Genomic DNA, 60,948 nt, shown 5'->3' on the forward strand with positions numbered 1-60,948 from the left:
CCCTGTGGACACTAAATTGCATGATCGGGTGTCCAGTGTCTTAGTAGACAGTTTAAGGATATCAGAACTATGGTCAACAGACTATAAAATGTGTATCAGATCCTGAAAAAAAATCTGCCTCTTACAAAGGATTCTTAGAACATTTCAAGCCAGACTTTTTTTTTCTCCCCAAAGAGACTTCACTGAACCCATAAACGTTAGTACCCTGATCACATTCCTTTCTGAAAAAAAAAAAGTTGTTTCACATATGTAGCATGCAAACTTATTTTAGTACATTTCACCTATTGTCCCTCCATGTACTTTAATAGAGTAGCAACTGTTACATGAATGCTTCTTGAATAAGGGTCTGAGTGCATTTATATGTGGACAGGTCTCGGTGTAGGATATGAAAGTAAGTGCAACGAGGAGGTATCTAGTATGGAAGGGAAAATAAAACAATTGAAAATTAGTCAGAAATTCTATTCTCTAAGAATTTATTCATACTATCTGCCTGTTGCTTTTCTTTATACTTTTATGCTCTAAAAGAGGGAAGTATTTCTTTTCACATCATTGTTTGGAGAATTTTAGAGCATGCTGTATACTGCCAGACACCATCATGACATTCACAGATTTGCGAGAAAAATAAATTATGGGCAGTCTGGGTGGCTCAGCAGTTTAGCGCCGCCTTCAGTCCAGGGCCTGATCCTGGAGACCAAGGATCGAGTCCTGCGTCAGGATCCCTGCATGGAGCCTGCTTCTCCCTCTGCCTGTGTCTCTGCCTCTCTCTCTCTCTCTCTCTCTCTCTCTCTCTCTCCTGTGTCTCTCATGAATAAATAAATAAAATCTTTAAAAAAAGAAAAGAAAGAAAAAGAAACTATAGTATTCTAGAACCTAAGAGTATGGTTACCCTGTTGGATTATTCTATATTGTCCTGATAAACTTTGACAATTGACCCAACTACTAGAACTGAAAATTTGCCAAGTCTAATAAAGGCTAGTTTCTAGATTTTTCCTGTCTATATAAGAACTTGATAACTCAAAGTACTTTACTTTTTCTTCTTCCTGCAATAAATAATTCTTCAGTGGTTACAGTAACAACATTCTGTCTTTCAGCTGAAATTATTTGATTCAAATAATGATGGGAAGCTGGAATTAACTGAGATGGCCCGGTGAGTTTAGGAAGTACATGAATATTAAAATAAGTTGATCTTTGTCCAAAAAAAATAATCTAATCTATTAATATCTCTCCCCCAAAAGGTTACTACCTGTACAGGAGAATTTTCTTCTTAAATTTCAGGTATTTCTTTTTTCCCTACCACAAACAATATTTTTCCATGAAAAGTTAGACTGTAGAAGATTTGCCAGGGTAGACAATGAAAAAAATAATAGTACTTTAATCTTTGCTCTCTTCTCTATCATCTAGGGAATCAAAATGTGTGGGAAAGAGTTCAATAAAGCTTTTGAGTTATATGATCAGGTAAAAATTCATTCTTATAATTTGATTGTTTAGAAGAATTTGGAGGGGATCCCTGGGTGGCGCAGTGGTTTAGCGCCTGCCTTTGGCCCAGGGCGCGATCCTGGAGACCCGGGATCGAATCCCACGTCGGGCTTCCAGTGCATGGAGCCTGCTTCTCCCTCTGCCTATGTCTCTGCATCTCTCTCTCTCTCTCTCTGTGACTATCATAAATAAATTTTAAAAAATTAAAAAATTAAAAAAAGAAGAATTTGGAAAATGCTCACTTAAGCGGGGGGGATCTCCCAAACTCAAGGTCCAAATTAAAATAAACAGGAGCTATTAGAATTACTCAGGCAATTTATTCTTGTTGTAGTAAATGTATTATGATATCCCCCAATTAGAAGAATCTTGATCCAAATCCCATGCTACAATTTCTCTATTTTGAGGCTTTGAATAAGATACCAAACTCCTCTAAACCTCAGGTTCTTCATTTGTAAAAAGGAGATTATACCCACTGTACAGGGTGGAATGAGGATTGAGGTAGTTGAAAATATCCTGCAGAATCTTCCCCCATGTGTATGAGGAAAGGTTTGCGAGGTCATTAGTTACCATCCTTAATTTTCTTCTAATTCCTCTACTCCTGGACCAAGTCAGTCCTCATGGACTCTCTCACAGCTCTGCGCCTACTTGGTGTGGCATCAGGCTAGTCACATAGCCTCCCCAGGCCTCAGGGAATTCATTCACCTGAAGATATTTATGACCACCTACTTCCTTCAACAGGATGTGTTACTGTTAGCATAAATGTTAAATATGAAAATGTTAAATATGAAAGTACTTCGAAAAATTCAAAGCACTTTATAAATGCAAGGTGTTGCAGGAGAGGCAATTCGTGTGTATTTGGGGCCTTTGGAGCAATTAAGATTGAGGGTCTGACATTAAGATGTTGGAATATCCGCCAAGTATGCAGTAGGGAGATTTTCTGAAGAATCCACTATTTCCGTTTTATTACATTCCTCATTGTTGTGGAGTTGGTTGCATACTGGTTTATTTCTGCTCCCTCAGGATGGCAATGGATACATAGATGAAAATGAACTGGATGCTTTACTGAAGGATCTGTGTGAGAAGAATAAACAGGTAATCTAGTTATGCCACTTTTTTAGGCAGACTAGAAGGATCCATCCAGAAGCACCGCACATCCGTTTTTGGAAATCTACTTTAAAGATTTATAGAGCAGAAATAGAATTCAATTCTTAACCTGATTTGGTACTGGCCTAAAACAGCGTAACTGTGATAAATAGATTTTAAAACAACCTTGTGATTACTCACATCTGTGTAAGAATTTAATCTAGGTCTTAATGGACCGATGTAACAAGCAGTTTTCATCCTACATTTTATCATTTGACAGTGGTTAATGGACTTCCATGTGTAGCTGGATAACAATGCCATCTATGTTCTGTACAGGATCTGGATATTAATAATATTCCAACGTACAAGAAAAGCATAATGGCTTTATCGGATGGGGGGAAGCTGTACCGAACGGATCTCGCTCTCATTCTCTGTGCTGGAGACAACTAGAGTTGGTGACCATGACTACTTACTAGTGATACATCGTATCTAAAAAAATAACTGTGCACTATAAGGGAGTAGGCTGTATTTTCTTTTGTATCTGTAATTTAACTGCATATAGATGATTACCCGGGATGTGTGGCACATTCTTTTCCGCTTGTTTCTATTCTACACTGTTTGTAATGTACAGTTTTTGTAACTACACGACTGGGGGAAAAAAAAAGGAGAAAAGTCTTAGGCTTAGGCCAGTCAACAGACCCAATTGATAAAAATTAACAACCAAACAGATTCCTGCTTTCACAAATACAGTTGGACAAGATTTCCCTGAAGATTCCACGAGGATCAGTCTCTAAGATTCTCGTCTGATGTGTGAATGCACATGTCACCGAATAGGAGACTTCTACCCAACAAGAGACAATCATAGGTCTGTCCCACAAAATAGTCTTAAGCTGTATTTCCGATTATTAGGAAGAATGTGCTTTTACATCTAAAATACCAAAATATCAATAGTTAGTTATTTGTGGCTCTAGGAGTTTAAACAGTCTCACTAGAGAAGACTTAGTTCATCAATCAACAACACGTCTACTGCTTGAATCATACCAAGCTATTGGTTCTAGGTAATCTGATGACAAGGAAAGGTAGCACCAGATGAAACAAATCTGTCTGATTCCACATCTGTACTTCCAAGAAGCCTACTGTCAGAGTAGGACCTTAATTCATTTTCTAAACTGTTTTCACGTGTTGCAGATTATTATTCTAGTCACCTGCTGTTTTTGTCATATTGTGTGATCTCTGATTAAATTATATATGCCGAGTATCCTGGTGTCTACTTTGCATACTTCCTGGAGTTTCTTTCTACGTAGGACTGTCCATTTCCACCAAGGGTATCTGCTGCCTCTGAAAATATTTTTTTCTAGCTATGACAACTCTATTTTTTACTACATAATTAAATTTTAATGTAAAACTCATAGCACCCTGATTGTGGGATGTTCTATCATCAATAATTTTGTGTATTTTGCGATTCTATATATTTCATATTGAGATCAGCATTCAAGACAGCTCTATTTCTATCTGCAAATAGTTTCAAATGAGTTAAAAAGGACATCTGAAGAGAATTACTAATGTAATCGTTTAACTTATTTAGCAAGGGAGATTCTAAAACATTCTTTTGACCTACATCCAAGTCAGTTTCGTAGATTTGTAGTTAGAACATCCTATGCTGGTTATACTTGACATGGAATGGGTGATAATTTGATTCTTTGTGAAGCAAAGAGCTAAGAGATATGTGTCTGTATGAAATTTATAGTTACCTCCAAAGAGTTAATGGCTCTGGGTCAGTTTGAATGTCCCCAATTCTATAGATTCGGGACTACTTTTCTCAATTTATAGAAATCGCGAAGGAAAAGTAAGGTATCTCTTTCCCCTAAGGATGAACAGAAAAGAGACTTGCCAAAAAACAAAATTTATCAAATGATGTGTTAGATTGGCTTTGCTTCTAGTGTGTAAATGGAAGCACGGACCTTAGGCTGAATCTAACAACTAAGAATCAATAAAGAGGAAAATAACTCTAATCTCTTGTATTTTTGTTTCTTCCTCAAAAAGTCAGTTGACACATTAACTGGTAATCAATCCAGGTGAAAATGTAGGATGCTTAAGTTATGATGACCTAAGGAATCTAAGTAAATGTAAATCTGCCCGATTCAGTGAATTATTGGATGCCTTAAGAGGAGCCTCTGACATCAAGATTTACAAAGAAATCTCAAAGAATCCAAATATTTGGGAGTTTTCTGCCCAACTGACATGATCAAATAGTTCTTCATGAAAGATTTTCTCCAAAGAAATTGGAATATACAGACTTGCCTACATTCACCTGTTCGTTATAGATGCAATAGCTGCTCATTACCAAGTATACAACAAAATAAGAACAGGTTTGGCACTCTTAAACTTGTAGTACTGAAAAACAAAGAAAAAAAAACAGCAAAAGAAGTCTGATAGAGGAGTATATCTGGAGCACTTCCTAGAGAGACAATGATAGTAATGGTCATGTGGGCACCTGGGTGGCTCAGTGGTTGAGCGTGTGCCTTTGGCTCAGGGAGTGTTCCTGGGGTCCTGGGATCCAGTCCCACATCAGGCTCGCCGAGGCAGCCTATTTCTCTCTCTCTCTCTCTCTCTCTGTTTCTCTCATGAATAAATAATAAAATCTTTAAAAATATTAGTAACAGCAATGGTCATGACGCCAGCCCCTGGCCTATGACAGTGACCTTTAACCCCTGAGCACTATGCGCAGAAGAGCTTCTTAGAGCTCAGCTAAAGCAGTCATGCTTACCTGTGGGGAACAGGCCCACCTCCTGTAGCGGAGAGCAGAATCGTGGAAAGTGACCCTGACAGGACAACCGTCGGGGAGCTCGTACCCACCTACCTCCCATCACAACGTTCATTCCAGGTATAATCAATCCGAAGGCAAAAGGTATGCAGACAACAACCTATTAGGCTACCTCCCAACCCTCATGCATGGAAACATTCCTCAACAACCAATTATGGGGAAAAAAAAAAAACCAACTAGATTGAAAAATTGGATCCTGTTAAACTTAAGATTTCCACCCCCCTCCCGAAAAGTCACTATTAAGAAAGTGAAAAAAATCAAACATGAAAGTGGAAGAAGACACTGAAGTTGGCTCAAAGCCTCGGGAGCTTTCCAGGTGAAATCTGAAAGTTCTTCCCCATATGTGGAGGGCGAGGAGGGACGAGAAAGAAGCGAGCCCCTCCAAGTTACAGGCACCGGATTCATAAACAAGGGGCCTTACTTAGGAGGCTTGTCTCAGCAGCCCCACACACAGCGCCCGAAACTTAAAGCTCATATACAGGCCTTAAGTGGCTTCAGGCACCTGCATACCATCCAGGTGGTTTCCAACACATTGCCGTCTCCAGGCTGCTCCTTGAAAACCACTCCAGCCCCAAATGGTGGGCACATGGAACCCACATGCCAATGGGGGGTGGGGGATGAGAAGCTTCTGATTGCCCAGGTGTTGCTCTTAGGTCAACCAGAGGTCATGCCCTCTTGATGACCTCCAACAATTCGCTACATATCCAGAGAGATATACAAACATCCCTCCAAAAGTAAATTTTAAAAAGCATAATCCAACCGATGCGTAAGAAAGGTGAACAGGCTTTTCACAAATAAAAAAGATCTCTAAACAGCTAAAATAAATAAAAGTAATCGGCTTTATTAGTATTCAGAGGAAATGCAAATTAAAATAAATGAGAGCGCCATGCGCTCATCACAAAGGTTTAAAATCAGATTTTTGATTGCCGAGTACTGGGGAGGGTGTGGCACAGTGGAAAAATCTTACGACGGGCTGGGAAGTTAAAGAGACGATGTGGGAAAGCACTTTGGCAATATCTCCTACCTTTGAATATATATACACACCTCATAACCCAGCAATTTCACTTTTAGGTTTTACCAACCTAACAGAGAAAGGTCTGTGTCGTCATCAGAAGAAAAGAATGTTGACGGTAGTATTGTATCTGGCATAGCTCCAAACTAGAAACCCAAATGTCAGAACTAGTATAAACAGTGGTGTATATTCATGCAATGGAATGCTATGGGGCGGGGGGCGGGGGATGCAGAGACAACTGGCTCATGGGTAAAAACCAGAAGCAGAAGCAGGATATCTAGTGTGTGACTCTATCCATATAAACAAAAGTGGCTTAGCTGTGGTGTTAGCAGTCGAGATAGTGACTAGCTTTACAGGAGGGGAGTCATGATGGGAGACAAGCAAGGCTTCTGGATTCCTGGGGTTTCGTTTTTTTCCCTGGGTGGTGGTTACACAAGCGTATTCAGTTTGTAATCACTGATGATTTGTGGATGTTAGGAGATCACACATCAAATAGTCTTAAAAAATTAATGGTGTGTGAGCAAGGATTTGGGGAAGCCTCTCTGAAGAAGCCGGCCCTACAAAGATCAGGAAAAGAGCATTCCTAGGACAGAGAAGGAGGGAGTGTAAAGGCTGTAGGTAAAACAACCCCAAGAAACAGAAGGAGAGTGGCTGAGGGACAGCCTGGGGCGGGGGGAGGGTGTGTTTGGGGCGGAGCAGGCAAGCTCTCCTCTGCCAGGGTAAGTCGAGATTTGACACTAAGGGCCATTCATTCTGTCTCCAAACATAAAGATTATTTGACCTCACAGTTGAGAAATGTAAGACTTCAGAGGAAAATTCAAGTCAAAGGGACTGAAGTTGAGAATGAACTGATGAAGCCTAATAAATAGTTTTATGTTCAATAAACAAAATAATAAAATTGGTCAAGAACAAAAGAAACTTAGAAGCGTTTCCCTTCAAAGGCTTTCCCAATAAGAACTGTACCTCATAAAGACCCTACTATTGCCTCTTGGTTTTATTTTATTTTATTTTATTTTATTTTATTTTATTTATTTTTTTTGCCTCTTGGTTTTAAATTATCCCAAGAAATGGCCGAATTGGGAAGGAAATGACCTTGACTAATCGAGTGACCTTGGGCAAGTCATAACTTCCCTGAGCTCGGTTTCCTCAATGATAAAATGAAGGGATTGAGAAGTATCTTCTAAGGTTTCCCAGCTCTAAAAGTCTATTATTCAAAGTCACTTAAATTCTTGCCACTTTAGTTTTTTTACACAAGAACAATGTAACAACAGCTGTTACTCCACACCTGAAACATTTCCTAGAGGTGTTTTCATATTTAATTCTAAGATTGATGATCTTATTACCAACAATTCTCACTTAATTTACTATTAATTCTTCCATTAGCGCATTGGAAGCAAGACTCTTCAAGAAGGTACTAAGTAGAATGACAGTAATCATTCTTAGAGTGAAACGTTGATTTAGCTACAGCCCCAAGGTGGTATGTCATTAAATATAGGAACTATTGATCAATAGCATCCTTTTCATACTTCCTGAAAACATTTCTTTATTAGGAAGAAATTTCAATTAATTGATATCCTCATAATCTCTCTTTTCTGACCTCCTCTTCCATGCTTACAAGCTTTTCTTCAACATTTATCATTTGTAATAGAATGTAATGACCAGGGGGCGCCTGGGTGGCACAGTCAGTTAAGCGTCTGTCTTGGTTTCAGGTCAGGTCCTCATCTCAGGGTCCTAGGATTGAGTTCGGAGTCTGGCTCGCACTCAGCACGAAAGTCTTGCTAAAGTTTTTCTCTCCTTTTTCTCTCTCTGCCCCTCCCCCTTGCACTCTCTCTCTTAAATAAATAATTCTTGAAAAAATATATAATGATGAAGCAAACTCTTAAGAGATGATTAATAAAAGAAAAATGTGTTTAAAAACTTGGATGAAACGTTTTTATAATATCCAATTAAGACACCAATAGGTAAAAAAAGGCGAATAGGACATTCACATGTGTAGAAAAGTATTCAGTATCACCAATAAATAAACACATGCTTGAAGAGAAGCTATCATTTTTTTTACTTATGAAATTAGTAAATAGTTTGAAAAAGAGAATACCCCATGTTGGTAGCTCTTTGTTGGAACTGACACTATCACACACAGCTTAGAGTGTTCTAAACCCATACAAATCTTAGGCATAACAATTTGAAAATGTGTATCAAGGGTCTTTAAAAGCTTCATAACCTTGGATTAGTAATATTACTCCCAGAGGGACACCTGGGTGGCTCTGTGGTTGAGCATCTGCCTTCAGCTCTGGGCATGATCCTGGGGTCCTGGGATCAAGTCCTACATCTGGCTCCCTGCAGGGAGCCTGCTTCTCCCTCTGCCTGTGTCACTGCCTTTCTTTCTGTGTCTCTCGTGAATAAATAAATAAAATCTTAAAAAAAAAAAAATTTCTTCCAGAAATCTGTTAGAGGAAAAAATTCCAAATTCTAAAATGTTTCATGTACAAAGATGTTCATCACAGTTTTACATGTTATGCTGAAAATGAAAACCACCTAATTCTGAGAATAAAGATTAAGTGAACATATGTAAACATAAACATATTTATGAGAAAACAGTATCTGATTTATCATACAGTCTAAACTGTTAGAAAAAAAAGAGGAAAGTCGAAAAAAAACACTGGAAAATGATATTTATAAAGTTGTAAAAAATATAAACACTGAGTATTAATTTAACCCAAATTAGGGATATGGTTTTATGGGTAGATTTAGTGGAGGGACAGATTACATCTCAGGGAAAAAAAAAAAAAAACTCAAAAAAGCTAAAGCACTCACTATGGAAAGAGAGCTTAGAGTGAGGACAGCGGTAGTACTCTTTCTGTGCAAATTATATAAACAAATTACTTTCATAAAATATAAAATTGAATAAAAAAGCCAAAGGCTGAAAATAAGTATACCAAAATATTAACAGAAATTTTCTTTAGGAAGTTGGTCTTTGATGTTTTCTATTCAATTGTATTCATTTCTCAAGTTTTCTATGATAACTAAGTCTTAAAAGTGAAAAGTGTAGAATGACAGGAGGGCCCACCTTTCAATGTACATTTGAATGTACATTTTACATTTTACAGGGTTTTCACTGGCTTCCCCTGCCTGAATCCTCACAAGAACCCCACAAAGCAGATATTAAAATCCTGGGTTTTATAACAAGGAAAATAAGAAGCAATGAAACTTATACAAGCTCATTTATGTAATTACTGGCATTTTCCCCCGACACTGTAAGAGCTATTGATCATCTGAAGAAGAAGATGTAGGCAGACAAGGAGAAATGAGGGTTAACATCAAGGATAAAATGCAGAATGGGTGCCTGCAGTGTGAGAGTGTGAAGAAAAGCCCAGTATAATGGAGAATGTCAAGGCCACTATTCCAAACCTACAATGTTACCCGCTTATGTACACAATGTAATGTAATTTATGCACAGAATTAACTGTGAATGTAGTGTTTCCATGTGGGGCTTACAACACATAGATTCAACAGGAAAACTAGATTCCTTTACAGATCTATTCAGAGGAGCTAAGATAGAAGTTGATCCCCCCTCTTGGTAATTTGAGCAATGGGGACAGTCTAGTGAGCATGTTTATGAGCAATTCCTGTGAAAGCAAAATAAAATTAAAGATTTTTTTTAATATAAGCTCAAAATGATAGCTGTATACATTTGATTCCCAGGATGACAAATTAGTCAAGCCAAATAGGAAATGAAATGAAATTATACACAAAAATATTTTATAAGCTTGTTCATCGTCTCTACCTAGAGAAATCTCTTCTTTTAATGCCATCTCCTAGGTGTCACTTTCTCTACACTCTGGAGATGGAATGAATTACTTCCTCCTCCACACTTTAACACTGCTGGAATAATATTTATTACATTGCATCACAAATAATTATTTATAGGTCTATCTTGCTAGATAATGTTTCAAGAAGGCAAAGGCTGTAGATTGTTCATGTTGTATCCTCAGTACCAAATAAAATACCAGACTATAAAATAGGTTCCGGCTAAAGTTCGTTTGAATTAATACTGAGCTATATAAAGATAATTCACAAGTCCAGTGAAAAGGAAATATAATGCAAAGGTAGGGTCTATTAAATCAGAGTCCATTAAATTCATTGTATACCTTCTTCTTTCTTTTTTTTTAGGCCCCACCACCATAGCCGTGGTTTAACAGGTAAACTCAAATGCTATTTTGACCATCAAGATTCTCCTGATTGTTCCAGGTTAGAAAAGCTATTTCTTTCTCTGCACTTCCTAGCACTTTACCTCTACTAAAGCCTTTTCTCACTTGCCTTGTTTCAATTCTTAAAAAAAATTCTTGAAGGGAAACTATCCCACCTTACGTATCTTTGAATATACAATGTCTACGTACCGCTGGCCTGGCACATGATACACACTCAGTCCATGTTTGTTATTTAACAATTTATTAGATTTGAAAATAATTCAAAAGATCATAGATTGTATCATTTCCATCATAACCAAGATGAAGGCCAGAGTCATCTCAGGAGCCTTTTGTCTTCCTGATGAGTCCTTCTATTGTGTCCCACTCCTCCTTGGTGACCTAACACAAATAGAAAAAGGCAATTTTATGTGGTTCTTGCATGTTTTAAAAATCTTGGCATCTTAGCTGCTAATATTAGAGTCACAAAATGGCATTACCTTCCTCAGACTGTTGAATTCCCCTGAAATAAATACTTCCTCTCCACCGTCAAATCTAATGACCTGGAAAAAAAAAATAGCAAAACCTCTGACACTCCCCCCCCCCACTTTTTTTTTTTACACTAACTCTTTTTAAAAAGCTTCTGAGCCATTGGGCATTTCCCCATCTTAATTGGATGGAACATCTCCTTGGCACATTCAATCAAAGCCCAAATTTTGAAGACAAAAGTGATGATTAAACCTAATTGGATTCATTCATTTAGAATCCTCTTTCCCTCAACTCCACAATTTCAAATTCTACCCAATATTTAAGATCATCTTAAAGGCAAGTCTGCTAATTTGCATTTAATAAAATTAATTCATCAATGAATAAATTCCACAGGCTAATCTATATTAATATTTTTCTACTGTTTCCAGCTAAGTAAGTATTTTAAGTCATATTATATTTACACTCAGTATTGCCAGGACTGGTTCCACGATATGCCTTCCGACCCCAGATCCGCCTCCCCAGGAAGTCCAGAGGAAACAGTACGTACTGCCCCATTGATCCAAGAAGCATAATCACTACAAAGGAAAGCGGCAAGGTTCGCAAGTTCTTCCACAGTTCCCAGCCGACCACACGGAATTCGGTCGACCATATCTTTCTCAAATGTTCCAGTTGGGTCAAGACGGCTAAAGGCACCCTTGGAAATTAAGAAAATAGGTTGCATTTAAAAAATTCAAGAAACGAGTCTGCATAAAATGGAGTATTACTGTGGCCACTCATTTATACCTCAGGCCTTGGGAACGACAGAGAGTTTTGCCAAATTCTTCCATATTCATTTGAGCTCAGAACAGGTCATTTTATCTAATACTGACCTAAAAAATACCAGAAAATTTTCACCAGAAAATATCACCTTTTCCCCTTTTTACAACTTCATCTATAAAATAAGGATACCTGTCTTTAGCTACCTCACAAAACTGCTGTAAGCATCAAAGGAGAAAATGCATATGGAAGTACTCTGAAGTCCTTACGAGCTCAGTGGGGTGCACGTAGTGGTGCTAACTTTGTTGGATTTAATAATCACGGAAAAGTCAGACGCCTGGGTGGCTCAGTGGTTGAGCCCCGGTTTCGGCCCAGGGCCTGATCCTGGAGACCTGGGATCAAGTCCCACATTGGGCTCCCTACATGGAGCCTGCTTCTCCCTCTGCCTGTGTCTCTGCCTCTCTGTGTCTCTCATGAATAAATAAATAAAATCTTAAAAAAAAATAATAATAATCATGGAAAGGTGACTCAAGTAGGGAACCTTTAAAAGGAAATTCCTTTTCTTCTCCTTTCTTCCCAAAATAATTGGAAAGGAAGAAAACATGTGTGTAAGAAAATTAAATTCAAGTAGATCCTAGAGAAAAAACAAAAAACAAAAAACCTGTAACTAAATTTTCCAAACAATGTCTGGCTTCTGTTAATGATGTGAAGGTGCAGACCAAGATGAAGTTACGCACGTGCACTGATTACAGAAAAAAAAAAGAAGAAAAGAAAGAAAGAAAGAAAGAAAGAAGAAAAGAAAGAAAGAAAGAAAGAAAGAAAGAAAGAAAGAAAGAAAGAAAGAAAGAAAGAAAGAAAGAAAGAAAAAGAGAAAGAAAAAGGACTGGATTTCTCTGTGCCAGTGCCTGGAAGTCTAGGTGACAGTTTTCTTCACTAAAACAGGTATGAGACAGAGCAAGCTCTCAGGAGGCTCCTCGTATGCCCTCCAGCCCTCCCTGGGTAGGTATGAATCAGCAGAGACAAAGGGTAGCAACAGGTCCCAATCCTGGCTCTATCGGGTTTGCTATGCAGTTTTTACACTTCAATTTTCTTTTCATCTCTTTAAAGCTACCTGCTTCTTATTCGTGTACAACTTATACCTCTACTGCTACACTATAAGCCCCTTGATGGCAAGTACTCTCTCACAAATGTTTTTGTACCTTTCTCGGTACCTTAGCACACAATAGTCTCTCAATAAATATACATTAAATAAATAAATAAAATGCAGGTGATCTTTCCGAGAGATTGAGGTCCTAAAGAAGAGCTTCTGTGACTCTAGGGTTCTCTTCAGACAGTGCTCAGCACAGTGCTGCCCTGAGTCACGTGTTTTTATGTTTGCTTTTCAGTTATTTTTCCATTAATTAAATTAGATTTTTTATTATTGTGGTCAAACAAGATAATCAAGTTTCACTCACTCATGTAGTTCTTTCCATTTTCTACTTTTAAACTGCTAAATAAACTAATACAGACATGTCCATATTGATATTTAATATCCAGAACTACCTACAATCTAAATGCTCCTTATCATTATTTTTGAACCTATTTATACAACCGAAACAAGTTATCATATGTCACCTAGGCCTCCAGAGCTACATGTCAGTTGGGATTGTAAATTCTTGCTTTATGTGAAAACAAAATGTGAGAGTGAAGCTGTCTGGGGCTGAGAGAACACGGAGCCTGGGGGCCTTCTGACTAACAATGTTAGTGATCATTATGAGTCGCAATGAGTATCTGTAAGGATTATTGATTATAGGAGAAATGCATGCCATCAGAAAGACTTGTCATCAGAGAGACAAGGGAGTTAAATGACATGCATAATAGAGTGTTTGAAAGTGAAAGAAACAGACATGAGTCAAAGAAAATGCTACCTATAGCAAGACCAAGCCTGTCTAGAACACTTTTCAAAATAAAAATTTCCATGAACTAAAAAAAAAGATGTCAGTCAAAGTAAGAATCCACAAAATTGGTGAAGATTAAGAAATGTAGGTTAATAACAGATCACCAAAGCAAATCAGACAAAATACCAAAATGGATGGCACAAAAGATCCCAGAAGACTAAGATGCTGAAATAGGTCTTACCAAGAAATTACATAGCTGTTGTATTCCTGCCCACCTCCTTATTTATATTGGATAATGGCAAAACCCTCTTCCCTACCCCTAGGGCCCCAAACTCAGGCATCTCTGTACAAGTCCTGCACACACCAATCAGAATATTTCTATCAGTATTTCCTTCCTTAATCATTTACGAGATAATAGGCAAATTAAAACTTACTTTTGTTTTTATAGGCCCTGGTTGAATCACGTTAAATCGCATTCCATATTTACCCCATTCAGCTGCAAGAGAACTAAAAATTAAAATAAGCATCAAAGATTCTAAAATATCATACTATATGTTAAAAATACTACCAACCCAGACTCACAGCATGCTTACTACATATCATAAACAATCCCAACCGGTAGGTATTATTATTATTATTATTCCCCATGTTACAGGCAAGAAAACTGAGGCACAGAGAGGTTAAATCACTTGCTTTGAGTCATATAACTAGTGAATTGACCTCAAGTGGTCCAGCTCTATTCTAGTGTGTGCCTTTAATCACTAAGCTGTAATATTGACTATTTACATCTTAGTGTTCTTAATCACAATGCTCTACTACCTACCACTTACATTTCAGAACAAAGTCCAATATCAAAATATATTATTAGAGTAAGTATCATAAAGAAGTGAGAGACGCATGCATGCCCCTCTCCCATATTTTCTGGAGTTCAGTCCAACATGTACAAAGTCCGATGTAGCTTCACTTATATATAGTACATTGGATTACAATGTTTGCAACATCATGAGTGCTTTTAAATAAGAGATGGATTACATAGATATAAAATATTAAACACATCCATGTTTAACGAGGCTTTAATACAATTGCTGAACTGCACTCGAAGGGAAATAGGAATCTAACAAAATCTTACTAAATGCCATGAAGCAAAATACAACAATAACAGCAAACATGGAAACTTGAAGCAATCGATTTTAAAAGCCCACTTGATAGACAGGTCTAACTTTTATTATCTAAACTGGTTGTAGGAATTTATATTCATATGCACATTTTTGTGTATATATACTGAATCTGGTTTTAAAAAACAATTTAAGGCAATAACTTAAAAAAATACATATAATGCAAATGAGGAAGATAAAATCGTGTAAAGGAAACAAAGAGAGACGGACAGAAAAAAGGAAGCAGGAAAGGAGGAAGAGAAAAACAGATAAAGAAAGATAAAGGAGCCAAGAATGGAGCGAATGCCTGAATGTTTTATGGCATTCTATATAATCACAATAGGTGGGTCACAAAATTACATCCATCTTTCCAAGACATCATGCAAAAAAGGTAAGCCTAAGCAGATACACACTTCGCAGTGCCTATAAGGAAAAGGCAAGCTAATTTCTCAGGAAAAGCACAATTGTTCCTGATTAAAAAAAAAAAAGTCAGAAAAATATTTCTTTCAAGAAGACTTTTTTTTTTTCTTGAGGGCTCTTTTTTTTTTTTTTTTTAAAGATTTTATTTATTTATTTGAGATAGAGAGTGGAAGACCACAAGCAGGGGGAATTGCAGAAGGAGAGGGAGAAGCAGGCTCCCCACTGAGCAGGGAGCCGGACACAGGGCTAGATCCCAGGACTCTGAGTCATGGCCTGAGCTGAAGGCAGATGCTGAACAACTGAGTCCCCCTAGGCGCCCCACAAGAAGACTTCTAAGATGTAATACAGTAACACAATACTGTATTGGGCAATAGATACAAAGACATAAACCTTATGAAATTATAAGGAATCAATTAACATGGTCTGACAAAATCACTTTAAAGGCCAATTCAGCAAAACTCATTCCATAGGATAGGGGCAAGTGCTCCAAGTAGAATCCATTAATTTGTCATAATCCATGGGTGCATTTTAGAGAATGGATGGACTGTGTCTCTTTTAGGCAAGTAATACATAAAAACTACTTTCCTCACTGGTGCTTTTGACTGAATTCATGACCATACCTACCGGACATGTACTTGTGGTGTACCTCCTCCAAGCTGCTAGGGAAGTAGCAACTTTGTCTTAACAGAATTATGAGCTGAGCACAGTTTATAGCATCCTGTGAAAAAACTGAGCAGCCATTAAGGAAACCTGCCTAGAGAGATAACCATCCTATCTCTGCTCAAAGGGGGAACCAGATACACTTTTTCCAGTCCAGGCTCTCATTAAATTACCTTATATTCTGAAGAACTACTGTAACATGATAAGAAATCCACCTCATTAGCTGCTTCTGCATGTTACGGCGCTAAGCGCAATATACCCAATATATGTGACCCCTGAGTGTTGTTAAATCAGCAGATGTTACTGTGTACTTACTATGTGTTCAGATCCTGTAAGTATTATTTATCTGCAAAGGAAGGCAGTCCCAACTCTCAAGAGGGCAATCTTTCTCTCTCAAGGGAGGTCAGCTTAGTTGTATAATAAACTAGTTACTCTGCTGGGAGTTGTGTGATGTGTGCCACGGCTGCTTACAGGAAGAAGTACCTAAGTCTACTGAGAATGAGAGGGAAGGCTTCCTGGAGGAGATGATATTTGAGTTGACCCTTGAATAAGGATTAGGAGTTTATTGTGGGAGGCAAGGGGGAGGAAAAAGAGGATGAGAGATAACAGGGTATAGGATGGAGAAAAACCAGTATGAGTAAAAGATGAGGGCACAAACAACATGTAGTATCTGAGGACCTATGAGACCTTATCCAGTAGGACTGTGTACTATAAAGTATGAGAAGAGGACTGACAGAACTCAGGCTGGAGAGGAAGTACACATCTACTGAGTATCTAGTCCATGCGATATAGGCTATGCAGTAAAAGCAGCAGCACAGAATCACAGTCCCTAAAGGAAACGAAATTGAAACCTCTAACAAGATCAAAGATCCCAAACAAGACAAATATTGATACTGTACAAATTATGCCAACATAGTCAAGTTCTAATTCCTTATTTCCAATCCCATCTGACCTTAAAAAAAGGTAATTACCTCTATTCCCACTAAGATTCAATCTCTAAGTACAGTAATATGTCTTCTTATCTCAAACGAATGTGTACTATTGATTTCAATGTCACAAAGTACTTTGCGACTAATGAAAGAAGAGAACACTTCTTTCTCTTGATGAAGTGTGGCAAACACTGAGCTTATTTTTCCTGCTGAGAAATAAGCATACTGAGATGAACAAGGTATGCTGCCTCCCTCACAGAACTCACATTCTAGTGGGTGGGGAGGTCATATAAGCTTTAACAATATGTTTGAAAGCAGTCTTGCATGTCCTTCTCTGTCCCCCTACCATATTGGTACATGACCTTCCTTTTAGAATCTATAACAATGGATGGCCAGATTGGAATGGACAAAGTTTGAAGGGTGCACAGAGCAGAGAATAAGAAATGAGAGAAAACATGCTAGAGGATGTGATATGATAACAGCCTTGAAAGTAGGGAAAATATCATAGCAAATTCCAACAGCAGCATAGCCCAGACACAGAGAGATGAAAATGCATGGCAGATTTAAAGAAATACAGAGCAGTTCAATGGAGATTAAAACACAAGAAAAAAAAAATGGTATAAGTCTATATACTTAGGTAAGGATGAGAACTATCCTACCTCTATCACTGTCCTATCCCTGGAACCTAGCACAGTGCCAGGCACACAAAAGGAACACTATTAAACATTTATCCAATTAATCAATAAACAAAGGGCAGGGACAAGTTTCTTTAGAATACCACATTGAGTTTTTGGCTTTTATTCCAAAGAGTAATGAAAAAATGATCTAACGTTTTAGCTAGGGAGTATCATAAGCAGACATATATTTTTTAGAAAGATGATTCTGGTGGGAATAAGAATAAAAAATAAAGAGGGAAGAGACTGGTAGCAGAGAAACACATTCTAAGATTATTATGGTAAGCCATGATGACAACATACTTTACAACAAAGGCAGTAGAAAAGCCCAATGGGGAACAGATTCAAAAAACAATCATATGCTGCTGAGAAAAGGCCACGAGATCTGGCAAGTGGTCACTGGTTTATGTTAGTCCTATTAATCTTGCACAGCAGGTATAATAAAAGGATGAAGGTGTGTGTAACAGAGATCAGAAACAGCACTGATAAAGATATATGGGAGAGCAAAAAGGTTATTATTGTCCTGTGCTATCCAATATGGCAGCCATTAGATATGTGGCTATCTAATCTTAATTTTAAAGTAATTAAAATTAAATAAAATTTAGTTTTTCAGGGACAGTAGCCACAATTCAAGGGTTTCGTATGTGGCTACTGGATAGTGCAGATTTATAAAGGATTTCCATCACTGCAGAAAGTTTATTGGGCAGTGCTGATATAGACAGGACTCATCCAAGAGACAGAACATCTGTTTCCAAGTGAATCCAAGTTAAACTTTGTTTTACTTTTCTCTGGATGGAGACTAGAAAGGAGAAATGTAGCCCCATAAACAAACAAAGTACATCATTTCTCTTCAGGGATAGGATTAACACAGTGGTACTCACTTGTTCATGGCTTCCACTCCTGCTTTGGCAGAAGCACTTGGTACTACAAAACCTGACCCACTCTCTGCATAGATGGTTGTGATAGCAAGAAATGCTGCTCCTGAAATTTGAAAAGGATATAGTAATTAACAATACAGCTAAGTCAATTCACATCAGGAAAACATGATTTATAAGAATGGGATCTGGTTCAAGAAGATATAACAAAAATGTAGCATTTTTAAAGCTTCAGTAGTCCTAAATTAATGAGTAATCTAATAAAACTGCTACATCTTTCGAGTAATCTTCCTGTCATTCAAGACGGTCCAGTCTGTGCTGACTTGAAATTCTATGCCAGGTGAGTCAAGATGGTGACCCAAAACTCAGAGGCATGGCCCTATCATCCCCACATAATCAGCTGGATGGGATTTCTACTAACTAAGCACCCACTTAAGAATATATCAGAATCAAAACTATATTAGCAGGGACTTGACTTTGAGCCACGATGGACTTGCCCTCCTCCTATAAACATCAAGAAAACTGTAAGATATATAATTATATGATACAACTATTCTCAGATACTGTACAGTAGGCAGGGAAAGAATGATCCCTAAGAGAAGAAAAATGAAATGAGCCCTAAGATCACCTTTTTGCCTAAAGGTACTATACCTATACATACTATAAATATACTATGGTGTATTCTACAAACATGCACATCTTATATGATATATATATCATATATATGATATAAATCACTATATATATATATATATATATATATATATATATATGATATAAATCACTATATAAACTGTGAGATAGAGAGGAGAAATACAAGCCAAACACAGCATTCTCAGAGTTGAAGAAAGAGATCAGAGTTTGGGGAGACTGAGGAAGTTGGAATTTGTGAGGAGAGTTCCCCCAAGGAGAGAAGTATGCAGAGATTGAGTCTTTACGCAAATATCAAGCTATACGTGTTTAGGGTGAGATTTCATTAGGCCAGGTGAAGAACCATGAAGGAGCTATAAGCTGAACAATTCCCAGCGCTCACAAAGGCTGGGAGATAAGTGAGTTCTAAGCAGCTTCACTGAACATCCAGGACTTGCAGTGGAGAATTCAGAAAGGCCACAGTGGAGGTCTTTAGGAGAGTTAAATTAGCTCAAAAGTAAAGGCTACTCTAGATGCATCCAAAGAAAGCTTAAAAATGAACACTGAAGTAATTGAGCTGATCCACAGTACCTTAACTATTTGCTAAAATAAAACTCAATACACTTCAAAGGAAAATTTTAATACACACACACACAAAACGTTCAACAACATAATATTCATAGCACGCAATCAAAAACTGCTACACAAAAAAGACATAGAAACACAACTGGGAGAAAAGTCAGCTAATAGATCCTCAGGAATGACAGAAAAGACAGAATTAGCAAAGACTTTTAAAATGATATTGTAAATATGCTAAAAGATTTCAAGGAAAATGAGTGTAATAAGAAAACTGAAAAATATAAAAATAAAACCAAATAGAAATTCTAAAGCAAAAAAATACGGCATCTAAAATGAAAAATTAAATGAATGGGCTTAGTTGTAGAAGAAAAGATCCATACTCTTGAAGACATAGCAACAGCTGTCATTCAAAATGGATGACAATGGAAGGAAAATAGTTGGGAAAGGGGAAAAAAAAAACAACCAGAGCCTCAATGAGTTGTAGGACAGTATCTAGCACACTAACATGTGTACAACTGGTGTCCCAGAAGGAAGGAGCAGAAAAATCACTTGGAGAAATAAAGACTGAAAATATTCTGTATTTGGCAAAAACAATAATCTATAGATCCAGGGAGCGAAACAAATCCCAGGTAGGATAAATACAAAGGAAACCACACCAGGGCACATCATAATCAGTCACTCAAAATCAGTGACAAAGAGAAAATTTCTTTTTTCAACATCTTATTTTTAAGGAATCTCTACACCCAACGTGGGGCTCAAACTTACAAGCCTGAGATCATGAGTCACCTGGTCTGTGAACTGAGCCAGCCAGGCGCCTCAAAGAGAAAATCTTAATAGCAATCAGAGGAAACAGGAAACAACATAGATAAACTGAGCCAGCCAGGCGCCTCAAAGAGAAAATCTTAATAGCAATCAGAGGAAACAGGAAACAACATAAATAAGGGAACAGGTATGGAAGATATTCACTGACATCATCAGAAACAAGGTTAGCTAGAGAAAAAGGGGGTATCTTTAAGGTGCTGAGTGAAAAAAAGAGTTAACCCTGTTTTCAGTATACAGCAAAAATACTCTTTAAAAATAAACATGATATTTTCTGACAAACTAAAGCTACAAGAATTCAATGCCAGTAGACATGCACTACAGACATATTGAAAAAAGTTATTCAGGTGAAAGCAAAGTGATACTAAAAATGGAAACTTAAATCTTCAGATGAAATAATGGCTGTCAGAAACAGTAAATGTGTCAGTAAATATTTCCTTTTTTTGTTTTCCAAATTGCTTTTGAAAATAACTGACGGTATAAAGCCACATTAAAAAGTGACATCAAGCATACAGTAATCAACAGTGCTTAGGACATAATAGGTTCTCAATAAAATGACTGAATGAATCAAAGTTTAAAATAATAATCTTTAGCTGCTAAGAAATCAGTGATTTTCTAGTTCTTATTTAGCCACTACACTAGAAAATACTGCAAGTTTAATACTTGCAAAAGGACGAAGCTATACTTACATGTTTTATCAAACAGTATATACTTTAAGGAACTTAAAGAGCTACAAGGTTGAAAGACAATAAAAATAATTCAAAGAATATTCAGATACATTTTATTCCTCCTCCAAAAATATTTAGTTTCTCTTCCCCTCTGCATTTTCCAAAGTCATAACAAAACTCAGCACATCCCGGCCAACACCGAGATGAAAAAGGGGGCAGGAGTGCCATTTTGAGGGTATGAGAAATAAGAATAGTTATGTTAGTCATTATGGTAACTCTTTTGGTAGATCAAACTCTGCCTCTTTCAGAGCTCTGAAAATTACTTTGCTTCCAAAATCACTCTCTGAAAAAGGAGGGCTGGAGAACAATCGTATACACAATTACAGTACATTGACACCAGAAGCTAACTGCATCATTCTTGCAAGCAAAATCATAAAAACTACTTAAAAAAAGTGGTAATTACTTATACAAAGCAAATGCTGCAGTAGAAAGTGCTCTAACTTCTGATTTGGAGTAAACAAATGTTTATTCACGGGTGGGAGAGGAGGAATTAAGCCATTTTATATAATTCAGATAATGAAAATGGAAGATACTGTCCTCTTTTCTCTCCTTTAGGTTTTATTTTCTCAACCTAGAAGATCTGGGTCACCCACTGCTTAGAATGAGACAGTGCTGCCTTTAATTTTCTGAATGTAAGAAGGAGGTAACATTTTAAAACCGTACTATTCCAACTGGGTTAATGCTGCAGAGTATTAGTAGGGGTTAATGCTGCAGCGTATTTAAACTGTACTTTAAAGAATGAACAGTGGTGGGGCACCTGGGCGGCTCAGTTGGTTAAGTGTCGGACTCTTGATTTCATTGCAGGTCATGATCTCGGGGTCCTGGGATCGAGCCCCATGTTGGGCTCCATACTCAGCGTAGAGTCCACTTGAGGATTTCTCTCCCTCTCTTGCCCCTACCCCCACTTGCGTTCACTTTCTCCCTAAAATAAATGAATAAATCTTTAAGAAAAAAAAATGAACAATGGTGCTAAGAGCTCAAAAATAAAGAAATCTCAGATTCCCAGGGTCAGTCATTGATATTTTGCAAAAAGGCCAATTCTTTAAATTAGCATAACTTCCTATAGAAGAGGTTTGGAAATGACAAATTTCTAACATCCCAGTGCAGACAAGCAGAAATGAATCTGTCATTTATTCAGGTCAGATAAATGGAGAAATGGGGCAACAGCCTGTCCTTCATTACTTCAAAATGGGAAAAAATAGTAACAAAGAAACACTAAAAATTACGTTGTCTAGAGGCACCTGGCTGGCTCAGTCGGTGGAGCATGTGACTCTTGATCTCTGGTTGTTAAGTTCAAGCCCCATGTTGGGTATAGAGATTATGTAAAAATAAAATTTTTCTTAAAGATCACATTGTCTATTAAAAATAATAAAATGTAAGATTACGTCCAATTTCAAGACTCAAAAGTTCTAAAATCTAGTTTCAGCCAAGCTATGCATACTAAAATAATAAACAATTTTAGTTCAATAACCAATAGAGGTAGAACAGTATAAAGATATCTGGGCCTGAATATTGATTCTACTTTTTACTAGTTGTACAGCTGTGTGACCTTGACCAAGTCACTTCCCTGCTCTGGGCCGAGGATTTAACATCTATAAAATAGGAAAACAGGGATTGTTTAGCAAAAGTCATTAGTTTCCAAGAATTACTCATTAATTAATTGTTGCTATTGATTCTACCTATTATTCTTTTATCTTCATGCAAAAAACACTATTTTGAAACTGATAATATCCAGTTTTTTTACTACTATCTAGAACTTTAACTGATGTTTGACTTCCCAGTTAGTCTGCCAATTTTGCTGAAATTTCACTCCTGGCCTTGAACCTACCCAAGTATCTATAGCCACAGTTTGAACCCAACTTCCGTCATCATCTTGATAGATTTCAACAACCAGATGGACAAGATTAGAAATCTCAAATTTCTATGATCTCCCCATCTCCAACGACTTTCACTGCTACCCAAGAGCCACAACCTGAGCTTTGCCATCATGCCAAAATACTGATACAGTGCCTCCCTCCCTCTCTGGATCCTGTCCTTCCAGTTCTCTCATACCCTCGTACTACATGTGCTCCTTGAGACGTCATTATAAATTCTTAGTTTTTCCTCTCATATTCTTTAGGCTCATAATTCCCTCCAGCTCTAACTTGCCAATTTACCACCTAGAAAATTATTATGAATTAATCACTTAATGCCTAGCCACCATGTTGTCTCAACATATCCACCCTCAGCTCCTCAGTACCAGGACTGCTTTCTCCACTCTGAAAAGGAAGGGGTTTTATCACTGTTATGAATTGTGGGTAAATGCCACTGGAAAGATGGAGCTGCAATTTGACCTAGGCTCTCAACATCACTTATTAACTCTATCAGTACCGAGGGTTAAGACCCTCCACCAGTTTCGGATTCACAGCTCCTGCAATAGACCATCCTTTCACTGGTTCTTCCTTCTTTTTCCTTTAATACTTCTCTTCACTGGGCTCTCCCCTCAGTCATTAATCACGCTTCAATCTCCACTCAGAATGTATCTCTTCTTAAGATCCTTCTACTAAACTTTACTAATCTCCGGAGGGTAAGCTCCACACCCTCTACCTTCATTTCTTGCCTCCCCAGGTATTACACATTACACATAAGAACCCTGAACTTGTTATACTTCCTAAACATATGACTGGGCTATTGTTTGCTTTAATTACTCCATTTTTGCCAGCAATTAATCTTACTGCCAATCATGGCAAGAAGAGAATACTGCATTTCTCTGTCTTTTGGATTAGGACACAGAGGACCCTGTCTCTAGCCATTTTTCAATAGAAGCTCAGATTAAATTTAAATCTAAAAATCATCAGTGCTCTAAAAGTTAAAGGATTATATAGTTTTAAAAAAACAAAATAACTTCTTAAAAATATATTATTTACTAAGTGAAGACATTTCAGTCGAACATTTATTTATTTTTTTTTAAAGATTTTATTTATTCATGAGAGACAGAGAGAGAGAGAATGGCAGAGACACAGGCAGAAGGAGAAGCAGGCTCCATGCAGGGAGCCTGATGTGGGACTCGATCCTGGGTCTCCAGGATCGCACCCTGGGCAGAAGGCAGCGCTAAACCGCTAAACCTCAGGCTGCCCCTTAGTTGAACATTTAATATAGACACATCCTTCATACAGATTAAAACTTGCAAGTTTAATTACAATAAGTGATATTAGGGCTCTGATTTTTTCTAGTCTATTTTAATTATAGGTCCTGGTATCAAGTTCAGACACTTTATGGTCCCCTTGTAAAAGAGGGAGTAAAAATACATTTATCTTGGAGTCACCTAACATTTTCTTTAATAGCTAAGACTTACTGAGCACTAGTCTGGGCCAGACACTGTTCTTAACACTTTACAGGTACTTGTTCACTTAACCATCATAGCAATCTTCGGGAGAAGGTTCTACTATTATCTCTGATTTACAGAAGAAGACACTGAGGCATAGAAAAGTAAATTGTCCAAGTTCAAGTTCACATGAACATTAAGTGGTATAACCAGGATGAGAACAGGCAGTGTGATTCTAAAACCTACACTCTTAACCAGTATGTAAAATTGCCTCTCCAACAAATTTCCAATTACATAGTTTAAAAGAAAAAGATTCCTTTCAAATTTTCCAAATTGCCTTACCTTTATATTATCTTCATAATACACCAAAGTAAGGTACATATGGTGCTGCAACAAATTTTAACAAATGAGGTTTAAATGTTCCAACAACCTAGCAAGATAACTCTAGCAAAAAGTGATTTTAAAAAGGATACGAAAAAAATTAAAATAAAATAAAAAGGATATGAATGCTACCTTAATAAATTCCAACTGATGACTAGAAATGTATTTTTAAACATTCTTTAAATGTGCCCACTATTCTAAGGAAGGCCTGGGTACAACAGACAGAAATGCACCCATATGGTCCTAATATACATTAAAATCTATACTGTATTTAACTTGCACTCATACTACTGAAAGATGGGAAAGCCACATTCTACTCTTGGTCTACTATTCCTTGCTCGTGAAACAAGGAGCACTACTTCCATACTACTCAATTTTGTCAAAATGACTGGTCGTCTTCTTTTCTTCTAGTAGTGAAGATGACAGACATAACTGACAGAAGTGTAAGTGTTAAATGTGCCCTCCACTCCTCTTGTTTTTGTGGGTCTCAGGAATGTTTCATATCATAAATAGTGCATTACCTCTGTACTTAGGAATGAGTGAGGAACTCGCAGAGAGAGGAATGGAGACACGGGTATAGGGTTTGCACGTGGGATAGAAGTAATGTCTCCCGTGAGGGGAAAGCATTTCCAATCTTGAAGGATGGGAAAAGTGGACTTACAACATGGAAAAATAACAACCTGCAGCATGCATATTTTCAAATACTAATGTGTCCATCATAGCCTCTGAACAGGGCATCTTTCATTGAGTTGTGGAACTAGAGTTGGGCATGAAGGTTCTGTATGGCTTAGAGATAAATGGTTCTAGTCAGAATACATGTAAAAGAACAGCCCATGGGATGCCCGGGTGGCTCAGTGGTTGAGCATCTGCCTTCGGCCCAGGGCCTGATCCTGGAGACCTTGGATTGAATCCCACGTCGGGCTCCCTGCATGGAGCCTGCTTCTCCCTCTGCTTGTGTCTCTGCCTCTCCCTCTCTCTCTCTCTCTCTCTCTCTCTCTGTGTGTGTGTGTCTCATGAATAAATAAATAAAATCTTAAAAAAAAAAGAACAGCCCAACAAGGGGTGATTATAGAGGGAAGTGAGATTGAACAGCCAAGGGCACTGATGATGGAGAATGAGGGAAAAGAGACTGGTCAAGTACAATATCAATGGACTGGAAATAAGAATATTTTAAAATTGATTTTTGTGTTTACAAGTTCACACACGAGGTAGCGAAGCAAGATCATTAAAAACCTTGGATTTTCTGATAATTTATTAAAACAGCATATGAAAAGTATAAAGTATTTTACCTAGTTCAAGCTTTCAACTATTTCTTTATATCAACCGACCAAAAGGATGCTCTCTTTTTAAATTCTTTCTTCAGTCAGTGAATTGGTTCAATTTACTCTTCTTCTACACAAAGCTGCTGGTAAGATACTTCCAATGACACCCATCCACCCACAATTTCCTTTGGAGACATTTCTTAGTTACTGTCCTCTTTCCCCTCATTTTACATGATTAATCTGCCTAAACAGTGACCAGTCACTCCCTCCCTTTCCCCTACACAGGCTTCATATGGTTCAAGCTGTCTTGGACTGCAGCTGACTCTCGCTGACTCTTAGATACTCTGAAGCTCTGAAAATTATCTCCATCAAATTCTTTAAATTGTCTAAGCTACCATGTGTTTATTCACATGAATGAAGAAGGACAAGCACATTGGTAAAGCAATTTATATTTTTCATGAAGCTTTTGTATCTGTTTGTTCTGTTACTAAATCTTGGGTAAGTAATTAATTATATAATCTGTTTTATACATGGGAAAGCTGAGTAAAGGTAAAAACATCATGACTCCCTAAGTGTCCAAGTATCACATGTAAACTAGGTGACCATGACTTAAACTGAACTACCGTTCCTTCTTTTTTTTTTCACTAGACCACTTTATTTATTTATTTTTTAATTTTTATTTATGATAGTCACAGAGAGAGAGAGAGAGAGAGAGAGAGAGAGAGGCAGAGACAGAAGCAGGCTCCATGCACCAGGAGCCCGACATGGGATTCGATCCCGGGTCTCCAGGATCGCGCCCTGGGCCAAAGGCAGGTGCCAAACCGCTGCGCCACCCAGGGATCCCACTAGACCACTTTAAAAATATTATGTCAATTATAGGGAAACCTGGGTGGGTCAGTCGAATTCAATCTGATGTTTGGTTTCTGCTCAGGTCATGATCTCAGGGTTGTGAGATGGAGCCTGCTTAAGATTCTCTCTTTCACTTCTTCCCACTCCCCCACACATGCTCTCTCTCTCTCTCTCTCTCTCAAAAAAAAAAAAAAAATGTCAACTGTCAGTCTTAACAAAGAGAGTTAATGCTTATTAGGTACTTAACAAAGCATAGTTTCTCATCCGTCGAAGTGAAAATTTAAAATATTGGGAGTGGGGGTGACTGGGTGATGGGCACTGGGGGGGGGGGGCACTTGATGGGATGAGCCCTGGGTGTTATGCTATATGTTGGCAAATTGAACTCCAATTAAAAAAAAAAAAAAGACACACACACACACACACACACACACAAAAGAAAATTTAAAATATCTACCTCCTATATTATAAAAAACCTAACTCTGAGCCACCTGTTACTATAAGGGAATAATTTTAATACCTTACAGAGTCACTGCAAGTATTAAATGAATTAATAAATGTTTAGCATTTAGAACAAAACCTGATACAGAATAAGCACTCAATAAATGTCTGGTGTTAAAAAAAAAAAAAGAAGAAAAGATGAAAGGAAAGAAGGAAGGAGGAAACAGGAGGGAGGGAGGGAAGGAGGGAGGAAGGGAGGGAGGGAGGGAAGGAGGGAGAAAGAAAGAGGAAGAAAATTTGGTTAAAATTAAAATATTTCCTTATAAATAATGTTTTGCTTTTTGCTTTGTTCAGTATTCTAACACCTGTTGGGTCATCTATCTTTATTTAATAATTATAGAAGTTGCAGTAATGACTACAGAATTCTCATATGCTCTTATGTGGAAGGAATTCTGTCTTTTTGGTGGAAAGTAATCCACGTGACTCAGTTACCAAAGCTAGTAGAAAGTCAAGTATCATATCTGGGTAGTCTATCCTATAATAAAATTTAAGAAAAATCTGTTTTAGTTTGAATCTAAACAAATATGTTTTTCAAAGACAATCATAGATATGTGGCCAATATTTTCACTTGAATGTCAAGTGATTTAAGATTCTGATAAACAGCCAAATAGGACATTTATCATGCTGTATTGAACACTCATCTAATATGTTTTTGACAGTGGCACAAAAGACATTTTTTGGATGTAGGTTAAACATGATATCAATTTCAAAAGACAGGGCTGTAGCCAATGTATCATCTGTTCACAAAAAAACAGAGCTAAGGACTGCCAGTGCAGGTAGAAAAGAGGAAGCAACATCTGCATATAAATTCCCCTGGCTGATCCCTAACCTGAAAAAGCACTGCAATGGCTCTAAGAAATTCAAATCAATGTTAATAGCTGGAAGCTGAAAAAGTGAGCCTTAAGAAAATTTTAGCAAAACAAATCTAGCAATATACAAATAGGATAATTTATCACAACCACGCAGGATTTCTATTTGGAATGCACTGTTGGTTTAAAAAGTCAAAAATTAACCAATGGAATTCATAATATTAATGGGCTTTTTAAAATGGACATCTCAACAAATAGAGAAAAAAGATTTGACAAATTTAATACCTATTCATGATTTAAAAAAAAAAAAACTGGGATCCCTGGGTGGCGCAGCAGTTTGGCGCCTGCCTTTGGCCCAGGGCGCGATCCTGGAGACCCAGGATCGAATCCCACGTCGGGCTCCCGGTGCATGGAGCCTGCTTCTCACTCTGCCTATGTCTCTGCCTCTCTCTCTCTCTCTCTGATGACTATCATAGATAAATAAAAATTAAAAAAAAAAAAAAAAACTGTCAGCAAACTAGATACAGAAGCAAATTTCCTCAACCATAAACAGCATTTAGGAAAAACTACAGGTAAACTAATAATTAATGATAAACTATCTGAGAGCTTTCCTCTTGTCATCAAGAGGAAGCATTTGCTTTCACCACTGCTATTCAACACTGAACAGGGGGTCCCAGCTGATAAAACAAGGTGAGAAAAGGAAATACAAATTAGAAAAGAAGATGCACAAAATGTCTTTTTTCACAACTATCAAGAATATAGAAAATCCTAAGGAGTCTACTGAAAAAGCTGTAAGAACTATTAAGACATTTTAGCAAGCTCACAGAATAAAGGTTAGTATACAAAAACAAGTTCACTGTATTTCTAAATATTAGAAGCAAACAATTATAAAATTTAGAAAACAGATTTAAAATAGTGACAAAAATATAAAATTATTTAGCAGAAATTCAATAAAATTTATATGACCTGCACACTGAAAATAGCAAAACATTGCTGACAGAAATTAAAGACCTAAACAAATGGAAAGATATTGCATGCTGAGGGACTGAAGGATAATATGGTCAAAATGTCACTTCTCCCCAATATAATCTATAGATTTACTACAAACCAGGTCAAAATTTCAGTAGACTCTTTTGTAAAAATTATTGAATTCTGAAATTTATATGAAAATGCTAAGAACACAGAACAGTGAAAGTAATTCAGAAAAAAACTAAAGCTGGAGGACTCACAATAACTGATGTCAAACTAATATGAAGCTCAAATAATTTATATATGATATATTGGACTCAGTATTAGATATTCAGATTTTCCACAGAAGTACCAAAGTATTTCAATGAGGAAAGGATGGACAGATGCATGCAAAAATTAACCTTGACTGTTATCTCATACCAAATGCAAACATTAAATCAAAATGGATAACCTAAATATAACAATGAAAACTATAAAAGTTCCAGAAGAAAACAATAGAGAAATTGTTACCTTGGGTTAAAGAAATATCTCTTAGGACTCAAAAAGCATGAGTCATAAAAGGAAAATTTCACTAAGCTGAACAACATCAAAATTTAAAATGTTTCATCTTTAGAAGACATCGTTAAGAACATGAAAAGACAAATCATAGACTGAGAAAAAATATTTGCAAAAACATATCTGATAAAAGATTTATATTTAGAATACGTAAAATAACTTTTCATTCAATTCAATACCAAAAGACAACCTAATAAAAAAAAAAAGATTAGAACAGACACTTCGAAGAATGTATACAACTGATGAATAATCACATGAAAAGATGCTCAACTTCATTAGTCAGTAGAGAACTCTAAGTTAATATCACAAACAAAGGACCACTACACAAACTGAGGAAGACTAAAATGTAATATAACCAAGCCAGTGTGGGGCAGAATGAGGTACAAATGCATCTTATAAAGTGCTGCTGGGAATGCAATCTCCTAGAGCCAATTTGGAAAACAGTTTGATAGATTCATCAAAATTTAGTTCCTTCAAAAAAAAAAAAAATTAGTTCCTTCTGCTCAGCAAAAGGTAACTGATAGGGAAATGAAAAGAAAGCAACAGATTGGGAGAAAATATTCCAAACACATACTATTATCTCACAAAGTACTCGGTCCAGATTAAACAAAGAATTTCTAAATATCAGTAATAAAAAAGACAATCCACTAAAAATGGATTAAAAGCTAAGAGTGGGGATGCTTGGGTAGCTCAGTCAGTTAAGTGTCTGATTCTTGATTTCACCTCGGGTCATGGTCTCAGGATCGTGAGATTGAGCCCTGTGTTAACTCCACACTCACCAGAGTCTCCTTAAGATTCTCTCTTCCTTTCCCTCTCCCCACCTCATGCTCTCGCGTGCTCTCTCTCTCTCTCTCTCTCTCTCTCTCAAGAAAGAAAAATAAAAAAGCTAAGTCAGAAGATAGGAGAGGAACCCTTTGGTGGTAGTGGAAATGTTCTGTCTTGGTCGGTTACCTAAGTGAGTAAGTTTATCAGAAGTTCAATTTAAACACATAAAATCTGTGGATCTCACTATATATAAATTCTACCTCAATTTCAGCAAAACAAATTAATATATTCAAGTTATGAATTGGTTTACTCTTTTCTTTAATCAGTTTATAATAATCTTGATTTCATACTGTTTGCATATTGGTATATGAAAGTGCTTTGTAAATTAAAAAGTACCATAGTGGTATAAAATATTATTAGTACTACCGCAATAAAGTATGTATGTATGTATGTATGTATGTATTTATTTATTTATTTATTTATTTTTCCAAAGATTTTGTTTATTTATTCATGAGAGACAGAGAGAGAGAGGCAGAGACACAGGCAGAGGGAGAAGCAGGCTCCATGCAGGGAACCCAATGTGGGACTCGATCCCGGGTTTCTAGGATCAGGCCCTGGGCTGAAGGCGGCGCCAAACCGCCGAGCCACCCGGGCTGCCCAATAAAGTATTTCTTATATGTCCTGGGGCATCCGGGTAGCTCAGTTGGTTAGCGTGACTCTTGATTTCAGCTTAGGCCATGGCCACTGGTCATGGGATCAAGTCCCATGTCAGGCTCCACTCCACGCTCAGTGGGGAGTCTGCTTGAGATTCTCTCCCTCCTTCCCCTCTGCCCCTGCCACACTCTCTCTCTCTTTCTCTAAAACGATAAATAAATCTTTAAAAAAATACTTCTTACATGTCCTAAAATCACCTCTTGTGAGTTTCAAGAGGTATCTCTTCAGTTTCTAGTGATCTAGGGTTTAATGGAAAATTTCAGTATTTGTCCTATCCTTTGTGACTAGATTTAAAAAAAAAAACATATTAGTCTTTTAGTCTCTTCCCATTGCACGTTCTCTCAATTCTTTAATAAAATTAGGTATTCTCTTCCATACTGTTCACTAATTTGTACATTGATACATAATATCTTAAAGATGAGGGGACCTCAGCATATTTTCAATATCCTTCCCAATAAGGAACAGCCACTTTTTTACTGACCTTTGTGGTTTTATAAAAGCACATTGGGCTAAGGTCTTTAAGAGTTTCCTAAATCTTTTGTTTGTTCATATCTATTAATTTTGCATCAAAACTCTGCTACTCATAAACATGTTTTAATAATGTCCTTCTGATTCTTTGCTTCTCTAGCTAAGGCCACTGCTCTCTTGATCCTCAGTCACCTGCTATTCCCTCTCTGAGTACATGTCATCAACAATTCCTGTAAGCGTCTATCTTTCAGTTGCTGGCATCCTCATCTTCTCTAGTCTGACTTCCCTGGGTATCTTACCTTGACTGACATCTTAGATCCCAGACCACTGAACATACTTCTGACCGCAGATTACCATAGATGGCCTGCTCCCTGAACTGACTTCCACTTTGATACACTTCCGAGATCATTAGCACCTGAGATCCCCAACTGTTGCTCCAACACCAGACCAGGCCCCATACACTGTGCTCTCCAGGACCCAAGGGCACAAGTCCTTCAAATTCTGTCAGGTTATGGCATCAATAACTGACAGGGATCTTGGAGGAATAAAAACTGGCTTCCATCTTTTAAAAAGTCTTAACTAATATATTTTTAATGAACCCCATAGAATTTTAATCCAATGTGATGAATAAAAATAGATCATAGCCTGTTAAAATGAAAGACAATAAATGAGAAAAGAAGGGAGAGCCAGCCAGAAATCAAGAGTCACAGGGATGGGCAGCGGAAGGAATAAGAGAGAATGAGGAGAAAAGCACAAAAGGAGAGATAAAGAGTGAAGAGGTAACAGAGTGAAGAGGTAACAGAGAGGAACAGGGAAAGAAATAGAAAAATGAGTAAGATTAGAGAGAAAATCAGACAGAGGCAGAGGGAGAGAGAAGAGACACAGAGGTCAAGGATCCTTGGACAGAGAAAGGAAGAGAGAGGAGCCAGCCCATTCGTCTCTGTCTCCTTTCTCAACCATCCATCTCTCCTGAAAAAAAAAAAAAAAAAAAACAGAATCAAAAACAAAACAAAATAAAAGCATGGAAACTCCAAAAGGAACGGATACCCACTTTGCTGCAGTGGGAATGAGTGACCTGGGGCTTCCATCCCAGTGAGTACATGAGAAAGGATGGAGCTTATACATGTACAAAAACAGCAAGCACCCTCTAGCAGCCCTCTGCCTGCCCCTACATCCTTTCTCAAGCTGGCTCGAGAATCACTCACACAGTAAAGAAGAAATTAAATCTAACGAGGCAAAGATTTCCGAACCAGAAGAAGGAAACTGGCCAGCTCCATGCCTTCCTTTCTCCCCCCAAGACCCAAAGGACATCCTTCAAGGAGCACCAGGACTCTTCCTCCTTTTCCTTGCTCAGAATACTCTCCACCCTGAGAAATACCACGATCTATCAAGTCCCAACCCCTCCCCACCTTGTTTGGCGACAGAGTCTCATCCACCTCTGACATTTGGGCATATAGCACAAGACCTGCTACATTAAAGTCATCAGTAAGTGTCCATTAAACGAATAAACATACACGGATTTTAGACATATATGTATATACACACACACACATATCACACATATATTTATATTGCACAGACTTTTATAAAGTTTGTTCATAGTACTAAACAAAAATGTTCTAGTAACTTCTCTCTACATCTAGTCCCCCAGATGACTACACTGACGTCACCATCATCCAAACTATTCACTCAGCACAAACTCTCTCATCTAATCAGTAATGCCTGTTGATTTTGTCTGCTAAATGTCTCCTAATTTATCCCCTATGTCATGCAGCCACATACCAAAGGAAAAGTCAAACCCTTCGGAATGTCTTCCTAATCTCTTCCATCCCCCCACATTGTTGCCAGTATGCTTTCCAATCAAGTCACATTCTTCATGAGACAGCTTCAAGAGAAATCCATAAGGAAATCTCTCCCCATTTCCTTCAGAATTAACATCAAATTTTCTATTTTGGTACTGGGAACTTTCCCAATTATACCCAAACCACCTCCCCATAATCATTTCCCGCCATTCTTCTTCCTCCTCATCTCTAACCACATCAAATTTGCATCAGTCTCTAAACCCAGTTTTGCTCCTCCAGCAGGTCTCTTTCCATGGACTTCCCACACACACCCCACTTCCCCACATCTAGATCTTTGGAAATTCGGCTCAAATTGCATCTTATTCCTCAATCTGATAACCATCGCTAGGGAGAGTTAGTTGTTCTTGTCTCTGGGTTTCCCACACACATAAAATATATATTTATTATAGCTCATATCATAACATGTGATAATCACCTCAGTATCTTTCCTCTCCATTAGACTATGAGTTGTACAAGTATCGACACTGTCTTATTGACTTTTATAAATATCCCAGGGTTTATCACGGAACGTGTGTGTACTAAGGACCCAATAAACACATGAAAAATTAATCAACATACCTTTCTGTGCTTTAATTAGTTGCTTTCCAATTTCTAATGTCACATAGGCAGTACCATTTAGAACTATGTCAGTTATGGTCTTCCAAGCATTAGCAGAGAGTCTTTCAGTGGGAGAAATAAAATTCCCTGCTGCGTTGTTTATCACAATCTAATAGATGAATAAGGCAAGTTATAGAAATTTCTATAGAAGTTATAGAAGGAAGAACATTTTCCCTGAAGAGTTTTTTACTTCTGAAACTTATTAACCCAAATAATACGATAAAGCTAAAGTTAATAGTGTGCTATAAAATAATACCATGGGATTTGGTTTGGTTTTATTTTTTGAGCCTGTGAAAATCTCACCAATTTACCAAATTTCAGAATCCTCTTTGTCTCAAAATCACAATAGAATCTATCATTAAGAAAACAAATGTGGACTAAGCATATCTACCATTTGTCTAACTGTATTTCAAGGAATCTCAAAATGTCTTTTAATTTCTGGTGACATGTTGGCTTAATTTAACCCAATGAAATTCTTGGTTGATAACATGTTTCCTCACCATTGATAAAGATTCTTCTTAGTTCTACTAGCAGATTCAATATTACTGGTCTGTCTGAAACTATCTTTAAGTTAGAACAGTCCTCTCTTGGGCCGCCTGCGTGGCTCAGCAGTTGAGCATCTGCCTTCAGCCCAGGGCGTGATCCTGGAGTCCCCGGATCAAGTCCCACATCGGGCTCCCTGCATGGAGCCTGCTTCTCCCTCTGCCTGTGTCTCTGCCCCTCTCTCTGTGTGTTTCTCACGAATAAATAAGTAAAGTCTTTTTAAAAAAAGAGACTATTGGAAGAAATCGCTTCTTTCCAATACATGAACCAAAACAACAGCAAAAATGCCTATGCACATCTCTGGTCTTAAAGGAAAAATCTGCAGTATCTTACAGATCTCTTTACTTGTACCATTCTCCTCTATCGATAGAGATAATCCAAAATTATTAGGAAAAGCAAAGCACATGAATCATTTAAACTAGATATTATGCCCTTGGATAACTGCTCTTCTTATTTCATAATCTTATTACATAAAGTGAAATCAGGTTTGTTCTATACAACTGTAAATTCATTTTTAAAGTATTTCCGAAAGGCAGTGGTGTAGCAGTTCACCTAATCTGTTCGCTGCTCTGAGCAAAGCCAGCTCTTTGCTAAGGACAGAAAACAGGTGCTTCTCAACACAGCACTTGCTCACATCAATATTTTATTCCCTTAGTGCATCCTTAGCACATCTTGGTGGGTGTCATCAACATCAAACACCTCATACTTTGGCCTCAACACCATTACACTTACAGCAGGATGTCCTGCAACTTTGATCAATTCCGACACAGTCTTTTGCACCATTTCAGGATTCCTAACATCACACTGAATTGCATGAACCTGAAAAATATCAGAGAGAAAAGAGAATCCTAAATTTTTCAGACTTCTTAAACTAAAAACATGAATAAGTTATTTAAGCATGTTTTAATTCCTAAATCTGAATTAAATAACTCTTTTACCTTATTTCCAGTCTGAGAAGAAATTTGTTCTGCGGTATCTTTTAAAACGTCAATGTTTCTAGAAATAAAACACATGGTACTTTGTGTAAGCTCTGAAATAAGTTCATATTTTTCATCTTTTTAATTCCATAAATTAAAAAACAAAGAGAATCTATAGCTTAAACTGATGTAATTTTGACAAAATGCAAAAGCTTTATCTACAGTCAGCTTGAATGAATTCACTTTCTAAAAGTTAAATTAGTATAATTTTTATATATCTAATACTCAATTACTGAGTTATTTACCTTTAATCTAATTATTTTATATCTACTCACAAATTTGAAGTTATTTCCTTAGTAAAAAATACTGATTCAAAGGGGCACATGCACTCCACTGTTTGTAGTAGTGGATCAACAATAGCCAAATTATGGAAAGAGCCCAAATGCCCATCAACTGATGAATGGATAAAGAAGATGTGGGGTATGAATAAAGAATGGATATATATATACACATATATATATATATATGAATGGATAAACAAGGAGTGGTGTGTGTGTGTGTGTGCGCACGCACGTATGCATAATGGAATATTACTCAGCCATCAAGAAGAATGAAATCTTGCCATTTGTAACAATGTGGATGGACCTAGAGAGTATTATTATGCTAGGGAAATAAGTCAGTCAAAGAAAGACAAATATTATATGATTTCACTCATGTGGAATTTAAGAAACAAAACAGATGAACATAGAAGAAGGAAAAAAAGAGAGAGAGGGAGAGAGGCAAACCATTGGAGACCCTTAACTATAGAGAACAAACTGAGAGTTGCTTGAGGGGAGGTGGGTAGATGAGCTAAATAATGGGTATTGTTAAGATGAGCACCGGGTGTTATATATAAGTGATGAATCACTAAATTCTATTCCTGAAACCAATATTACACTATATGCTAACTAGAATTTAAATAAAGACTTGAAACATGAAAAAAAATAAAATAAAATTATTTCCTTAGTATATAATCACTTCTGTTCCCTTGCCCAAACCTGCTTTAGAAAGAAAACACATTCATGATATAATGTAAACTTACATTATACTATATAAAATCTGTTATGTATAAGATTTATGTTAGTAGATTTTAGACCAAATTTAAAGATATAAAAGCATTATATGCATTCAGTTTCACATTCTTGAAAGAAACACAAAAAGAAACCGTAAATATAAAATATGTAGTGTTACAAAGAAAATAATACTTTAATATTTGTAAAAACACTATAATATCTTAAAAAAATGTTCAGGCCAATTTGCATTAAAGGAAACATCTGAAAGTAGTTCCTTTGGGCCTTTGTAAATTACATAGTGACTTGTTGTCATTCAGATTCCTATTCAGCCTATCTAAAAATTTTACACTTTTCAAAATAAAAGGAAGTTGTAGATTTTGGGGCCTGTCTCTAAAGTTCTAGACTTACACAGTTATAGGATCCCAGGATATGCCTAAATAAGAAATTCCATCTACATCGCCTTATCCTTCCTACATTTATCACAATAGATGTTTTGAAACATCTGCCCGTCTTATAGAAAATGGAAGGGTTATGCCCATTATCTTAGTACAAGGCTAACTATCCTTTGAAGCAGTAACTATAATCACTCCTAACTGAAAACAAAGCAGCCTCAATACAGTACTTTTTAACTTAAGCTTCAGGTTTAGGGAAAAAAATTCTATCACTGAATTTGGTTAATATATACATCATCAATTTCATAATCAATCATTACTGATCTTCCTCAGCCTAACAATGGGGTTACATCCCTGGTAAACCCATCGTAAGTTGAAAATACCATAATTTGAACATGCATTTAATACACCTGACCTAGTAAACATCATCGCTTAACCTGGCCTAAAGGTTAAGCCAGGTTGACTTACATTAATGATTAACATTAGCCTATAGCTGGGCAAAATCATTTGACATAAAACCTGTTTTATAATAAATTATTGAATATCTCATGTAATCTTATTGAATACTGTACTGAAAGTGAAAAAGCAGGGCAGCCCGGGTGGCTCAGCGGTTTAGTGCCGCCTTCAGCCCAGAGTGTGATCCTGGAGACCCGGGATCGAGTCCCACATCAGGCTCCCTACAGGGAGCCTGCTTCTCCCTCTCCTGTGTCTCTGCCTCTCTCTGTCTCTCATGAATAAATAGATAAAATCTTAAAAAAAAAAAAATAGAAGGGTTGTACGGGTACAAAATGGGTGTGAATATTATCATTTCCTTACCCTTATGACCAAGGGGATGACTGGGAGCTGAAATGCACTGCTGGCATCATGAAAGAGTATCTTACCACATATTATTAGTCTGGGAAAAGTTTCAATTTCCAAGTACAGTTTCTACTGAATGTGTATCACTTTCACACCATTGACCATTGTAAAGTCAAAAAATCCTAAATTGAAATCAATGTAAATCATGGTCCATCTGTATTTCTAGCATTACAAATTATAACTGATTTTTCCAAGGAAATTTGTTTAAATAATCTAAAGGATATTTCATAGAAAATTAAATTCAAAAACTCTGGTAAACGGTGTTTTCAATATCATGGCACAGAACTATTTTATAATAGACTCTTGTCAGGCAATTTGCTGACCATGACTTACCGGCTGGCTATCACACACTGAGCACCCAGGCTGGACAGAAGGGCTGTCATTCCTTTACCAAGGCCAGTACCTCCTCCCGTAATAAATGCCACTTTTCCTTGAAAACTACTGGGCGGTAGCATCGCTTTTTGAAGGGGTGGGAAGAATTTAGACTGAAAAGCTTCATTGTTTTGATACAATAGTTGTGTTCCAAAACTGAAAAACTGAAAGGGAAAAACAGATTAATTGAAACTTTTGTAAATGCATTTCCACAAAATAGATGAATTTCAAAAAATTTACTCTTGAATGTACTGTTAATCAAATTCTTAGTTTAACAAACTCACTGTAAACATATTGTACTGTATTTAATCAATTATGACTCTCTTTTCTACTGGGATGTTAAGTAAGATAGCGGAATGGTTAAAAGCATGGGCTTCGGAGCATGACTACATACAACAGAATTTTCTCTCTAGTTGTATAACCTGCAAGTGATTTAACCTCTTTGTGCCTCAATTTTCTTTTATAAACGGAGACAATAACAGAACCTTATTCATAGGACATTTTAAGTATCACATGAATAAATACAAATAAAATACCAAGACCATTCTTTAGTATATACTAACCATTCTATAAGTGCTAGTATTATTATTTACAGGGGTTCTGCTTAAATTTAACTTTAAAAAGAACTAACCGAACAAGGAACAGTCAACAAAACTAAAAGACAACCTATGTAATGGGAAAAGATATTTGTAAATGTCCTATCAGATAAAGGGCTAGTATCCAAAATCCATAAAGAACTTATCAAACACAACACCCAAAAAATAAAATTCCAGTCAAGAAATAAACAGAAGACATGAACAGATATTTCTCCAAAGAATACAAACAGATGGCCAACAGACACATGAAAAAATGCTCAACATCACTCCACATGCAGGAAATACAAATCAAACCCACAAGGAGATGCCACCTCACACTGATCACAATGGCTAAAATGAACAACTCAGGGATCAACAGATGTTGGCGAGGACACAGAGAATGGGGAACCCTCTTACACTGTTGGTGGGAATGCAAGCTGGTGCAGCCACTCTGGAAAATGGTATGGAGTTAAAAACAGAACTCGCCTACGACACAGCAATCACACTACAAGGTATTTATTTAAAGGACAGAACCATAGTGATCCGAAAGGGCACATGCAATCCAATGTTTATAGCAGCAATGTCCATAATAGCCAAAATATGGAAAGAGCCCACATGTCCATAGACAGATGAATGGATAAAGAGGATGTGGAATATATATATAATGGAATATTCCTCAGCCATCAAAAAGAATGAAAACTTGCCATTTGCAATGATGTGGATGGAACTAGAGGGTATTATGCTAAGCGAAATAAATCAAAGATAAATACCATACGACTTCACTCATATGTGGAATTTAAGAAACAGAACAGATGAACATAGGGGAAGGGAAGGAAAAAATAAAATGAAAATTGAGAGGGAGACGCTGAACTCTAGGAAACAAACTGAGGGGTGCTGGAGGGGAGGTGAATGTGGGATAAGGTACCTGGGTGATGGGCATTAAGGAGGGTGCTTGATGGAATGAACACTGGGTGTTATATGTGACTGATAAATAACTAAATTCTACCTCTGAAACTAATAAACAATTTAAAAAGATGTTAGTTGAATGATGCATTCTTTAAAAAAAGATGCAAAAAAAGAACATAAAGCATATTCATCTTTTAACAAGAATAATTTGGATAAAAATCACATTCCGTTTTTGAATCACTGAAGAAAATTATTAAAATCTCCTCATAAGGCTTATTAAATCAAATGCCTCTTCCTATATTGTCCTTTAGATAATAAATTTACAACAGATGACTACTTGTTATATTTGAAATAGGGGAAAAATAACAATTTACACTAAAAATATATGTATTGTCCTATCTTATGTCTTACAACTCACATCCTCACATTACTTGTGAAAATCACTGCCATTCTCTCATTTAATTATAAAAAGAAACTTTAAGTGTTGAACATAATAACAAACAATAAAGAGCTAATTTTATTAAGTGCTTACCATGTGTCAGGATTCGATATCAAACCAGTTCATTTTCACCACCCCATTAAATAGGTATTATTTTTACCCCACTGTACAGGAAGTCCCAGAGAAGTTAAATATATTGCCCAAGTTATGGAACCAAGATTCAAATGTGATCTGGCTCCAGAGCCCTCCCCCATCACCTTGTGTATTTCCTCCCTCGCTGAACTCCTACATTAATGATCTGAACTCATTAATGATCACACCAAAGAGGCACATGATATTCCCCATCAGGTCATGGTTGGAAGATTAAAATCCCAGAATCTATCATTTCCTGCTAGAATATTCCTGTAAGCCAAGTGGGCTGCTGCATCAGTTGGCCTGGGATACCCGGAAAATTTCTCTTAAGGAAACAATTGGTAATGTGGGCAATGATTTACACAAGAAAATGTGTACGATATGATATTAAGTAAAAAAAAAAAAAAAAAAGTATATAATATGTTAACTATAAATAGAAATATATGCTTTAAAAAAAAGACTAATGAAGTAACAACAGTAAGTAGTAGATTCAATATTTATCATTTGCCAGGGTCTACTAAAGACTTTCAGTGCATTACCTCACAACAATCCTATATGGTGAATTCTGTCTGCTGTTATCCCCAATTTATAGATGGAAAAGCTGAAAAATAGAAAGGTCAATTAACCGACTTTAAAGAAGTAGAAAAATAGGAAGTAGAAAAGACTTGATGCGTCCAAGATGTCTGACTTCAGAGTCCATCCATTACCTTCCTTACAGTTATTATCTCTAGATGATGAGATTACGGATGATTATTTTTGCTTTTCGTTTGGTTTTCAGTATTTTCAAAATCTTTTCAATAAGTATGATTTGCTTTTGTAATCAGGAAAAAATGTTGTTGGAAGACAAAATTTGAAAACATGTATAAAATAATTGAAGATAAATTTGTGAATCTGATTATGTTCCATGCTGGTCATTGTATTTCCTTTAGCTTCATGTTGACAAAGCATTTTCTTTTTGCATCCTTTTGCCAAAGCATAATAACCCAAGCGACCTACAATAATCTTTCTCTACAAAAATGGCAGTTTTACTTAAGCCTGCCACTGCCTCCAGGACTATTACATTAAGATGATGAATCAGGAAATTTGCACAAGTAGGCTGGTGAGTTTGTCATTTCCCATTAATAATGAAAAAATGTGTTCTAATTTTCCAAAGGCTCTAAAATGAATTTTTACTTATTTAGTGCTGATTTGTATAGAGAATGTGACATGGTACTTTATGAAAGATAAATTAAGTAAATAAAATATTTGTATACAAACATTTTTTATTTATCTTAAAACATTTTCTAAACTTCCTCAATAGGGATCTCCCTGGGTGGCGCAGCGGTTTGGCGCCTGCCTTTGGCCCAGGGTGTGATCCTGGAGACCCAGGATTGAATCCCACGTCGGGCTCCTGGTGCATGGAGCCTGCTCCTCCCTCTGCCTGTGTCTCTGCCTCTCTCTCTCTCTCTTTATGACTATCATAAATAAATTTAAAAAAATTTTTTTAAATAAATAAAAAAATAAATAAACTTCCTCAATAATAGAAGAATATAGAGGTAAAAATATAATCACTTTGATAACAATCCCTAGTAAGTGTCTATAAGGTATCAGGTGACTACACAGCACAGGCATACCTGTTGTGTTTTACTTGATCTAATCATACTGATTTTTCCCACCAAACAAAAGTGAAGAAATTGATAGGCTATTTTATTTCATTACCTTCTGATAATTCATAGCATAAATGCTATTAAATATTAAATCCAAACCATCTTTCTTCCTAAAAACAAGTTGTTCATTTTAATATTAAGACCCATAGAAATGAACAGACCTCACAGAATCTTGTGGTATTCCGTCTCCTATTTCTACAGAGGATCTTGAATAACCTGAAACAGCATTTTGGCCATTTCTTTTTGAGTCATAGAAAGTAGATACAAATTACCTTGCTTTGTGTTTTTTCCAGAAATAAGTTGTCTTTTGAAAGTAGATATAACATCTTTCATATCAAGATTGATTTCTTTGAACATCTTTATTTTTTAAATTTTTTAAATTTAAATTCAAGTTAGTTAACATATAGTGTATTATTAGTTTCAGGGGTAGAATTCAGAGATTCACCAGTTGCATATAATACCCAATGCTGATTCCATCAAGTGCCCTCCTTAATGCCCATCTCCCAGGTACCCCATCCCCCACCCACCTCCCCTCCAGTTACCTTCGGTTTGTTCCCTATAGCTGAGTCTCTTATGGTTTGTCTTCCTCTCTCTCTCTCTCTCTCTCTCTCTTTTTCTGTTTTTATCTTATTTTTCCTTCCCTTCCCCTATGTTCATCTGTTCTGTTTCTTATATTCCACATATGAGTGAAATCATATGGTATTTGTCTTTCTCTGGATATCTCTAAAATCTAAAACTCTTAAAATTCTCTAACATCTTTCACTTTGGCAAACAAATTTGCTTACTAGAAGTTCTAAAATTGGGATAACTGGGTGGTTCAGCGGTTAAGCATACCTCCCTTCGGCTCAGGGCATGATCCTGGAGACCCGGGATAGAGTCCCGCATCGGGCTCCCTGCATGGAGCCTGCTTCTCTCTCTGCCTATGTCTCTGCCTCTCTCTGTGTCTCTCATGAATAAATAAAATATTTTTAAAAAGCTATAAACTCCCCCCAAAAAAGTATCAGCTATCATCTGCCGTCCCTCCATACTCATGACTCTCTCACATCATATAAATATCTTCCACCTTCATATGGTCCTAAATGATAGCATCTAAACTAATGAAAAGCGATCATACTTCTAATCCTCAGAATGGCAATTCCTTTAAAGAGTCTTGACTGTCTCTTCCCTGGAGGATGAGAACTGTATAGCATCGAGATTAATTCTTAAATTACCAAAGTATTTTGGCTGGTCTCAAATGTCTAGAATAAACACCTACAATAAGCTCAGACTGGTGACCCAAGCCAGATGTTTTGTTATTAGGCCTGCTCAATATTTTAAAATTTTTGAGCCAATATTTAGAATTCAGGTAAAATGCAAAAGCTCTACCAACTCTTAGGTCCAGCTTCTGCAACCACTGTCATTTGAGTGCCTTACTCCTCATCTAAATAAAACCCAAGAAACCAATACAAAATGGAAAGGGGAAAAATGGTTTTTCCTCTTTTATATAGCAATGTAGAAATAATTGTTTAATGTTCTAGGTACACTATTAAGAAAATTGAGTTTCAAATCTATAAATATCATTAATAACATGCAGAATTTGTGGAGCTAAAGAAGGTAATTTAACTCTTAGCTTTGCTATCTCACCATCATTGTCACTATTACTAATTGACCGGGCCTCCACATTAAAAGCCCATACCTCAAAAACACTGGTGTCCATGAGGTGCCTGGGTGGCTGAGTTGGTTAAGCATCTGTCTTCAGCTTAAGTCATCATCTCAGGGTCCTGGGATCCAGCCCCATGTTAGGTTCTCTGCTCATCGGGGAGTGTGCTTCTCCCTCTTCCCCACTTCACCCCACTCCTACATGCACTCTCTCTCTCCCAAATAAATGAAAACTCTTAAAAAAAACAACAACACTGATGTCCTCTAGAGTCAAAAATACAAAAATTAAGCTGTTTAGCATGGCATTCAAGCTGTACAATATGGCCTCAACCTACCTTCCCAGCTCTACTTCTTACCAGTTCCACCACTTAGAGGTATATACTCTATGCTCAACAACCCCTCAGCATTCCTGAAACTTGCCAACAACTTTCTCCTTCTGGCCTTTGCTTCTGATTTCTCATCTACCTGAACTACTCATTTTATTCTCCCACCTTGCAGGACCAGCCTTCAAAACCAAGCCAAAGTGCCAAAAACAGTTGATATTTTTAAAACATGTCTCAGTTAAAAATGGGCCCAATGAATCCCTCCCTCCATCAGAATCTCAGTTTTCCTCACCGGACTGTGAGCATCCAGGAAGATAGAAGAGCATCCATTCATTACTAAACAGGGTTTCTAACACCAAACAAAATCACATGAGTGCAGACAAGTAGAGTCTTAATGATGCTATGGATATAAATTCAGCTCTCTGTACTTCATCAAGTTGAAATAAGTTACATCCAATAACTCTAAATTATGCCTTCTCAAAAATTAGGCCCCGAATCCAAATCTATTGATTTGTGAATAAGTCATTTGCAAATGGAAAAACTGGGCAAAGGCCTTAAAAAGATAGTCCGCATGCAAAAAAATACATACTATCATATTTATAAGTAAGTGAATGTTAATTAAACAAAGATAATCATTTTTTTCTCACAAGATTGGTAAGGTTCAAGATTTCATAATACATAATACAAAACAAAATAGCTTATTAAAGTCATTCTTACACTCTGTTGATATGAATTGGGGCAACTTCTCTGGAGGCCAATTTGGTAACGTATTTTCAAAATATTATCTAAACAATACACAACCTTTGGCCTGACAACTCCACATTTAGGAATTAACCCAAAAGATATACTCATTCATTTGGGTGGGAGGGAGAAGCTATGTTCAAAAATACATACTAAGATGAAAATGAAATTAACAATTTTATTTACAATCACATCAAAAAGAAAAAGTGCTAATAAATTTAATAAAAGAAGTACAATACTTATAAATTAAAAACTATAAAATATCATTAAGTCTTATAGAAGGCCTAAATAAATAAAAAGACAATAAAAAGACATCCTGTGTTCATGGATTAGAAAACTTAACTTTTAAGATTGCAATACTCCCCAAATTGATATACAGATTCAATAAAACCCCTATCAAAATCCCAGTTGGCTTTTTGCATAAGCTGACAAGCGTATCTCAAAATTCACTTTTAGGGACTCAGAAATGCAAGGAACACAGAACAGTCAAACATATAATATATGAAAGCATTGGTTGTAATAAAAAATACTAGAAAACAATAGATCAGCATTTCAGTAGGGGGTATACCCAGCCAATTAGGGCACATCCATATAACAAAAAACTATGTATTGTTTAATATAGTCTATTCTAATAACAGTATGTATTTATCCAAACTATCAACAAATATTTGTTGAATATCAACAATGCGAAGCATTACATTTAAGGGAAAAATCCAAGGTAGGGAAATAAATATAAAATGCTCCCAATTGTGTGGTCTTTTAATGAAAATATCTTCATACATATGCTGATACATGAACAAAAATTGTTGGGAAGATCCACAAGAAACTATTCATAGCACTAACCTCTTGGGAGAGGGACTTTTTGTATAGTCAGTGCATATTGTAATGTTGAGTGTTAGGTATGTTCATAAATTGATATTTGATTAAAAATAGTTAACACAGGGGCACTCACATGGCTCAGTCGGTTGAATGTCCGACTCTTGGTTTTGGCTCAGGTCATGATCTTGGCATTGTGGGACTGAGAGCCCAGCACAGGGCTCCCCACCCAGTGGGGAGTCTGCTTCCCCTCTGCCTCTTCCCTCTATCCCCACCCCGCTCATGCACGTGCTCTAAGTAAATAAATATTTTTAAAAAGTTAACACAAATCAAATCATATATGCAAGCACACAATATAAAAAGGATATAGAGGAAAACAAAGTTATAGCAAGAACACTAGCATATGATCAGTGTTACAAGGATTTATTTAAAGTTTAAGTATTGTATGTTCCATACACAAGTGTGAGCTATACTTAGAAGGAAAATAAGGATGTTCATAATCTGTTTTTTTTTTTTTTTTTGGAGTTTCTAAGTACCTGTTGGTTTAGATTGACACGAATTTTTTTTTAAGATTTTATTTATTTATTCGTGAGAGACACACAGAGAGAGGCAGAGACACAGGCAGAGGGAGAAGCAGGCTCTCTGTGGGAAGCCTGATGCAGGACTTGATCCCAGGATCATGCCCTGAGCTGAAGGCAGACGCTCAACCACTGAGCCACACAGGCATCCCGACATGAATATTTTTTTTAAGAATAAATTTATCCTGACTCAGATTCACAGGATGAGAGCTTTGCAGACTGTCATATAAAAACATCAGCTTGGTGAAGACCTGACAATCTTAGTTTTCAAAGGATGACTTTGAAAAATGCATATTTTTGCATTCCCAATGCAACTCAATAGTCTATGCACACAGTAAGCATCCAATAACTGCTTCTTGATTTATTTTGTCCAGTTGCTAGAAGGCACACGTCTGTGCCCTACATGCACTTTTTTTTTAAACATTTTATTTATTTATTCATGACACACACAGAGAGAGAGAGAGAGAGAGAGAGAGAGAGAGAGACAGGCAGAGACATAGGCAGAGGGAGAAGCAGGCTCCATGCAGGGAGCCTGACACAGGACTCGATCCCGGGTCTCCAGGCCCAGGCCCTGGGCTGAAGGCGGTGCTAAACTGCTGAGCCACCCGGGCTGCCCATGCTTGCACTTTTCAATGCCTAGACCACTGCCACTGCAGCCATGGAGGTAGCTCTCAGCTGGATGCATCTGGAAATACAAGAGGGAGCTGGGCAGGATGCTCTGTATTGATACTCCAATACCGGAACAGATAATGCTGCAGAATGAAGAACTGTCCCACCCACTAATACCATTAATGATCCTACCAACTGGAAAAGAAACAGAGAGCCCAAACTCTACCCACATCTATGGCTTGCCATGGGCCATTGTGCGCTCAAGCTCGGTGCCTGTGTGGATTGCTTGAGTACCTCCGCCCTCTCCTTAACTGAGAGCAGGGCACTGCACCAGAGGCCACTGATATTATAAGCTTCTGCAGAACACAGATCTCGTTGCCACAGCAACTGGAAGGTAAGGCTGAGCAAATATAAAAGAAAGTTAGCTGGACTCCAGGTTGCAGTGGCTAGGCTGAATTACGCAGCTGTTGCCAGTAGCAAGACAGAAATTACATTTTTAAGTAATGATACATCTTATAGCAATGAACAGGAGTCCTTGAAAAAGGAGCTGCTCTGTGCTTCAGGGTATACTTCCCATTTTTATTACAGTTCTTACCGGTCTGCAGTGAGATGTAGACCAAACAGATGCTTCACCAATACTTCCCAATAAAAGGAGATGAAATCAAGGAGATTAGCAGGCAGTTTGAAATTTTGTTTTTTTGCTGTTTTTTTTTTTTTTTTGCAGTTTGTAATTTTGAACGTGGGTCTTCACTATGCTTACCTCTCATCTGAGTAATCCCATCAATCCCCATCACATTAGCCGTAACTAACATAATTATCTTTTTTGAACCAAAAAAATAGAACCTCTGCTCTTGAAAAGGTTTTGTTTTGAATTGAGATTTGTGCATATGAAAAAAATATTAGAGATAAACATGATCTTATGATTTGGGATAGTTAACTCATTTACCTATTTTTAACAAGTGTTTTTTTGTTTGTTTATTTGTTTTTAGATTTTATTTATTTATTTGAGCAGAGAGAATGAGAGAGTGAGCTTGAGCTGGGGCCAGGGGGTTGGGGGAAAAGCAGAGAGAGGAGAGGCAGGCTCTCCACTGAGCAGGGAGCCTGACTTGGGGCCCATTCCTGGGACCCTGGGATTATGACCTGAGCCAAAGGCAGATGCTTAACTCACTAAGCCATTCAGGTGCCCCTATTTTTAACAAGTTTTTAAGGAGCATCCCCCATGCCCCAGGCACTGTTCCAGAAAATAGCAATACAGCAGGAAGCAAAATAAATATAATATTCTACCTTGAGAGATTATTTTTGAATGGAGGGGGGTAAATTAAAGAATATGTATACTTACATAGTATATTACAGGCTAACACACACAGTGTGGGGTAAAAATAAGGCACAGCATAGGGATAGAGAGTTGCTATTTTAAATAGAGTGGTCAGGAAGGGTCTGAAGTGAATTTGAATAAAGACCTAAAAAAGGTGAGAGAATGAGTGCCACAGTTCTTTCAGGCAGAGGGGAGAGTAAATGCCAGGGTCGTGACCAGCAAGCCCAGGGAGTCAGAGGGCCAGTGTGGCTGGAGTGGAAGGAGGGAGGGTGGCAGGGGCAGGAGGCCAATCAGGTCAAGAAGACTGGATGGGGGGCGGGGGGATATGCCTGGGTGGCTCAGCGGTTGAGCACCTGCCTTTAAAGGGCTCAGGGTGTGATCCTGGGGTCCCAGGATGGAGTCCTGCGTCAGGCTCCCTGCATGAGCCTGCTTCTCCCTCTGCGTGTGTCTCTGCCTCTCTCTTTCTGTGTCTCTCATGAATAAATAAACTTTAAAAATCTTAAAAAAAAAAAAAGAAGAAGAAGAAAGAAGAAAAAGGAAAGGAAGAAGAAGAAGAAAGAAGAAAGAAGAAAGAAGAAAGAAGAAGAAGAAGAAGAAGAAGAAGAAGAAGAAGAAGAAGAAGAAGGAGAAGAAGGAGAAGAAGAAGAAGAAGAAGATTGGATCAGGGGGACCCGGGGCTCGGTGGTTACACACCTGCCTCCAGGTCAGGTCATGATCTCAGAGTCCCAAGATCAAGCCCCTCACCAGGCTCCCAGCTCAGTGAGGGGCCTGCTTCGCCCTCTCCCTCTGCCCCTCCCCCTGGCTTGTGTGCTCTGTCTCTCTCTCTCATAAACGAATAAAATCTAAAAAGATGAAGAAGATTGGATTATGCAGGCTGAGTCAACCACACGATGTGCACTAAACTTTTACTCTGAGTCCAGTGGAAAACATCTGTGACGTTTTGAGCAGAGGATCTGCCTTAGGTGTTCGGAGGACTGCCCTATACTGTTTTGCCTGCGATGCTGAGAAGGAACGTAGGAGGCAAGGCTGGGAGCAGGGATGGTGCTTTTGCCACAGGTGAGGCAGGAGGTGACCTGGATGCCATCATCAGAAGGGACAGGACTTAGCAAATGAAATTACTTGCTGGTAAAAAGGCCCCAGAAAGTGAGGATATAATAAATTATCACCATACTTAATACTGTCTGGTCCAATTATTTCTTGCCTCAAAGCCCAATCTCAGCACATACTGACCTATTTCACGGAAGGCAGATAAAGCGTCCCCCCACTTTCCTGAAAAGATGAAGCCCATTCAGCTCAGAGAGCTTTCTCCACCTCTCTCCCCTTTACCTCACTCTTTGCACTGCCTTTCTGTTTTAGACGGGAAGGTTCAACTCTGAGCTAGAAGGAAGTGGGGCTCATCAGACAGAGGGTGTGGGTCTAGGGGAGAAATAAGGAGGGCGGCAGTAATCCAGACAACACTCTCCACTCGTATGTAACACGTAGTCTAGCCTGAATTCAGAAGCCAAGCAGCTGGAAGCACTGAGCAAGGAGGGGAGAGCTGAAGATGAGCGAAGTTTCCATGGCTACTCGCTGGGCGCTGCTACAAAGGACGGGATCGACGTGGGAAGACCCAGGCTGGAGGACTGAAGACAAGGAGTTCTGTACTGGAAACGTCAGAGCTGCAACACCTGGGGGACATTCAGGTGAACACACCTAACCCGCAGCTGGAAATACCGGGCTCGCAACATCACTCTGTAACTGTGAAAGCATGCACTGCCACCGCCACACAACGCGGTATGGGAGCCGCCCCAGCCTGGAAGGGACCAAAGTATGGTTGTCCCCTTACTCTTAACCTACTTATATTTACCCAGGCATTTTTTTAAAGATTTTATTTATTCATTAGAGACAGAGAGAGGCAGAGGGAGAAGCAGGCTCCATGCAGGGAGCCTGATGTGGGACTTGATCCCAGGACTCCAGGATCACGCCCTGAGCCAAAGACAGATGCTCAACCGCTGAGCCACCCAGGGGTCCCATACCCAGGCATTTTGGATTCCAAGACGAACCATCACCTCAGAAAGAGAACAGCGTAGGACAGCTGAGAACACTGATCGTTTTCTACCTGGAATTTTCTTCAAAAACCAAGGGTTGCCAAACCCTGATGGAATGCCTTCTACTATGGGCTGTAGGCAACCCTGGCTCACTTCAGACATGCCCTCCTCTCTCGGTGTGTTTTGTAACGATCTTTGTAGAGATCTACATATTTTTTAATATTATAAAATGAGCGTTACTCGTTTTGGGAAGGAGATTGTTTGGAAATTTCTTCACATACATTTATCTGAGCTCTGAAGCCACCATTCATCCAAGTGACTGCCTCTAAGGACTCCTCCAAGTCGTCTTTCTCCTCACCTGACACATCCCGTCCATCGCCAAGACCCCAGTCCGTATCTTTCCTCTCTGTGCACTGCTCGACTTCAGAGGCCCGTATCTCCTGTCGCCCACAAATATGGAGGTCCCACCTTATGTCATCTGTTACCTTGTCTCTGGCCGCCAGCGTCTCCTCTCTCCAGTCTGTCTCCAGAATACTGCAAACCTGCTCATGGCACTTTTCACCCTAAGCTCGATCTACGGCTCCTGGGAGCTGCCAAAGTCCAGATTCCTTAGCTTCACACAGCTCATCAAGTCTTTGTGACTTGGCTCTTGCCCATCTCTGCCGCCTCTTCTACCTCTGCTTTACCTCCTGGAAATCTGCACTCAGGAAAACAAAACACTCAGGGTTCCCCAAATATAGACTGTCTTCTACCTCCCTATTTATACCAGATCGATCCCACATCATACAACACTCATCACCCGAAGTTAGTTCTGAGAGTTCCGATGCCTTTCCTAACACTCCCAGACGGTGAACATTCTCATCTCCATCCCTGTAGCCAACGTCCCCCTGTAAGTGCCCTCTCTCACTGCCACTGCCCTTAGCTCAGGGGCCAAAGACAGAAATCAGGGCTTCCGTCTCATACCGCACATCCAAACCAAAGTCATCTGGTTTAGTCCTAAATAGCTCCCATGTGCAGACCCCATTGCTTGTTTGGACTTGTGGTCTCCCTAGATCAAGTCTTACCTGCTAAATATCACTTCCCTGCTCACAACTGTGATGGTGCCGTATCACCTCAACATGGCCCAATCTTCCTTCTTCTTGCACACCAACAACCAATCACAAGGTCTCTCAATTTACCTCCTAAATATCCCTTGACTTGGAGTCTGTAGGCATCCACAGCCACTCCTATCTGAGGCCACCATGGAGAGAAGAGTATCCGGATTTGACTACATGCCTCTGTTTTTACCACCACTCCCACGCTGTCAGGACGGAGCTCTCACTCCTCAGTGTGGCCCACTGGCTGTTCACCAGCTTGCCTCTCCACTCTCTACCTGTACACTTTAGCCTGGACCCGTCACACAGGCCAACTAGAACTTTCTTACTCATACTCCTCCCCTTGGCTAACTCCTATTCATCCTTCAGGTCTCAGCCTTCAGGTGTGTACTCCAAAACACATTCCCATAAAATTGCACACTCCTCCCACTGGGGGTTGGGAAATGCTTCTCTCCTGACCCAGATGTTTCCCTGCAACCCCAGGCTTCTCTGCACGCCCTTAGTTTCCCTGTCTCCACAGAGATAGTTTATCTGACTGGTAAATACTGAAAGAATAATTGGGCACACCAATTATTATACCTTACACCTTCCTCCTCTTGAGTCAGCTGCCCTGAGAGAGCAATTCTGCTGTCCTTCTGAAGCAGCAAGTCTGCCTAATGCAGGAGGTCCAGTTAACAGGTAACAGGGCAGCTGGCTCTCATGTGGAATGGTAACAAGTGACACTTTGGCCTCAGTCTGTACTCTTATTTTTCAAACTGGAGAAGACAGATGCTTTTTATGTTGGACCTCTTCTGAGATCAAGAGCACTCATCATAATACTTAACTATATTATACCAAAATGTTGTTAGAGTATAAGCTTCCTGAGGGCAGGAACCAGCCCTTTGGCTCATCCTTATACCCCTGGGACCCTGTCTAGCACCTAATAAAGGCCTAATTTGCCATGTGAGTAACGCCCACCGTGTCCTGCCCCCAGCAACCTGTCCAGTCTCATCTCCATGCACTTCTCTCTGAACCTGTATTTTAAACTCCACAATACTAAACCACTTTTTTTTTTTTTAAAGAAATAGTCTATGCTCCCTCACTTCTTGACTTCTTGATATATGCTATTCCTTAGGTCCAGATCACCTACATGTGAGGCCCCATATATTCCAACTCCTCCTTTAAAAGTCAGCCCTGGGGCAGCCCCGGTGGCGCAGCGGTTTAGTGCCGCCTGCAGCCTGGGGTTTGATCCTGGGGACCCTTGATCGAGTCCCACATCAGGCTCCCTGCATGGAGCCTGCTTCTCCCTCTGCATGTGCCTCTGCCTCTCTCTCTCTCTCTCTCTTTGTTTCTATGAATAAATGAAATCTTTAAAAAAATAAAAAAAAATAAATAAATAAAAGTCAGCCCTGGAAGCCACCTCCTCCATGAAGCCTTTGCTGCCTTCTCCAGACACACACCATTCTGTTTACATATGCATTCCAACATACACCTGCATTTTCACGGTCTACTCATGTCTTGTGTGACCTGCTAGACTATGGTTTTTCAGACATTTATATGTTATATAAAGCATACTAAGAAATACACCTTATATGGCAACACAGTACGCATTCATTCATGTGACAGATATTTATTATGTTTGTTCTACACTAGGCAATATTCTAGGCCTAGAAGTACAGCAGTAAACACACAAGATATAAATCCTTGCCTCCAGGAAGTTTATATTCTGGAATTTTAGTTTGGGTACACAAAGATTTCTTAAGCTTTCCAGACAGAAAATACAGAAGGAAAAAAAAAATCCACTAGCCTTACATTTTTCCCTGACAATATTCAGTGTTAGAAGACAATGAAAACGATGTTGATTCAGTTCTGAGGGGAAAATAAATATAATACATCCAAGTAAAATGATGCCTGTGTACCCATCATTTTTATCAGCATAGACACCTGGAATGATGTTCACCAAATCTCAACCCTGATTATTTCTGGGTGGCCAGATTAGGGTCCTATGTTACTTTTTTTAAAACTATATTACCTGAATCCATATTGGTCAGGTATCATTTTTATAAAAATCCTAAAGTTACGACCCTTGATAAAAACAAAAGGAAAGGTATGGCAGTGTGCATCACAGATACCTAATATTTAGTCCACAATAGAAAAAAATGATATATTAAAAAAAAAAAAAGATTTCACAAAGTAAACTTAACCTTACTGCACTTACATGAGATGAATTCTGGTATTTTGTATTCTATCCCAATTTTTTTTTCTTACTCATCTTGCCCCATAAGACTGATTTCTGTGTCCACTCTTGTTTATCCATAGCTTGAAAAATATATGAGACTTAATGATGGTATAGATATCTTTCCCGCTAAGTAGCTCCGAACAATGCCCAACATGTAATAGGCACTTAAATAGAATTTCCTGATAAAACAACTGAGAGTGTGCCCCTTTTCCTGAGTACAACTGACAGCGACTTGGGAGCAGAGACTGTTTTTTGTTTTTTTAATCTTTATAACCCCGACGAGCTCTGTGCCCCCAGCCGGGCACAGAGCCCACTGGCAATAAATATTTGTTGCATTGAATTGAGGCCTACTAGCTAATCTGCACGATTTAAGACACTTCATAAACACGTTTAACAAAGAAAACATTTTCCTTGGTTCTTGCTCAACAAAAATACTCAAATTGGGAGTTCTAACTGTAATAACTAGTATTTGCCCACGGAAACATGATGTTCCCTGGAACCACCTCCCACTTCACAGACAGGAAAATGCTTCTCCCAGGAATTCAAACCCAAGGCGGCAGGTGCGAGGAAAACAAAACACACCAAAAGGAGCTTCTGTTGGCTCTGAACTCTGACCCTCAAAACTTCTGTTTTTCTTAAGCAAAAGAATTCCAAAATCGTCAGAGTACAATTAATTTTTAAATGAGTTCCGCTTGCCCCCCAAAAACTGTTTTGTGTCTAATGGTGTCCGATGAATTGGGATACAGTCTGCGTGATTAATTTTATTATCTTATTATTACAGTCCTAATGATTTGGGGGAAAGGAGGGTTGTATCAAAAAACCTCCGAAGACTTGTCTAACCTCACAGCTGTTGTAGACAAGGTTCTTTGAGAAGAGGTCAGAAAACAAAGGCTTCTTTCACAGTGACCTACAACCAGAATATTTACAGGAAAATCATATCAGCAAAACCTTATTGTCAAACAAACAACACTCTTTAAAACAAAGTTCTGCGGCAGCAGCGGGGGAGGGGGGGGGTCGGAGGCGAGGGTGGGGGGACTCAGCGGGTTAGCGCCGCCTTCAGCCCAGGGCCTGATCCTGGAGACCCGGGATCCAGTCCTGCAGGGATAGAGTCCTGGGGATAGAGATGCGCGGGGATAGAGTCCCATGGGGATAGAGACGAACGGGGATAGAGTCCCGCGTGGATAGAGTCCCGTGGGATAGAGTCCCGCGGGGATAGAGTCCCACAGGTATAGGGATGCGCGGGGATAGAGTCTCATGGGGATAGAGTCCTGCGGGGATAGTCCCGCGAGGAGAGTCCCGCGGGGAGAGAGTCCCGCGGGGATAGAGTCCCACAGGGATAGAGACCCGCGGAGATAGAGTCCCGGGGATAGAGACGTGCGGGGATAGAGTCCCATGGAGATAGTGTCCCGGGGATAGAGTCCCACGGGGATAGAGATGCGCGGGGATAGAGTCCCATGGGGATAGAGTCCCGCAGGGATAGAGTACCACGGGGATAGAGTCCGGGATACAGTCCCACGGACATAGAGGCCCGCGGGGATAGTCCCACGGGGATTGATTCCCACGGGGATAGAGTCCCATGGGATAGAGTCCGCAGGAATAGTCCCATGGGGAGAGAGTGGGTGGGGGGATAGAGACCCACGAGGGTAGAGTCCGGCAGGGATACAGTCCCATGGGATACAGTCCCACAGGGATAGAGTCCCATGGGGATCGAGTCCCACGTCGGGCTCCCTGAATGGAGCCTGCTTCTCTCTCTGCCCGTGTCTCTGCTTCTCTCTCTCTCTGCATGAATAAATAAAACCTTTAAAAAAAATAATAAAACGAAGTTCTCTAACTTAAGAGACAGACCATACTATTTCCTCATGTTCACATTTAGAGCCGCTACCTCCATTTTCCAGAAAAGAACAGCAGGGCTGGCATCCCACTGGACTAAGCAGGGTTTAGTTAGTCCCTGACTTGGGGGAAGTACCCTTGGCAGGATAGGTACTTCTTCCACCTGGCTAAGGAAGCTGAACTTTTAGATTTAGTGTATTAAGGTTCCTAACTTTGCTTGGGGGAAGGGACTGCCTTGGATATCACTGCGTCTTCTTACAACCTCCTTTCGCTCTCTTAGCCTCTCCAGCTATCTTCGCTTGCATTTTTAAAAAATATTTTATTTATTTATTCATGAGAGACACACACAGAGAGAGAGAGAGGTAGAGACACAGGCAGAGGGAGAAGCAGGCTCCATGCAGGGAGCCCGACGTGGGACTCGATCCCGGGTCTCCAGGATCCCGCCCTGGGCTGAAGGCGGTGCACAACCACTGAACCACCCAGGTGTCCCTCGCGTGCTTTTTAATTCTGACTCTGGGTCCCGTGCTAGGGGGGTGGAAGGCAGCCTGAAAGGTACCCACCTCTCTCTCAGCTTGGCCTCTAGGGAGGAGGATAGAGAGCGGGGTTTCGGGGTTTTTCTCTTCTAATAGAACTTCTGTTTGCATGAACGCTTCATTTGCACAGCTAACGCAGAAGCGGATCTTCCTGGCGAGACAAGGCCTCCTGGGAGGCCAGCGCACCCTGCGGACCCCCTCCCGCCGCCGCGCCCCTCCCCTTCCGAGCCGACGCCCGCAGGGTCCTGTTGCCCCTCCCCCGCCCCCCCGCCCCCCCGTACACGCGGCTCTGAAGCTGCCGGGGCACTCGGAGGCCCGCCCTCCACACCCACGGTTCTCCGACGGCCGACCGTGACCTTGCCCCCCCCAGGCCCGCCCTCCACACCCACGGTTCTCCGACGGCCGACCGTGACCTTGCCCCCCACAGGCCCGCCCTCCACACCCACGGTTCTCCGACGGCCGACCGTGACCTTGCCCCCCCCAGGCCCGCCCTCCACACCCACGGTTCTCCGACGGCCGACCGTGACCTTGCCCCCCACCCCCAGGTCCGCACTCCTCCCGCGGCTCCGCGCGCCCCGCATCCCGGGGTCCAGATCTTCGCCGCGCGCGCCCCCGGGCGCCGTCCCGGGGACCCGCACGGGCAGGGCGCTCGCTGGGGACGAGCCGGGCCCTCGGCCCCTCCAGCGCCGCCTTACCCGCCGAGGGCCGCGGCCCCGAACGAGGAAGACGCGACCCAGCAGCGCCATCTTGGACCTCCCGGACTCTGGCTGCAGGAGCTCGGGGCTCCGGGGGGCGGGGCCGGGGCCGGAGCGGGGGCGGGGCCGCAGTGGGGCGGAGGCGGGGCCGCGGCCGTGCTGCGGGTGGGGCGGGGCCGCGGTGGTGAGGGGCGGGGCTAGGAGTGGGGCGGGGCCGCGATGGGGAAGGGGGCGGTGCCTGCTGCGGGTGGAGCGGGGCCGCGGCGGTGAGGGGCGGGGCTAGGAGTGGGGCGGGGCCGCGATGGGGAAGGGGGCGGTGCCTGCTGCGGGTGGAGCGGGGCCGCGGCGGTGAGGGGCAGGGCTAGGAGTGGGGCTGGGCCGCGATGGGGGAAGCGGGGGCGGGGCGGGGCGGGGCGGGGCGGGGCGGGGCGGGGGCGGGACTGGGGCCGAGGAGCCTTGGGGAGCCACAGCGGCCAGGCGGGGGAGCCGGAGCGGGTGGGGTCCGGGAGGGGAGAGGGGAGGAGGAGAGGGGAGGGGAAAGAGTATGGGGGGCAGAGTGTCGGGGCGGGGAGGGGGTGAGGGGAGCCGGGGACCGGGCTGGGGCAGGTCGGGATCCGGGAGGGGAGAGGGGACGGGCGGGGCCCGGAGCCGGGAGCCGGGGGCGGGACCCGGGAGCGGTGGGCCGGGGCGGGTCGAGGTCCGGGAGGGGAGAGGGGATGGGGGCGGAGGGGCGGGGCGGGGGAGCGGAGCCGGTACAGGCGGGGGCGGGGCCGGGGGCGGGCGCGAGTCTCGGTGGCCGGGACCCCGCGCCCGCCCTGGTGTAGCGGCGGCCGGCCCGGCGCCGAGTCCCGCGCCATCACCGCGTAAAATCTTGCAGAAGTCCGCCGGGCCGGTCCTGGGCGGGGCGCCCGGCCTCCGACCGAAGCTGCGGAGCGCGGGCGGCGGGGCCGCCGAGGGGCTGTGCGGCCTCCCCCGGGTCCCACCGTCGCTTTCCTGGCGGCGGGCGTGGTGCACGCGTCAGAAGCCAAGGCCCCCGAGGCGGCGCTCTCCGTCTTAGCGCGGTGCACCTGTTGGCACGTCTTAGCGCGGTGCACCTGCGGGCACGTCTTAGCGCCGTGCACCTGCGGGCACGTCTTAGCGCGGTGCACCTGCGGGCACGTCTTAGCGCGGTGCACCTGCGGGCACGTCTTAGCGCCGTGCACCTGCGGGCACGTCTTAGCGCGGTGCACCTGCGGGCACGCCGTGCGAACTCGGGTCACCCCTTCCCGCTGACCTCTAAAGCGTGGCTGGTCGCCTCTGTCTCCGCATTATTGTGGAGACTGGAAGAGGGTGGATGTGAAGCCCCGAGCTCGGGCTGACGGTTAGGTGACGTGGAGAGCTTACAAAGTGGTGAGAAAGACCAACAAAAAGCCAGAAAGCAGACTCGGAAGCAAGCCTGGCGCTCGCGGGGATCGATCGATGCTGAGCTTTCAAATAGAAACCGGCTCCCGGAAGACCGACCTCACAGCTTCACTCCGAGACCAGAAGCGGAGACAACGCAAGTCAACTTGATCATTTTGTCCAAGCACAAGAAGATGACGGTTGTTCATCCACAAAATACCCAACAACTGGTCTCTTGCTACAATGAGTGACTATTTCTTTACCAACCACAGCTTTTACCTCATTCTAGAATCCCCTCACTTTAGGATTTATTGAGATCTTCCTTGATAGAATTGCCTTCTCTTTCTGACAGTCCAACCTAGGTGAACCACCCGCTTCCTTAGACCACTTCCAATCATCCAATCAAAGCCCAAACCCTACAATAGGTTCTTTCCAACACCCTTCTAGGAAGACACCCCTTGGTGTGCGTCCTCCCTTGCTGCAAAAAATAATGAACCCAATGGGTTCTACTGTAGGTGTGCCCCTGGTGGACTCTGGCTGGAGGGCATTGACCGTGCCCTTCCAATATGAACCCACTGTCTCAGTTTAGGTTCCTCTAAAGTAGATCGGGGAACAGGGATCCAGTGCCAGCGACTCATTTGGGAACCTTGGGAATCACCAGTAGGGAAGAGAGGCAGGCAATACAAGATAGGTTATTCAGCTAGCTAACACTGGGCAACTAGAGCTAATGCCACACAGGAAACTAGCAAGATGGAGAAAACATGCTGCTGTGGAGTGAATAGTCATAGTTTGCAGTCCTACCCCTCAAGGTGATGGTATTTAGAGGTGGGGCCTTTGGGAAGTGAGGAGATGAATGCCCTTATAAAAGAGGGTTAAAAGAAAAAAAGGGGGGGAGGGATCCCTGGGTGGCTCAGCGGTCTAGTACCGCCTTGGGTCCAGGGCCTGATCCTGGAGACCTGGGATCAAGTCCCACGTTGGGCTCCCTACATGGAGCCTGCTTCTCCCTCTGCCTGTGTCTCTGCCTCTCTCTCTGTGTGTCTCTCATGAATAAATAAAATCTTTAAAAAATAAAAAAGTAAAAGAGGGCCCAGAAAGCTAGCTGGCCCCTCCCTTTCACCAGCTTAGCTGTAACAAAAATCTGACCTCACTTGTTGAGGTTTGATGGCTGGTAGCTTTTAAGCCTCTTCTCCCTCTTTACTTCTTGTGTCTTGGGTCAGCTGGGCAAGACAGGATAGTCAGGAAAGCCCAGATAGTCCCTCCTTTGGCACTGCAGCCAAGCCCCTTCCCACACCTGGATACCCTCACTCTAATCCCTAACCAGTCCTTAACCACAGTAAAAAAAAAAAAAATCCCAAACCACTCTTTTATCCTTACTGTATGAATTTTCCAGGGTTGCCATAGTAAAGTAGCATAGACTTGGTGGCTTACACAATAGAAGTTCTGGAAGTTAGATAGCTGATATCAAAGGTGTTGGTGGGACTGGTTTCTTCTGAAGCTTCTCTCTCCTTGGCTCATAGATGGTGTCATCTTCCACTATCTCTACATGGTCTTCTTTTTTTACATCTCTATATCCAAATTTCCCCTTCTCATAAGGACACCAGTCGTATTGGATTAGGAGCCACCATAATGACCTTATTTTCACTCTGTTGTCTTTTTAAAGCCCTATCTCTAAAATAGATTATTTGAGCTATTGGTCAAATTCTGAAGTACTAGAGGTTAGGACTTCAACATACAAAATTGAAGGGGACATAGTTTAGCCTGTAATAGTTGCTTTCTCAAATCATTTTTAGATCAGCACGGGAGGCCTGCTCTCTCCTCCCAAAAAGTCTTGCCACATAAATAATAAACATTTTTATATTCTCATGATGTGTATGTGTGTGTGTATGGCATCATCAGTCTTGACATCCAAACTAAATTTGGGGTGGCAATCCATCTTGTTTCTACAGAGATATTACAACATTAGTTCTTTTTAAAAAAAAATATTTTATTTATTTATTCATGAGAAACAGAGAGTGAGAGAGAGAGAGAGAGAGAGAGACAGGCAGAGGGAGAAGCAGGCTCCATGCAGGGAACCTGACGTGGGACTCGATCCCGGGTCTCCAGGATCAGGCCCTGCACCCAAGGCGGCACTAAACCGCTGAGCCACCCGGGCTGCCCAACATTAGTTCTTAGTACATAGTCATTAGGTCACATTTTCTCTGGGTCAGAAATCCAGATATGGTCCTAGGCAGTCCTAGACAGACTCTAGGACCATCCAGGTATGCTCAGGCTCTGGAAAGACTGCAGTCAGGTTGTCCACTAGGCCATAGTTTCACCTGGAGACTCACCTGAAGAAGAATCTGTTTCCAAGCTCATTCAGGTTGTTGGCAAAATGGATTTCCTTGTGCCCCTATAATTGTTGCCTGGAGGCCGCCCTCAGCTTCTAGAGGTAAATTATAATTCTTTTCTGTATGAGCTTCATGAATGTGACTCGACTGCTTATTTTATCGAGTTCTCAAGGAGAATCTCTCATCTCAGGGAGGACCCAATCTCTCTTTTAAGGGTAACCACCTGATTAAGTAAGGCCCACCCAGCATAATCGTAATCTCCTTTGATTAACTAAAAATCAACTGACTTAGAGCCTTACTTACATCTGCAAAATCCCTTCATCTTTGCCATATTCTGTAGGCTAGAATCAAGTCAAGGTCCCATCCATATCCAAAGGGAAGGGATTATGCCTTGGTGTGAATACCAGGTGGTAGGGATTATGGGGACCTCTTAAAATTCTGCCTACCAAAACCACTAGGCTATACATGAGGAGGAAAGGCAGTTGCACACGTTTTAGGTAGACTTACACTTTACCACCAGTCAGAGGAAAATAGCTGTAAAATACACTCAGGCAGGCTAGGCACTGGGCACTCAGCCTACGTGTTTGTGCACCAAGCTTGGTACACCTTGGCAGAAGGTTGGACTTCAAGAGAACAAACCAGCTAGGGGAAAAAAAAATAACCACTGTGAACTGAACACTAGAGAGGTCTCCCCAAAGGCTTGTGTAAAACCCAGGGCCCTTCTTATGATTTTGAGAGGGAAGGAGAAAGCAGGACACAAAAACAAATAAAATAGGAATGAAAACAATTA

At 40.1% G+C, this 60,948-nt stretch overlaps 2 protein-coding genes across 16 annotated transcripts in view; one reads left to right on the forward strand and one right to left on the reverse strand.

Annotated features, from left to right (window-relative positions):
- CALB1 (calbindin 1) overlaps positions 1-4,571 on the forward strand; it is a 22,267-nt gene extending 17,696 nt beyond the window's left edge. Inside the window, exons 7-11 of the mRNA XM_072734345.1 lie at positions 1,092-1,147; positions 1,236-1,275; positions 1,402-1,455; positions 2,497-2,568; positions 2,896-4,571. Coding sequence (XP_072590446.1) covers positions 1,092-1,147; positions 1,236-1,275; positions 1,402-1,455; positions 2,497-2,568; positions 2,896-3,009 — 336 coding nt within the window. The 3' untranslated portion in view covers positions 3,010-4,571. The remainder of the gene's footprint in view (positions 1-1,091; positions 1,148-1,235; positions 1,276-1,401; positions 1,456-2,496; positions 2,569-2,895) is intronic.
- A 6,256-nt stretch (positions 4,572-10,827) lies between these two features.
- Positions 10,828-56,579, reverse strand: DECR1 (2,4-dienoyl-CoA reductase 1). 15 transcript variants are annotated; one of them, XM_072734351.1, is made up of 13 exons: positions 56,452-56,535; positions 55,784-55,925; positions 54,234-54,300; positions 40,928-40,989; positions 38,298-38,500; positions 35,684-35,741; positions 35,478-35,564; positions 34,164-34,311; positions 18,420-18,519; positions 14,136-14,208; positions 11,616-11,762; positions 11,080-11,142; positions 10,828-10,981 (listed from the first exon to the last, which is right to left on the reverse strand). In XM_072734351.1, exons 5-13 carry the CDS (start codon positions 38,417-38,419, stop codon positions 10,922-10,924), a joined length of 858 nt encoding a protein of 285 aa, XP_072590452.1. In that variant the 5' UTR covers positions 38,420-38,500; positions 40,928-40,989; positions 54,234-54,300; positions 55,784-55,925; positions 56,452-56,535; the 3' UTR covers positions 10,828-10,921. The 15 variants fall into 15 exon arrangements, 13 of the variants coding, with proteins under 13 accessions (XP_072590452.1, XP_072590454.1, XP_072590456.1 ...); XM_072734353.1 differs by having other exon boundaries at positions 55,784-55,907; positions 56,452-56,494; XR_011996584.1 differs by lacking the exon at positions 40,928-40,989 and having other exon boundaries at positions 11,530-11,762; positions 56,452-56,521.
- Between the last annotated feature and the right edge of the window lie 4,369 nt (positions 56,580-60,948).

The sequence above is a fragment of the Vulpes vulpes genome, chromosome 13 (assembly GCF_048418805.1).
Source record: "Vulpes vulpes isolate BD-2025 chromosome 13, VulVul3, whole genome shotgun sequence".
Classification (NCBI taxonomy): Eukaryota; Metazoa; Chordata; class Mammalia; order Carnivora; family Canidae; genus Vulpes; species Vulpes vulpes.

Bases quoted from the DNA above. Each gene is read 5' to 3' on its own strand.
- DECR1 (XM_072734346.1), bottom strand. From the start codon at position 55,867: ATGCAAACAGAAGTTCTATTAGAAGAGAAAAACCCCGAAACCCCGCTC. The intron at 11,143-11,615 runs GTACGTACTGTT...TTTTTTTTCCAG, and splicing joins CTTCTTGGATCAATGGGGCA to GTCATTAGATTTGACGGTGG. The intron at 10,982-11,079 runs GTAATGCCATTT...TATTTGTGTTAG, and splicing joins AATTCAACAGTCTGAGGAAG to GTCACCAAGGAGGAGTGGGA.